Here is a 72089-nt window from a genome sequence, read left to right as displayed (position 1 = left end):
TTTAATCATGCATATATATTAGAGGGGGGGGTTCCCCCGTCCCGGAAAGAAGCATCTATTGTGCTTATACTGAAACCTGGAAAGAGTCCACTAAAGGCGGATTCCTACAGGCCAATTGCTGAACGCTGAATATAAGATCTTTACTAGCATTTTAGCAGGGAGATTGGTCAAAGTAGTACCACAACTAATAGGAATAGATCAGAAAGGTTTTATTCCGGGTCGGCACATCCAAGAACAAACTTTGCAATTAATAGGTTGCATAGACTGGGCAGTAGCATGGGCAGAGCCTCTCGCAGTGGCCGCATACGACGCAGCAAAAGCGTTTGACCGCGTCAGCTGGGTCTTTCTTTGGGAAACCCTTAGGGTAATGGGTTTCGGACCAATGTTTATAAAATCTCTAATAAAATGTTATGAGGGGGCTTCGGCCACTATTCTCCTTAATGGGATAGTGACAACAAGATTTGAAATTCAGAGAGGCACCGGTCAGGGGTGTCCTGTCTCCCCTCTGTTGTTCAATATATATATTGAACCCCTAGCTCAAGCACTTAGATTAGACCCTCAAATCACGCCGTTCTGTGTACAAGATCTTAATATTAAACTCGCCCTTTACGCAGATGACCTGCTAATTTACACCAGTAATCCTACACAAGTTTTTCCTAAAGTAGAGCATACCCTATGTGACTTCGGAAGGTATTCTGGATATGCAGTAAACCCTTCTAAAACAGAGATAATGTGTTGGGGGATTGAAGGCTGGAACGGGAGAGTCAGCACAGGATTTAAATACCTGGGGATAAATATAGAGCAGGACGTGTTGAATATTCCCTTGACAAACTTAAGGAGAGTCTCAAAGGAAATTGACCATCTTTTCCTTAGGTGGAAAAATTTACCACTGACAATTTATGGCCGCGTGAATATAGTTAAAATGGTAATTTTACCCAAGCTGACTTTTCTTTTCAGTGCCCTCCCTCTAGATATTCCCGGTAAACTTCTAAGTAAAATCTAGAGTAAGATTGGGAGTTTTATTTGGGCCAATAAGAGTTCCAGATTGTCCTGGAAGAAACTAAAGAGAAGGTTAATGAAGGGGGGTCTTGCTTTACCCGATGTCCTCTGATACTGTATATCTTTCCAGTTTAAAAATATTCGCTGTCTACTGTCTAGCCCGACTGACAATAATTGGGGGAGGATCTTGAGATACATGGCCAATCAAGAGGGAGGGGGAGCTGGGTTCTTGTACAAATTCAAGGCCCCCAGGTTCTTCAAAAAAGTCAGTCTGAAGATGATTAAATCTGCACTTAACATCTGCCAAAGTCTGAAGGTAAGGTCGGGATAAAATACTTTTCAGACTTTGCCCCGATTTGGGACTCCCCGGGGCTTCCTGATTGCCTAAAAGACAGACTGGCCGCTCAAATCGAGAGTGCAGGTATCCTGGTGTGGTCCGATCTAACATCCTCAGATGGGGTCTTACCGTGGGAAGTCCTGAGAGCAAAGATCGGAGACAGCTTTTCCCGCTTTAAATTTTTACAACTATCTTCATGGTATGCAGCAGAAAAGGAGAATACAGGTGGAAACTATGAGGTGGAGTTAAAGGTCCAAAATATAGCCCCCATGAAGAAAGAAATATGGTTATGGTATGGTAGCCTATTAGACAGGGAAGACACTGAACTACCATCATCACATACAGTTTGGGGGTCATCATCTATATTGGAGAATAGCGCTTCTGAGTTCTACTTTTTGTCTCTCAAAAACTTGTATAAATGTGTTAAGTCTGCTTCCCTCAAGAAAAACCACTTCTACACTATTAACAGGTTGTACTGGATGTATGACCTTACAACGCATGCTTTTACCACGCATGCTGTTACAACGCGGTTTTTACATCGCATACCATTACAACGCATAGCGCTTTTGGGTGTTGGATAGTGAATAGTTTAATTTACTATTCCAACTCCAGTCCCCGTGGACACTAGGGAAGGTTATTGGATAGTAAATTAACCTATTCCCTATCCTAGAGCGCCCCCCCAGCGCAATGCGTTGTAATGGTTTGCGTTGTAATGACCGCGTTGTAATGGTAGTGCGTTGTAAAAGTTTCGTTGTAAGTGATGTTTCCCGGTTGTACTATACCCCCCCAAAAATTGCAAAGTTTGCTCCGAATCCACCTCCCCGATGTCCTAAATGCGGCTTGATAGAAGCAGACGATCTGCACATGTTTTACGAGTGCACTCAGCTGAAGGACTATTGGTGTAATATAGGGAAGGCATTGATGGGTATTTTTGGCCTGGAAATCATCTTAAACCCACAGCTAGTTATATTTGGCTTAGGCCCAGCCACTATGAACTTTGTATCGAGACAACATACGGGCCGTTTTCTATGCTTGATCCTGTTGGCCCGATGGGAAATTTGCATATTATGGAAAGATCTCGCCCCCCCCCCCCTATATGAGAAGTGGGTCCGGGTGGCTTTGAATATGGCAAGACTGGATCGTAGTGAGGGAAACATCTGGTCGCCTTTGGTTTGCTGGGATAAGGAACTAAGGCTGATCTAAATTTGGTCTGATGATTACACCAAGCCTCGTACAAAGAAGCTGGCCTGGTGGGGCCAAAAGCGAATGCAGGAACATTTCCCCAGGGTGCCCAGGACCAATAGGGTCTGATATGTTACGATGGCAGACGCTTACGGTGGTATGAGGACACAAAAAAAAAAGAAAATGCATTTTGCTGGTTGCAAATGGCCCGATGGGGCGTCGTGCATCTGGCCCCAGAACTCCAATAGGCAGCCATCTTATCTGGCGGCTGGTCACTCTACTCTCCCCACTGATGTGTGGAATCTTTTTGTGCATTACAGTAGTATATGGGAGAATCTGGTGACATGACAAGCTGATATTTGGTAATTAAAACTGTATTTTCTAAAACTTAAATACTTCTACTTCTAAAAACCACAGAATGTTTATGGAAATGCCAAGCTTTTGTAGGAGTCAACTGAGCTAATTTTAAAATGCAAACAAATATGTTGTTTTTCAAGGTCAAATGTAAATACTATTAAAAACTGGAAAACTGATGATTTAAAGAAAATCACTACAAACACTCTGATATCCATGTACTGCCCTACGGATGCTGGTTTTCTCTGATCACCATCTAGGCAGTCAGAGAAAGGCTTTTGGAGGTAGCAGTCTTTCAGCGGTCAGTCGGAGTACAGGATGCATGCATCTTAACCCAGTGGTCGGACCGACCACTTTCGACAAGACCGCGGTGGTAGGAACGCCTCTGACAGGACCGCGGAAGCCAGTCCACCAGCCATGTTTGAAGGGTCAAGGCATAAGTGAGGGATTGTAGACATTCTCCTATGCCTTTTGTTTGCTCTACCCATTTGGTGCTGTATCCCTTCATTTTCTTCCACCTGGATGATGACTTTCTAAATAAAGAGCTGTCTCTAATGCAAGGCAAAGTACTGTGCTACATGCACTTTCTTCATGATCTGGATGAAAGTAAAAAGTATGGCTATGAGTGTTAGCTGGTTTTATAGCGCCTGTGGCTAACTGCTATAACCTGTGTGTAGTTGGTTCCTGATGTGTATTTTTGTAAATTGAAAATAGAGATGTTTCCTTCACACCAAAAAGACAATATGCTTGCTTATCAGTGTGATGGTATGACATACTTCACTTTTTGTTGCATGTGGATTGTAAATGTGCATTTCACTAGATTTTGTGGTCTTAAGATATGTTTTGCATCTCCTGTGGTGGAAAATGTTTACCACTGATCTCATAATTGCAGTATTCATTTTTCCACATGCAACTTTATTGCACAGTAGTTCCATGCAAAAATTTTCTATGCAAATTTACCAATCGGTATTTCCGCTTGCGATTTCTCAGTAATCTGAAACACTTATAATAGGCCAAAGCAAAATGAACAAATAAACCCATGTGGTCATTTCATTTGGCCTATCTTATAATTGGGGCCCTGGTCTACAAATGCTTTCCTCCCTTCTAACCCTGGGAAATGCTCCTTCAACGTCAAAGACTGGCAACACTGAGGATTTACGGGCACATGCATCAACGGATCATTTTGCGATTCGTTATTTGCAAAAAATAGGGAATCGCAAATATCGAATCGCAAAATGATATGCACCAATTTTTTCGCAAATTTTATGAGATTCGGTAAAAATCGCTATTTTTACCGAATCGCATAAATATGCGAATTCTTAATTGCGAATTCGCATTTTTGCGAATTCGCTAATTGCGAGATCGCACACATGATGCATCTCAATGCAATTACTGCCAGGAAGCTAGGGAAGCAATCAAATCCACCTGAATCAGCATTTGTACTGCAGGAGAGATTTCTGGCAGTTGGAGCTTGGTCTGTTTGAAGTGTAGGAGCCTGTGTTCACCTCTGAAGCCATGGAGTCTGAAAATTTGACAGAGGAACAGCATGCAAGAAAAAGAAAAGTAAAATTTAGTGAACAGGAATTAGAGATATTAATAGAAGAGGTGACAGCGAGACAGGATCAGTTGTTTGGCAAACTGTCCCTTAAGGTGCCTGAAGGGGTAAAAAGAAAGCTGTGGATGACAATCCAATCCAAAGTTAATGCTGTAGGTGTGGCACACAGAGACATCAGTAACCTGCAGAAAAGATGGTATGATTTGCGCAGTCGCGCAAAAGAAAGACTTGCGACACGCATTAAGTCTGCCAGAAAGACTGGTGGAGGAACACCCAAAGACACGCCAACTACACCCCTTGAGGACCTTGTTGAGGGAACCCTTTCTACAGAAGCGGTGATTGGATTAATAGACATTGACACATCAGAGCTACCAGGAACTTCTCAAGGTAAAGACGCATTCTGTGGTGTTTGTAGTAATTTGTGTGTCAGCTTGCTATTTGAAAGTACATTAATAGTGATTTTTTTTGTTTTAAAAACTTCTTCAAAGTGAGTACCAAGGATGTGTTTGTCAAAATGCTTTACCTTGTTGCTGCAATGCATCTTGGTACCTGTAGTTATTGTCTTTTGGAGATATTTTTTGTTCAATGTGTGTGTTTAAAAAAAAGCATAACAGTAGAAATAGATAAAAAAAGTATGCTTTACACGTGTAGTGAATATATCCGTGACTAACTTTATTTAATTACACATATAGTTTTTTTCACACATACTAATGAAAATTCTGCACTCTTTTAACCATCGATGCAGACCTGGACTCACAATTCATAGACTTTGCTGAGTCTTTCACTGAGGATTTGCTGAATTCTTTAGAAAATCAGTCTGAAGCATCCTCGCCAACTGTCCAGAGAAATAATCCACGTCACAGAGTACGTCAACTACCAGAGTCAGACAGCGATGTACAACAAAATTATAGTGTTACAGTCCAAGTTACTCCTCCAAACCCAGCTCCTCCACAAAGACAGCTTGGCAGACGTCAAAGATTGCAGCAATTCTTTAGGCGCAGGACACGACATGGACAGGGCAGATCAAATAATGATGATGACCCCAGTGCCAGTGTGGTAGAATTGAAACTTTTAAAAGTCCAGCGTCTGCAAGGAAAGGACATTAGGGTCATTAAAAGAAAAATAAGTAACATGAGTGATGATTTCAGTGCCATCAGTGGAAGTTTAGCTCAAATATCTGCATTATTGGAAAATGCCCATGTGTTGTCCTCTCAGGAACTGGACCGTATAGCAACTTCAATTGATTCCATGTGTGCAACAATGAAAGCACAATATTTACTGCAGTCAAAAAGGTGAAAAAGATCAAACATCTCTATGCTTTCAAGTAGCAGGGCAATGAATAGAATGTACATGAGCACAGCACAAATTGTAAAGAATGCAGTTACAATGCAGATGGGCCTGACAAAGTGCTGTGATGATATTTCCAAGGCAGTGTCCTCACTCATGACTTACACACATAACATGCAAGTTATGAGAAATAGTGAAATGCCAGGGGAAGATGAGGTGAGGTATGTTGGGGCCGATGTAACAGAGCAAGGGAGTAATAGTAAAGTGGTGGAACGCCGCAGCAACAGGAAAAGTTCTAAAGGAACCACCATGACCAAGGGCATTGATCATGTCACAAATAAAGCGTTAGGAGTGAGAGTTAGAAGGAAATAGCATGGTTTAAAAAATGACGTGATTCATTTGACAAAAACAACAAGTGATGGACTGAATGTGGATCAATGTCACACACTCCCCCAGTCAAAAGATCTGGGCCCAAATCCATCGTTTTTTTGCACTCCACACCACCCTGGGTTAGACAATGGCGATATGCAAATCAGCTCTGACCCTGTTGCCCCATGGGAACAGTCCAGTCCGAACTACAAAAGCCATGTCCTTCCCAGAACGGAATCAAGCATCCGAGGACCGGACCGGTTTCGAGGTAACACCTCTCTTCAGCCCGGCTAGCTTGACTCCAAGTGGTGTGATGATTCATTTGACATCATAAGACTTATGCTTCTTAAAAGATTACAACAACTCAATACCTGTTACTTTTCTTAATTCAAAAGCAATTATGATGACAACATTTTTTTTCCAAACTGTTCACATTAACCTTAATAAACAGAACATTTAGCCAAAATAAATGCATTGTATGTGTCATACTTTAGTTAAAAGTAATGTTGAGTGATCTCTGATCTCCTTCTCCTGCCCTCTGCAGCGTCTGGTCCATGTATTCTGGCCTGGGGTTGTTGGGGTTGGTTGTCATTGTTTTGCAGGACATCCTCAAAATCCAATTCAAGACCTCTCTTAGTAGCTACATTGTGCAGCATGGCACATGTTGCAACTATCTTACAGCAAACATCAGGGCGATATTGTAGGGCACCTCCTGTTTTATGCAGTATGCGAAATCTAGATTTCATGACTCCAAAGGTTCTTTCTATGACATTGCGTGTTGCAATATGGGCATGGTTGTAAAGTTGCTCCTTGCGAGTGGTAGGTGTCAGATAGGGTGTGAGTATGAATGATCTGATACCATACGCACTATCACCTAGAACACATGAAACAGGTAATAACAACCTATTAGAGCTAAGGAAAATAATCCATTCACTACTTTTATTAAATTCCATGATAATCACTTACGAAGCAAATAACCATCACCAAATTCTCCAGCCAACAATATACCATGAATAGCACTGTGTCTAAAAATGTAGGAATCATGAGCACTTCCAGGAAAGCTAGCAACAAGATCTGTCACAATTGTTTAGGAGTTACATATAGCTTGAATGTTGAGAGAATGGTAACATTTCCTACTGCGGAAAATGACTCATTGTCAGAAGGAGGACAAATAGGAATATGTGTGCCATCTATGCAGCCTATGACATGTGGAAAATATGCCAAGTTGTAGAAGTCTAACTTGGTCTGAAGCAATTCCTGGGCAGTTGTAGGGAAAGTAATGTAATGCCTTATCCTTTGCACCATAGCATCTAGGAAATTATTTGAAAACCTAGACAGTGAACTCTGGGACACCCCACCAGCAACAGCTATGACACCCTGATAAGACCCAGAGGCAAGGAGATGGAGTGAACAAAGTACCTGAACATGAGTAAGTATAGCTTGAGTCCCACGTGTCTGCTTCTGCAATATTGGGTCCAAATCTGCAATCAACTCTAAAATAGAATCACCATTGAGCCTATACTTATCATAATCTCTGGCTCTGTCTGCCCTAATAAAGTTATGCGCAATCTAAATATTCTATCACTAATCAACCTTCTCCTCCTAGCAGCAGCTCTCAACCTCATCCTACGTGCAAATACAATAACTGCAGCCATAGTGAATGTTTCTATGATGCATTTGTGTTACCCTTATATGCCTTTCCAATCACTGTCACCTGATTCTCTATTTTGGAAAAAAATACCACCAGCTCAGACCACTTCTAAAAATAAGAATCGCAATTTGCGATTTCTAAGAAAATCGCAAATTGCGATTTTTCATGCATACACATTTTTGTAAAAAAACATGCGATTCCTTAAATTTTGCGAACTAAAGTAGAAATCGCAAACACATTTGCGATTCCAAAATTTGCGAAATGTACTTTCACATTGATGCATCCCAAAATACTATTTTACATTCGCAAACGGCCGATTTCTGCGAATCGCATCATTTGCGAATGCAAAAATGAATGATGCATGTGCCTGTTAAATCCATATATCATGGCCTGTCCTCCATTTGTTTGAGTTGGTACTCACAGTCATGGATTGTGAACCAACTACATAACATATGGTGAGTTAATGTTTCGAGTTTGGTGAACAATTTGAGTGGTATTTTAAGAAATGAACTACATAGTAGAAAGTAGTATAATATATTTCCACTGCTTTGCCAGAGGAATGTTTCCATTGTTCAACTTGCACTGTAAAACATCAGTATTGGGTAATGTTGGCTTATTAATCTTCTTTATGCTATTTAAAGCACTTAGAAATTCAAAAACTGTTGTATTAAGCAGTTCATTACAAAACAAGTTAATGCTATTTGCTATGCACCCTATGCATATTTAGAAAACCAAAAAAGTTTGCCATACCAAGTAAAGATTTCACATGAGTGTCAGTGCCTAGTAGACTTTTGTGGTCAAACACCGTTAAGTAGAACTCTACAATTTAATTAGTACTCTAAATTGTATAGCTGTCAGTGGCCACATTTTAAGGGCATGCTTCAAACTAAAATAGTTATTTAAGAATTAGCCAGCTCTGATGCATTGATTTTGGGAACCTCTGGCAAAATAACACTTTGCAGTTTTTTGTGGGCCCCTTGCTAAAAGATACATGATTAAGGCCTTTAATTTCAGTTTGGTGTCCCCTCGTGGTACCACAGCAAAGTTACAACCTGGCGTCACTTGAACGTTGCTCCATCTGTGGAACTAAGTTACATTTCCAGACCAACAAACCATGAGTGCCGCGAGTACTGGTTTAAGAGATCTTAACGTTGTGATGTAGACAGATTTCGAATGGCGCTGTGAGCATGATGATTTCTTTATGCACTTGGCAGAAAGAAAGTATCGTGGAGTAAGATAAATGTTAATTCAGCATTACGTATGTAGGAATGGTAGGCCGGCCTGGAAATAAATTTCCCTCTTGGTTCCTCAAAACTCAGCTGAAAGGTACTGCAAATCAATTACTTGCTCCTTGCCTGCTGAGGAGACACATAACTTTGGCGCCAATTTCCACAGGAGCTGCCAGCAGTGATACAGGATAGCTTCAGTAGTGGTCGGAGCAAGTCTTGGCTATCTGATGTATCGGTGTCTGAAGAGCTGAGCAGACATGGCGCATTCCTTTTTGGTAAACATAGAAAGGGGGCTTCAATTTCACTATTCATAATATTCCACGGTCGAATCCTCGCGCACAGCTCTAGCAAAACCATGATTACATCTCTTGAAAATGGCAAGCCGAAACCCCGTTTAGTCATACGATCTGCGTGACGTGCGGATTGTACAATGCTGTAATTACCGAACTAAAGCATGGTCATTATGTGTGATTTTCTGTTTGTTTTGTTTTATTCATTTTTGCTGATTAAATGATACAGAGGTCAGGGACCGGCGGGCGACAGTGGGTGGTGGGGATACAAAAGTACCTTGTTGTCCATTTGGGTCAACCCTGAAGAGAAATCACATCGGAGCATGCCTAGGAGTCCACGGAAATGAACTAACTTGGAAAACAGCGACTTAGTGGGGAAGATACAGATCGGGCCTGTAATAATGTTCCAGAGCGGGTTACCGTGCAAGGCCATAAGAAGGTACTTTACGCCCTTTTGCAAGCTAGGAAATGGATCTCAGTGCCACTGCACTAGCTGCACTTCGGGCAACTATTCCTGTTATCAAGTAGTGGATCAGTATAGTTGAGGGACCCTAATACAAGAGCCACAGTGGCTTTACATTTGAGGGTGAAGACATTTATGGTGACATTAGGGTGGCCATAGCTTTTCTGTCACTCGCAAAGCTCTTTAAAGTCCCCAATGATTGTCCTTCATGAAAGAGATAATGTTTACTCAATTCTGCATGCAATTTCTACACGGAGATACTACATACATTTTCCAGCTAAAACCGAAAAGTAATTCAAAATATTTCTCAGCAAATTTCCCTTTAGCTTAGATTTCCTATGCAAATTGGTCTGGCTCAAGATTTTAGGCTTACTCTGATTCGCACTTTCATCCTGCTGCAACAGAGATTTCCCTCCAAATTGTGAGTTGCACGGGAAAGAAAACTCCCACAAACTAATGTTTTCTTTTCACATTTTACTATGGAAAACAGGTAAATGTGTGAATGGGTGGAATGGTCAGATAGAGGGAAATCAGAGCACAGAACAACGATCCTGCATGGAAAGCCTCACTGCGACTCGAAATACACTTTTAAGGCCCTGATCAGGCGTGAGCAGATACATTTCAACCAGTGCGGATTGGAATTACGAGTTTGGCTATGTTAAACTCATCTCATAATTATCTAATGCGTTAAATTTCTAAGCTTTTGTAAAATTTCAGCAAGTCAAAGCTGCCAAAATGTAACAGGGGAAATTATAGGCCTTTTACAGTAACATGCGGATTTTGGTGCGCTAAACATCAAAATCCGCATGTTATTACCCACAAACTCGTGATAGGTGTAATTTATCACACACAATAAATAATGCACCCAGTGGTATCAGTATTTATCGGGTGTGACATTTTGCTTTTTGGCCTCCTGTTTTTGACCCTGTTTTTGTTGGTATTAGGACTCTGGGCACTTTACCACTGATAATCAGTGCTAAAGTGCATATGCTCTCTGTGCAGATTCTAAATACGGGTTGGTGGTTCCAAGATTGGCTTATTTGACATGCTACTAAGTCCCTTGTACACTGCACTGAGTGTGCCCAGGGCCTGTAAGTCAAATGCTGCCAGTGCCCCTGCAGCACTGATTGTGCCAACCACATAAGCAGTCTCTCAAAGGCTTCTCAGACCTTCCACCGCTGTTTCTGCGTGCAGATTTTACTGCCATGTTGACCTGGCAAGTGCACCCACTTGCCAGGCTCTAACCTTCCCTTTTATTACATGTGAGTCACCCCTAATATAGGCCCAAAGTACCCCTTTGGGCATGGTGCAGTGTATGTGAAAGGTAGGACATATCCTGGTGTGTGTGACATGCCTGGTTGTGAACTACAGTGTAATTCTTTTTTCAGTATGCAAAGGCTATCTGTCCCATAGTCATAGTCATAAATTCTTATATAGCGCACAGTTCACCGCAAGGTCTCAAGGCGCTAGGATAGAATGGGAGTTTATTTATAACATCTTATAAGTATAACTTCCCATTGGGACAAGGTATGAAGATGCAGTTTAGTATGCCTGAACTCAGAATATAAAAATGCATCTTTTAGTAGAGATGATTTGTATGTTTAAAAATAAAACTTTTAGAAAGTCGGTATTTTCTTGCTTAACCATAACGTGTGCCTCAGCTGATTTGTGGATTGACTGTCTGGCTTTGCATTGACAGGGGCTGGGGATGTGCATTCGCTGTAGACAGCCACTGGAGGGGTTGTGGTGTGTCCTGCCTTTCCTGGATGAGTCAGGGATGGGGTGAATAGACCTGGGCTACACTTAGAGTAGTGGGGGGAGATTTCCTTGCACCTGAATGAGCCTGGTCTGCCTTACACAATGCTGTCTCCACCTCCAGCCGTGAATCTGGACCAGGGAGGTCAGAACTGGTTTTGGCTGAGCACTGAGCCTTTATGCCACAAGAGAACAAAGATAAATGCAGTATAAATATTGGGGCCCAGACCCCAGAACTTTAGATTACTTCTGGACTAAAGAGGAACCTCTTCCAAGGAGAAGAGCTGGGAGAGCTGAAGGAGAAGTACTGCCTATTTGCTGTGTGTGGTCTGGGGTTGGCCTGCAGTAGCTGTTTCTGCCAAGGAGAGGAAAACGACTTTGCTGTGAGCTGTGTATCCTGCTTGAAGAAGATCTCCAAGTGCTCGAAGTAGAGCTTGCCTCCTGTTCTGAAGTCCCAGGGACACAACATTTTCACCACAAGCTCCCCTGAACTTCCTTGCTGGGTGTTCTGACCTGCCAAGAGGTTCCTGTTCCAAGTGTTGGGCTCTGTAGGTTGTTCCTGCTGCTGAGAGCTGGGAAAAGAAGAAGTGCGATACATCCGCTCCTGTTTCTGATACAACACTGCCATGCAGGAAGAATTTCCACGCATCACCAACGTGGCGCTGAAGAAACCGATGCAGCGCCTGCCCACGGCTGGAGAAATCGCTGCATGCCAAGTCTTGTGCAACGATCTCTGAAGTCCGAGATCACTGCACCAACTCTGACCCAGGCCCTGCTGTGCTAATGCAAGAACTGATGCATCGTGGGGCTGTGGCTGGAGAGATCAATGCAGTGCCATTGCTGCTGCTTCTGAATCGAGAACTGACGCATACCCAAATTCCCACGCATCACACCAGAGCGGGAAGTCTACAACAACGCCAGGGCCGCAGTAAGAAACTGACGCATCACCTCCCCGCACAGTAACAAGCCAATGCATCACCTCCTCTTCAGTAAGGAAGCAACGCAGCACCTCCCCTGCGGGACAGTAAGAAACTGACGTATCACCTCCCCTGGAGCAAGGCACCAAGGCATCACCTTCCTTATGCATAAGGAACTGACGCATCACCTTCCCTGTGGCTGTTTTTGTTTATGATCCTAACGCATCCAAGGTACTTTGTGTTGAAAGTGTTGCAAGCATAGTTTGATATGGACCGAACTGTTTTTACCTTCTAAAATTCATATTTTGATAATATAGTATGTTGGATTTTTGGCATTTTGGTCTTGTTTGGTTGAGATAAAGATTACGTAGTTTTCTAAACTGGTGTTGTGTCCATTTATAGTATTTTAACTGTATTACTCTATGTGGTCACAAACGCTTTCTACACTGCCACTGAGATAAGCCTGTCTGCTTGTGCCAAGCTACCAAGGGGGTGGGCAGGGGTTATTTTAGCAGTGTATCCCCCTTACCCTGGCTAGGAAGAAGGGTCCCTACTTGGACAAATGTGCAAACCACTGCCTACGAGAGACCCCCATTTCTAACAACCCCTAAACTCTTTAAGGCCCAGTGATGAGAAAACACACATGATATTGATAATTACTGCAACCATTTTCTGGGCATGATGCCATGAATGTTCTGTGCAGTGTTACCTTGTGAAAAAGCAGTGTACTAGTGTTAAAAAAGCCTATGTGTGCATAACTTGTCATAAAAGTCATTAATCTAACCTATAAATGGCAAACCAAAATACTTTGCAACCTTACAACAGTTGTCATGTTTTGCAATGTAAATTTGTGAAATTTAAAAAACAAATGCACAACTAACCCCACCCCTAGAAATTACATAGGTGTGTGCACCTACACAAAAAATTGCCACAAAAAGGAAACCCTGGGTCTATCAATGTTGCCGTCATAGCTGGAAACCTAACTGTGGTGAAGTGTCCCTTTTAAAGGAAGGGTTCCCTCATCCACCATACGTGATATGCTTCATCATTGGGAACCTGCTTGTACCGTAATGCCTAGCCACGGTATGGGCTACAACCCCTCACTGTCAGCAAGGAGCTTAGGGATGTTTTTTGAAGGAGAGAGGTATACTAAATACCCAATTGGTGAGCTAAGGTATGAGGGCAGCGGAGCAAGTAAAAGTGATAATTAAAAGTTGACTACACGGTTCGCAAATGACTTTATTGGGGCGTCCTTGGGCCTAGATTAAAAAACAGGACACTGCAGGAGTGATTAAACCTGCTTAGGGTGTCAAAGAGAGGTCGACATGTTTCAGCCTGTAACCCTCAACAGAGGTGTTATGGCTTTCCTCAGGACCTAGATATCAGTGCTGGTGCTCAAAGTGCTCAAATCAAAAAACAAACTGTTTTCATGAAATATACAAAACTATCCAGTGATCCTATGAGATCCCACAAGGTTGAGGATTGACTGGTAGTAACCTGTGAAAGACATACACAAAAGGTTTTTCTTACTGCAAACATTTCAGGAACACAAGCAGAAGTGGCTCCTCCGCTAAGGCGGAGGAGCGTCGCCGCACAGGAAAAATAACATGATAATAACAGCATGTTATCATAATTTTATTTTTCAGTACTCCTCTGTAGGGGCAGAGCGGGCTGGGCTGTCCACAGAGCAGGGGGAGGAGTGGTGGGCATTCTCTAAGTGCGAATTAAGGTTTGGCTGGCCGTCTTGGTCCGGCCAAACAATTATGTGCACTTGACATGTTCTCCACCGGGTTGTGTTGCACAGCCTGGGTGGAGAGCATGCCCAGGCTCCGAGTCCCCATCTGAGAGCTGACCCACGGCACTCAGACCAATCATGACACTGCTATCAAAAATGTTGCGATTGGCTAGGGGAGTCTGGAATCCTGGGTGCTACCGAATACAAAGTTAGGGTATAGGAGGTATGAGAGCATTTTTAGGCAAAAAAATGTATGATTATATGTAAAAAAACGAATAGTAGGGCAGCAGATAGGATTACATATTCCTGCTCTGTGTTCCCATTGTATGTGCCCCCCAACACCCCTCTGCGAAAAAATGCATTAATAATGCCAAACAAAAGGTTAATCTGTATAGATTATAAGGCTTACCCGCTGCTGTCGGGAGTCACACCTCAACTCACCCTAGCATGGGCCTCGGTAGATTCTCTATCCTATACAGTGTTCATAGGGAAAAGAATAGAGAGATTCTTTAGAAAGCAAAAAAGAAGGGGGCCTCCAGGCACTTAAAAGGAGAGAGAGAGAGATATGTGAATGTGAAGCGTGGGCTTGAATGCTTCTTTACAATAACTTTTTCTTTCATTACAATGCACATGGACCCAGATCAAAGAGGTGATCAAGTGAAAGGGGAAAATATGTGTGGTATGTGCATAAAAACAACTTCATACTGTGTTGTGATTTTAAGGCTATCCTCTCAAATGCGTATAAGTTTAAACATAAAAGTTCAATGGTGACGGTGCTTCCACACACACAGGACTTGTCTCCCAAGATGCACCCAAAGAGGAAGTCGAGCTGTGAGCCACATAAATAATGTAATCAATGTATTTGTTAGCCTTTAATAGTTTATCTACAAGGCATAGACCCTTTAACTAAGGGGACTGACAGCAACATTGTTAGATTCAAGGGTTTCTATTTTTGTGGTTTATATGTAGAGAAGGGGACTAAACTCTTGCCGGTCATTAAACCTCCTCTGGCCCTCTTTTGTGTTATAGTAATGAATATATTTCTCTCAATATCGATATATGGATTGGGTTCAAACGCATTTTAGAGACCAGACCTAGCTTCTGGGTTGCTTGTGTAGTATAGTACATCATAGTCCAGGTTTTCGGGGTGGCACTGGAAGGTGGGAATTGTGGAAGTACATTAGTATATTGTTGAGGCAGCACTGTGTCTTCCACCTGGTGGGGATGCAGACTTGCTAGGCTTTTGTGAACAGCAATGTGAGAGTACTATTTGCCTTAGCAAAAAGAAAAGTGGAATAAGGTGTTGTCAGTTATGGATGTACGTTTGTGTCTTTAAGAGATTGTATGACTGAATATTGAGCACAAAAACATATTGTGATGCAAACATATTGTGGCGAATAGCAACCACAAAAATATCGACATCACATACTTATAATGTAAAGTCCAATAATGTGGTGGTTAATAATATTGTGGGGTAAAATATCAACATTATAATGGCAAGTATATATAATAATTGATGTAACTTTATTATAAATTAAAAGTGAAATTATTTTAATAAAATGAATATATTGAAGCATATGTATGTGTATAAAATATACCATATCAACATTATTTTATTAGCTTAAGTAGAAAAATCCATGTAACTTTATATAATTAATTAAAAATAAAATTAATAAAAAATAAACTCTTATATAAATTATACATTGTAGTACAATTATTGTACACATTAAACTAAATTTTAACTACCTATATATATGTGAAATTTATATCACAAATTAAAACTCTAAATACACATAGAATTAGTAATCATTTTAAAACACATTTCAAGTTTTCTCAACCATGATTATTAATATTTAGAATTACATAACAACATTCACGTATTTAAAATACTAAAAGAATATAGTAAATATGATAATGAACCAAAAATATTAGAAAAAAGCAAACAATGGATAAAGTACATACAATGGGGTTGCAGATGTACTACAACATTGGGGAGAGTGCTTACACTGTCAGGGTCAGATATACTATTCTAATTCCAAAAAAACACCATGCAGGTAAGTGTATACATTCAAAAACTGGTAAAAGGTACAGGTAAATCCTCATCTAGGTATCTTAATAAACCTCCCAGAAATGCATTACATTTGTTAGAAGTGTAATTCTATGTTGGCTGAGGTTTGCACCCAGCCCAGGCAGGAATCACCACTCTAGTCAGGGTATGCTAAGTACACACTAAAAGATAGCCTGTGCTCATCCTCTGGTAGCTTGGCACAGAGCAGTCAGGCTTATCTAAAGAGGCACTGTGTAAAGTATTTTTGCAACAAACATACACAGTAACACAATGAATACATCACAAAAAGACTCAGAACAGGTTCAGAAAAATAGATTATTAGATTATGAACAAAACAAAACCAAAATGACAAAAATCCAATTTATAGAAGTTGAGATATTACATTTCAAAAGAATAAACGCAGTGTAGTGCTGAGAAGCAAATAGTGCTTTAGGGGTTCCAGGCCAAAGAAAAAGTTCAGGCCGACCACGTTGGAGTGCTGGCCCACCAGATACAGGACCTATGCAGGCAGCAGTGAACAAAGTACCTTTCTTGGTCGTGACAGCGAGATGCATCGTGGGTTGCGTCGATCTGGGCCCTGCAAGTCAAGGATGCATCAATTTTCTCCACGCTTTGATGGTAATGCGTTAGTTCTGTAGGCGGAAGCTGGAGTCAAGAGACGTCGAGTGATGTGCCCGGTTGCTCCACACAGTTGAGGGGATGCATCGATAACTCCAAGCTGCAGCAGCGGTGTTATGCTGTCCAATACATTATCTCAGGGGGCAAATCACTAGTTCTGATGCGATGGGCTGATTTTTACTCCCACAACCAGGCCGATGCGCAGGTTCTGCTACACTTCAGAGAGGATATGTGTCAAAATCCATGTTCCAAGTATCTGGGCCATTTCCAGTGAGTCGGGCACTGAAACAGGGGTAGTAACTTTGATATCCCTGAGCCTCAAGCAACAAGAGGCTAGCCAAAAAGCCCTTGGAGCACAATTGGAGGGAAGGCAGCATCAAGCTCTCCTTCAGCAGAGTCAGAGAGCAGCAGACTGCAGGGCAACAAGCAGAAGGGTAGGTTTTTCCTATTAATTTGAGATATCACTGCCCCTATGCCATGCTCTGAGGCATCCGCTTGAACAGTAAACTCATTGGAGAAGTCAGGGGCCCTGAGCACAGGAGATGTGCACATGGCTTGCTTATGGAATTAAATGTAGTTTAGCATGCCTCTGTCCAAATCACATTCCTAGGCTGCTTCTTGGAAGTCAGCTTAGTCAAGGGGGCAACAATGGTGCTATAACCCTTGACGAACCTCCTATAGTACCAAGTGAGGCCAAAGAATGCTCTGACCTCAGTCTGGGTTTTGGGGGACAGCCAGCCCATGATAGTTTCTATCTTAACCTGAAGGGGTTACACCACAGACCCCTGCCCTATCTTGCACTTCCTTGCCTGGATAGTCAGGCTTGCTTGTTGCAGAGTCTGAAGCACTTCCTGCAGGTGAAAAGGGTGGGCCGTCCAGCTGCTACTGAAGACAGCTATGTCATCCAGATAGGCAGCACAGAAGGCCTCCATACCAACAAGGACCTTGTTCACCAACCTCTGGTAGTTGGCAGGGCCTGCTTTAATTCAATGGGCATCAGCCTAAACTGATATTGGCCTTCTGGAGCGGAGAAGGCTGACCTCTCCTTGGCATCCTCTGTTGAGGCGATCTGCCAGTACCCTGATGTAAGATCAAATGTGCTAAGATACTGGGCAGGCCCTAACCGCTCAATCAGCTTATCAGCTTGGGAGATGGGGTGAGCATCTGTTTTTGTCACTGAGTGTAGCACTCTATAATCCACACAGAACGTGAGTTCAGGTGTGGTGCCCGCTGGGACAGCTTTTGGTACCAGAACCACAGAACTGGAAAAGGGGCTACTGAAGGCTTCTATCCACCAAAAGACAGCCAGCAGTGGTGTTTCTGGACGGCACCGGTCAAATATCACAATCTTAAAATTCTCTTATGCCCACTCCTGGAGCTTTGACTGCACACAAAACTCAATCCTTGGTAAATGTTTTCACAATATTAGGAGGGCAACCAAATTTCCTTTTTCACATTGAACTTTCCAATTCAAATTGCATGTATCTGTGAGCACTCTTTTGTTTTCAATTACTTTCTATATTTCGTTTTTCAATTAATTTCCAGACATTGGTGTCTTTTTTCATAAAGTTCTTTTTATTAAGTATCCAATTCCATCACACTTAAAAACAGACCAAGCCAACCTGTTTAATCCCTTAAGGGACCTCATCAGGGCAATTTGATTTATCCTCCTTCTCAAACTCATTATTTTCCATTCATTCTCCATTTAAATGTCTGGGCTCCATTCGAGCAGCCTTTCGGCGTATGTGTCCTAGGCCTGTCTGATCGATCGGACATTTAAACAGGGAATGAATGGAAAAGAATAATTTTGAGAAGGAGGATAAAATAAATTGCCCTGATGAAGTCCCTATAAGGGAGGAAACAAGTTGGCTGGGTCTGTTTTAGGTGTGATGGAATTGGATACTTAATGAAAAGAGATTTATGGAAAAAGACACGAACGTCCGGAAATTAATTTAAAAACTAAATGTGAAAAGCAATTGAAAACAATAGAGTGATTACAGATACATTTATTTCGAATTGGAAAGTTCATTGTGAACAATGAAGCCAGTTCTATCACCCCCATTTTTGGACAATTCAGCCTTAATGCTAGACTTTACCTTATCTGACAACCTGTAAGATGTTTTCTTAACAGGGAAGTTGTCCCCTGTGTCCACAGTATGGGTACACAGGTGGATAGTCCCACAGATAAGGGAGAACATAAATTAGTACTGTCCCAACATTTGGTGGCTGCCTCTCTGTTTTCCAAGAGTTAGAGGGAGGAAAGGATTACTCCTTCCACAGACCCATCTTTCTCCCTGCAGGCTAAGAGGTCTTCCCTTCCTCCTCGCCATCTGTCACCAGCAGCATGGCCTCTCAATGAGGGGTTTGATGTGATTGACATGCAACACCCTGTGGGGCTGCCTAGGGTTCTTGAGACCCACAAGGTAAGTGGTCTCGCCTCTGTTCTCAATCACATCATAGGGCCCAGTCCAGCTGTCCAGGAGGGCCTTGAGCTCCACAGGCTCCATCACCCTTACTTGCTGATCAGGCTGTAAAACCCCAGTGGTAGAATGTTTGTCATACCACTCTTTTGTGAAAGCCTGGCTGGCTTCAAAGTTACTAGATGTTTGCTTCCATAACTTAGACGATTGGGTACTGGAGGCCAGCATGCAGCTCACTACATCATGGGGAGTTTTCCTGGGAGAGTTCTCCTAGCCTTCCTTGACGAAACTCAGAGGCCCCCTAACAGAGTGCCCAAACAGAAGCTGAAAGGGGCAGAAAGCCACTCTGTTCTGTGATACGTCCCTGTAGGCAAACAACGGGTATGGTAAGAGGATGTCCCACTCATTCCTCAAGGCTTCGGGTAGGCCTTTGATCATGAATTTGAGGGTCTTATTGATTCACTGAACAGTCCCATTGGTTTGTGGATGGTAATGGTGGAACACTTGTAAGTTACCCCACATTCCTTCCACATTCACTGCATGTATGCAGACATGAAGTTTGTGCCCCTGTCAGACACCACTTTTTGAAGGAATCCCCTTAAGGGCCTTTGCCAATGCAGGTGCAGTCCTGGTTCTCAGAGAGATTGCATCTGGATACCTAGTGCTATGATCCACCAGAACCAGGATAAACCTGTTGCCTGAAGCAGTCTGGGGATCCATAGGCCTTACAATGTCAATGCCCACCTCCTCAAAGGGTGTGCCAACAACAGGCAGTGGGTTAAGGGGATTTTAAACCTCTTCTCGCTAGTCTGGCAGGTCACACATGTTCTACAGAACATATATGAGACAGTCTTGATCCTGGGCCAATAAACGTTGGGGCACGTGTTGCAAAGGTCTTGTCTTGGCCCAGGTGTCCTGCCCGTGGAATTCCATGAGCAAGCTCCAGTAGCAATGCCCTGTAGCATTGGGGGACCACCAGGGCCCTTGTTGTCTCATGCACAGGAACCTTGGGCTCACTGTAAAGGAGGTTGTCCTCCCAGTAAATGTGGTGACTAACAGTCATCACCTGCTGCTTGTGCTTCAGTCTGTTGGCTCGTGCCCTCAAGTGTTGGACACTCTCTCTGTGCCCTACAGAGCTCATCTGTGGTGGGTCCTCCTTCTACATTCCATTCAGCAATAACAGCCAGGTTACCAAGAGGAGCAATGCCCTCCTTAGTGGGCTCCAGGGTGGCCAATGCAGGATCCCAATCCACCTCACTGGGAGTACATTCAGGGGCTGGTTTCCTACTCCCCCTGCCTTTCCTCTTCTTAGCAGCTGGCTGGACCATTATTCCAGGCTCCAGCCCTTTTTTACTCCAATCCTGGGAAGCCATGGAACTTTTGTAGCTAATTTTTAATCAGGAAATCGTAATATCTCCACATTAGCTTTGAGCTCCACTATCTTCCAGGTAGTGTGCTCAAGATCATTACTCGACACTCAACAGGCATGGCAGGGCTCACTGCAACTTTCAGAAGACCTGTACCCCCTCCACCACTCAAATGCAACCAGGGCCACTGGATAGCAACCCTCTATGCTTTCGGCCGCACCAACTATGTGAAATGCATTCGGAATTACCTGCTCTGGGGAAACCAGCTGACTCCTTACCATAGTCATACTGACTCCTGTATCTCTTAGAGCAGCCACACCTTACCCATTGATGATAACCCATTGGCTATACTTGGTGGTACTTGATGACACATACATCTTAGAAACTATTTCACTGTCACCAAGGGACACTAGGGTAGCCCACTAAACTCTCCCCCCTTACCTGGGACAAACTCCCTCTCCAGCAGTATACTAGCCACCCTTGGAACCTTTCCTCCAGTGGGAGGTGTTGCTCTTTCTGGACACTTGTGATCTTCCTTGTAGTGTCCACACTCAAAGCATTCATAGCACTTAATTGACTTAGGCTGCTGACGTTTGCCAGGGTGGTTTTTCTTCTGGTGGCCAGACTGGGAATGAGAACCAGACCCTTTGCCCTGTGAGTTGTTTTGGGGGCCTTTAAAGAACGTTGTCTTTTTATCTCCCCATCCTACTACTGGTGCGAGCCCTTACCACCCTTTTGGGAGTCCTCCTGATTCTTTCTTGGACACTCTATTGTTGACCCAGAGGTCCGCCTCCTCAGCAAGCTTCCTGGGGTCAGAATGCTTACTATCCACTAGGTGTTTGCTCAGCTCTGTAAAACAAAAATCAAGCATGTGCTCCTTTAAAATTAAGTTCTACATCCCTGAATAATCATCTACTTAGATGCACCTCACTCCTCCTTTCAGTGCCTTACCAGCATAGTCTAAACAATCAACTTAGCTCTTTGTGGATAGCTTGAGGCTGGCCTTAATTGTTGTCTGTACTTTTCAGGTGCCAGTTTTGGTCAAATGGCCTTCACTGCAGTTTAGCATGTCTGTCCCCCTACCTCTAATGTATGAAGAGAGTCCCTCCCCATTGTTGGCATGTACCTCCATAGACTACCACCACAGAACTTCTCTGGTACCTTGTGCACTCTTAGAATCACTTCATAGGCTGCAAACCACTTGTCCACATTATTCCCCACCACATAACTGGACACTAAATCTTTCGGTATTCTGTATCTTGACTCATGTGAAGACACAGCAGGTATGCTGCCATCCTTACTATTGCTGGATACCGCTTGTAGGGCTCTGAAATCCTGCTCTCTGAGGTTGGGCTCATGGATAAGTTACCTCTCCTCCAGGGTCAGCATCTTCTCCTCTAGAGCTTGATCCTTCTCAAATTTCAATTTTACAAGATCTAGCTTCTATTTCCTTTCCTCCCTTATGTCTGCCAGCTCTTCTTGGGACAGGTTCCTGAAGGTCCCTGGTCTGGGAACCAGTTCTCCCGGCAAGTTGTTGGCCCCTTCCACAGGCAGTCCCAAATCCACATCAGATTCGAGGATCAGCTCATCCTCCTCCTCCAGAATTTCATGCTCCTCTTCTGGGTTGTCATCCCCTGCAACCTGGGTCTTCAACCAGGCTCTCAGCTTTCTGCAGCTCCACCTACCTGGTAAAGACCCTAGTAGACACATGAAATTCCTGGCAGGAATCCTTTAGCTATTGCACAGTGTAAGACTCTAACCTGGTCAGCTCAAAATCACTTACTGCAGGTGCTGCTTTTCCAGAGTGAGACATAGTTTAGCAGAAAAATCAAAAAGCCAATCAGGGAGACATTTTTAAAAGGTTCAACATGGTCTTAGTATGGAGTTGTAGTGAAACACGAGTTACTATATGGTATTGCACAAATACAATTCCTATCCTCACAGCTGATTCGCAATGTTAGAAGTGGAATTCCTGGTTGGCTGAGGTGTGCACCCAGGACAGACAGGAATCATCACTCTATTCAGGGTAAGCTAAGTACACACTAAAATGTAGCCTGTGCTCAACCTCTGTTAGCTTAGCACAGAGAGGTCATGCTTATCTAAAGAGGTAAGGCCTTATTTACAAGAAATTGATGCAGTGCAGCACCGCAAGCCATTTTGCTGTGCCGCTCTGCGTTAATTCCGAACCAAAGGGATGCATCATATTTACAAGGATATGACGGATCCCTGTGCTCTTCCCTGCACTGAAGCACAATTAGCTGTCATGCGTCAACGCTGGCACCGGATGCCTGCATCACTTGGATGATTGTTTTTGTGCAGGAAGAGACACCTTTGTTTACAAAAACAATAACAAAAGGTGATCTCCCCTTTCTATGTGTGCTGCAGAATGCAGTAGCATAGAAAGAGGAAAAGAACGAGGAGACATGCAAACATTTCTCCTAATTGCGCCTCCCTATGCCTCCCCTGTGGAGGCGTAGCATTCTGACACATTTACAGGTTTATGATTTCTCATAAATCTAGAAATGTGGCAGAAGCCATTGGTGTTGCATGGGAACACACACCCATGGCACACCCCTTTCAAGCAAAGTCATGAGTGTAACAGGGCTATATTTACATGGACACAAAAAGCCACACAGGGTGGCTTTATGTGTCCTTGTAAATATGGGGCAGCAGGTTGCGCTGCCAGTGTGTCACAAAACGTTACGCACCGGCAGTGCAAGCAGCTTGTAAATAAGCCCCGCAGTGTGTAAAGTATTAGCACAAAACACACACAGTAACACAATGAATACATTACAAAAAGACTCCACACAGGTTTAGAGAATAGATTATTATATTATGAACAAAACAAGACCAAAATGACAAAAATCCAATGTATAGAAGTTGAGATATTCAATTTCAAAAGAATAAATGCAGTGTAGCACTTGGAAGCAAATAGTGATTTAGGGGTTGCTTGAGGTTGCACTGGACTGGGGAAAAGTCAAACTTCAGGCTGACCACAATGGAGCGATGGCCAGCTCCAGGGCCCACCCAGGCCCAGGGAGACAAAGTACCTTTCCTGGTCGCAACATTGAGATTTGTTGTTGGTTGCGTCAATGGCTAGTCAAGGATGCCTCGATTTTCTCCACATGCTACATGCTTCAGTTCTATAGACAGGAGCTGGATTCTAGAGGCTTAGCCATGCGCTGGGTGTCTCCATGCATTCGAGGGGATGTATCGATCTCGCCAAAGCTGCAGCGGCGGCAATACGCTATCCGATGCATCGATCTCGGGGGGTAAAGTCCTGGTTCCAATGTGATGTATTGATTTTCACTCCCGCAACCAACTTGATGTGCCGGTGCTGCTACACATAGACAGGAGATGTTGCAAGCATCTGGGCAACTTCCAGTAGGCCAGGCACAAGAGCAGGGGTACTGACTTTGATATCCCTGAATTTCTAGCAAAATGAGGCAAGCCAACAACCCCTTGGAGCACACTTCGAGGAAAGGCAGAGTCTAGCTCTCCTTCAGCAGAGTCAGAGAGCAGCAGGCAATAAGGCAACAAGCAGAAAAGCAGGCCTTACAGATCAGCAGTTCAGTTGAGTCCTTTAAGCAGCACAGCAGTTCTTCTGGCATAGCTTCAGCAACAAGTCCAGCAGTGTCTGATTTTAGAGGGTCAGAGACCCAATACCCCAAAATCACTTTGCTCTGGGGATGACTTCAAAGCAGCTCCTTGAAGTGCACAGGTCCTCCTTTCATTCCAGCCCTGCCTACCAGTCTATCTATGGGGGGCAAATCAGCCCTCTGAGTGGGGACAGTATCCTACCGATTCATGAAGTGTCAGCTCCTCCCTTGCATCCTGCCCATGCAGGGACATCAGAATGCAGATGTATGTAGATGGTTATCCACATTATTATTTTTTGAGCACTGCACTTTATCAGCAAGAATCTTTTTGAGCACGATTATGGCCAATGTACCGACATTTACCTTCGCACCACTACCTATGGGTTTGGACGGTGCGCAAGTCGATCTATAATTCCCACATGATGAAATTCCGCCATGAGGGTGGTCAGATGGGAGTTTTAGAGCCATCAGTGACTCTTTTCTATTCTTCTATACACACCACCCTGTGATCCTCAGTCATCATCATGACGACACACCTCCCCTGACCTGGTCACCTTCTGTGGTTATTGTAAGTTTGATATTAGGGGCATAAGGTGACAGGTCGTTAAACAACACCCCTTGACCCTCCACATACCAGTTTTTGATTAGTTTTATGAGCAACCACCAGGTTGCGGGTCTACATAGTTGGGATGTAAACACATTCCGTTTACCCCTTGAGCTCACCTAGATTAATTATGGTACTTTGCCTCTGCCTATCCTGTGCGCCACCTGCTGACCGACTACGCAGTTAGGATTGCTTCATTTTTTCATGGCCGTGATTCATATATACCGGCCCTTGCTAACTTGGTGTTCGCCCGAGGGGTGTTCTTGTTTCACTCCTCGTTAACAACCTAAAGATAAACCTTCGGGTTAATATGTACTGCAAAGTTCGCCAACAATATTGTGCGCAGGGACATTCTCTCCCTCTCTGGTCGGCGTGACTATCAGAGCGCACGCGCAGAGGGATCGGTGCTGCCCTTTAGGCAGTTCTCATATATGACCACATAGCTGCTAGGTGTTGGTAGGCGCACTACACAGTCAACTCCTTCCTGTGCCATTATGTTAAGAGGTGTTTTTGCTTTGGCCCCATTCTTTATACATCTATATATTTTTTCTCGTGGTTAGATTCATCACGGAAGCTGTTAACATCACGCATGCGCAAGGACACCGAGTCCAACATTGGTGAATGTCACCATAGGAGCGCAGGCGCAGTGGGATTGGTGTTACCTATTTGGTAATTTCCATTTGCGATAACATAGATAATGATCGCATGAGAAAGCACAACTTGGCTAACTCTGTCCTGACACGCTCGCTGGGACATTACAGGACTATTCGTCATGGGAACCTCTATGTTTTACCGGTTTCCAGGGGCGGACTTATTTTGCCGTCAGCGTCACTTCCCGCGCACCCGATCAGTTCCGGGATTTAAGCAGCGAGGGCGGTCCAGTCGGCACCTCCACTTCCGCTCGATGCGAGCGCGAGGTACCGACGGACAGGTAAGCCCGGTTTCTTTGGGAGCCCTCTTTTAATACTTACTCCTTAGCATTGTTCACGTTGCCAACAGAGCCTAACGCTCTGGAGGAGACTCTAGTGCGCGTTTGAGTCCTTGTGACTGTCTTGGTTCTCTTTATTGAGACCTAAGCTAGCTATTGGTCTGTACTACTGAATACCATCGGCAGTAGCTAGAGCACACGTTAGGTGACTTGGCCATTACACCTCTCCTTCGAGGGCTATATAGAATAGCACACTTTTGGTGATTTGGCTATTCTCTTAGGCTATATAGCATTACATATTATTTCACGGTAAAGGTTGGTGCACGGGGTAGGTTAGAGGTAGTTTGTCCCACACGTCTTCTGGGTTAAGTGTGTAGTGCTAATTGGCTGGACATTGTAGAACTGTTGATTCACTGTGTCCTTTACTTTCTACACTTAGAGCGGGGCCTCTGTTTCCCGAGCGGTTGCCGGGCGAGGAGAGGCCTTCACCCACACAATGCTGGGTGAGTATCATTTACAGGAAATGCCTTTAAATGATGAAGCCATGATGCTTATATGAAATGCGGGATGCAAATCATTGCCGCTTGTGTGTGTGTTTGTCTTGCTTGTTCTCTGGGGGGTCATGAGGATTGATGTGTGTAAATGAGTAGTTTCTGTATATCTTTGTTTCTTTGACAGGGAGAAGAACTCAGACTGTCTCCAGTGGACATTGGGGCTCCAAGTTCCTGGTAGATATAACAGTATCCAGACAGTAACTTGATGTTCATACATTTTGTAAATGTTTTTTTTGCACTTTGGTACTATTTTTGTTGCAGTAGCATATTGTTTATTAAGGTCCTGACGAAAGCCGGAGTACTTCTCATCTCGGCTGAAACATGTTGACCATTCCACATCGTCATTATGTTGTCCCATGCTTTGACAACTAGACGGGTTTTTATTCTTGACACCTAGACATTCTCATGAAGTTTTCTCTTTGATCTAGGTAGTCATTTTTATCCACATTATTATTTTTTGAGCACTGCACTTTATCAGCAAGAATCTTTTTGAGCACGATTATGGCCAATGTACCGACATTTACCTTCGCACCACTACCTATGGGTTTGGACGGTGCGCAAGTCGATCTATAATTCCCACATGATGAAATTCCGCCATGAGGGTGGTCAGATGGGAGTTTTAGAGCCATCAGTGACTCTTTTCTATTCTTCTATACACACCACCCTGTGATCCTCAGTCATCATCATGACGACACACCTCCCCTGACCTGGTCACCTTCTGTGGTTATTGTAAGTTTGATATTAGGGGCATAAGGTGACAGGTCGTTAAACAACACCCCTTGACCCTCCACATACCAGTTTTTGATTAGTTTTATGAGCAACCACCAGGTTGCGGGTCTACATAGTTGGGATGTAAACACATTCCGTTTACCCCTTGAGCTCACCTAGATTAATTATGGTACTTTGCCTCTGCCTATCCTGTGCGCCACCTGCTGACCGACTACGCAGTTAGGATTGCTTCATTTTTTCATGGCCGTGATTCATATATACCGGCCCTTGCTAACTTGGTGTTCGCCCGAGGGGTGTTCTTGTTTCACTCCTCGTTAACAACCTAAAGATAAACCTTCGGGTTAATATGTACTGCAAAGTTCGCCAACAATATTGTGCGCAGGGACATTCTCTCCCTCTCTGGTCGGCGTGACTATCAGAGCGCACGCGCAGAGGGATCGGTGCTGCCCTTTAGGCAGTTCTCATATATGACCACATAGCTGCTAGGTGTTGGTAGGCGCACTACACAGTCAACTCCTTCCTGTGCCATTATGTTAAGAGGTGTTTTTGCTTTGGCCCCATTCTTTATACATCTATATATTTTTTCTCGTGGTTAGATTCATCACGGAAGCTGTTAACATCACGCATGCGCAAGGACACCGAGTCCAACATTGGTGAATGTCACCATAGGAGCGCAGGCGCAGTGGGATTGGTGTTACCTATTTGGTAATTTCCATTTGCGATAACATAGATAATGATCGCATGAGAAAGCACAACTTGGCTAACTCTGTCCTGACACGCTCGCTGGGACATTACAGGACTATTCGTCATGGGAACCTCTATGTTTTACCGGTTTCCAGGGGCGGACTTATTTTGCCGTCAGCGTCACTTCCCGCGCACCCGATCAGTTCCGGGATTTAAGCAGCGAGGGCGGTCCAGTCGGCACCTCCACTTCCGCTCGATGCGAGCGCGAGGTACCGACGGACAGGTAAGCCCGGTTTCTTTGGGAGCCCTCTTTTAATACTTACTCCTTAGCATTGTTCACGTTGCCAACAGAGCCTAACGCTCTGGAGGAGACTCTAGTGCGCGTTTGAGTCCTTGTGACTGTCTTGGTTCTCTTTATTGAGACCTAAGCTAGCTATTGGTCTGTACTACTGAATACCATCGGCAGTAGCTAGAGCACACGTTAGGTGACTTGGCCATTACACCTCTCCTTCGAGGGCTATATAGAATAGCACACTTTTGGTGATTTGGCTATTCTCTTAGGCTATATAGCATTACATATTATTTCACGGTAAAGGTTGGTGCACGGGGTAGGTTAGAGGTAGTTTGTCCCACACGTCTTCTGGGTTAAGTGTGTAGTGCTAATTAGCTGGACATTGTAGAACTGTTGATTCACTGTGTCCTTTACTTTCTACACTTAGAGCGGGGCCTCTGTTTCCCGAGCGGTTGCCGGGCGAGGAGAGGCCTTCACCCACACAATGCTGGGTGAGTATCATTTACAGGAAATGCCTTTAAATGATGAAGCCATGATGCTTATATGAAATGCGGGATGCAAATCATTGCCGCTTGTGTGTGTGTTTGTCTTGCTTGTTCTCTGGGGGGTCATGAGGATTGATGTGTGTAAATGAGTAGTTTCTGTATATCTTTGTTTCTTTGACAGGGAGAAGAACTCAGACTGTCTCCAGTGGACATTGGGGCTCCAAGTTCCTGGTAGATATAACAGTATCCAGACAGTAACTTGATGTTCATACATTTTGTAAATGTTTTTTTTGCACTTTGGTACTATTTTTGTTGCAGTAGCGTATTGTTTATTAAGGTCCTGACGAAAGCCGGAGTACTTCTCATCTCGGCTGAAACATGTTGACCATTCCACATCGTCATTATGTTGTCCCATGCTTTGACAACTAGACGGGTTTTTATTCTTGACACCTAGACATTCTCATGAAGTTTTCTCTTTGATCTAGGTAGTCATTTTTATCCACATTATTATTTTTTGAGCATTGCACTTTATCAGCAAGAATCTTTTTGAGCACGATTATGGCCAATGTACCGACATTTACCTTCGCACCACTACCTATGGGTTTGGACGGTGCGCAAGTCGATCTATAATTCCCACATGATGAAATTCCGCCATGAGGGTGGTCAGATGGGAGTTTTAGAGCCATCAGTGACTCTTTTCTATTCTTCTATACACACCACCCTGTGATCCTCAGTCATCATCATGACGACACACCTCCCCTGACCTGGTCACCTTCTGTGGTTATTGTAAGTTTGATATTAGGGGCATAAGGTGACAGGTCGTTAAACAACACCCCTTGACCCTCCACATACCAGTTTTTGATTAGTTTTATGAGCAACCACCAGGTTGCGGGTCTACATAGTTGGGATGTAAACACATTCCGTTTACCCCTTGAGCTCACCTAGATTAATTATGGTACTTTGCCTCTGCCTATCCTGTGCGCCACCTGCTGACCGACTACGCAGTTAGGATTGCTTCATTTTTTCATGGCCGTGATTCATATATACCGGCCCTTGCTAACTTGGTGTTCGCCTGAGGGGTGTTCTTGTTTCACTCCTCGTTAACAACCTAAAGATAAACCTTCGGGTTAATATGTACTGCAAAGTTCGCCAACAATATTGTGCGCAGGGACATTCTCTCCCTCTCTGGTCGGCGTGACTATCAGAGCGCACGCGCAGAGGGATCGGTGCTGCCCTTTAGGCAGTTCTCATATATGACCACATAGCTGCTAGGTGTTGGTAGGCGCACTACACAGTCAACTCCTTCCTGTGCCATTATGTTAAGAGGTGTTTTTGCTTTGGCCCCATTCTTTATACATCTATATATTTTTTCTCGTGGTTAGATTCATCACGGAAGCTGTTAACATCACGCATGCGCAAGGACACCGAGTCCAACATTGGTGAATGTCACCATAGGAGCGCAGGCGCAGTGGGATTGGTGTTACCTATTTGGTAATTTCCATTTGCGATAACATAGATAATGATCGCATGAGAAAGCACAACTTGGCTAACTCTGTCCTGACACGCTCGCTGGGACATTACAGGACTATTCGTCATGGGAACCTCTATGTTTTACCGGTTTCCAGGGGCGGACTTATTTTGCCGTCAGCGTCACTTCCCGCGCACCCGATCAGTTCCGGGATTTAAGCAGCGAGGGCGGTCCAGTCGGCACCTCCACTTCCGCTCGATGCGAGCGCGAGGTACCGACGGACAGGTAAGCCCGGTTTCTTTGGGAGCCCTCTTTTAATACTTACTCCTTAGCATTGTTCACGTTGCCAACAGAGCCTAACGCTCTGGAGGAGACTCTAGTGCGCGTTTGAGTCCTTGTGACTGTCTTGGTTCTCTTTATTGAGACCTAAGCTAGCTATTGGTCTGTACTACTGAATACCATCGGCAGTAGCTAGAGCACACGTTAGGTGACTTGGCCATTACACCTCTCCTTCGAGGGCTATATAGAATAGCACACTTTTGGTGATTTGGCTATTCTCTTAGGCTATATAGCATTACATATTATTTCACGGTAAAGGTTGGTGCACGGGGTAGGTTAGAGGTAGTTTGTCCCACACGTCTTCTGGGTTAAGTGTGTAGTGCTAATTGGCTGGACATTGTAGAACTGTTGATTCACTGTGTCCTTTACTTTCTACACTTAGAGCGGGGCCTCTGTTTCCCGAGCGGTTGCCGGGCGAGGAGAGGCCTTCACCCACACAATGCTGGGTGAGTATCATTTACAGGAAATGCCTTTAAATGATGAAGCCATGATGCTTATATGAAATGCGGGATGCAAATCATTGCCGCTTGTGTGTGTGTTTGTCTTGCTTGTTCTCTGGGGGGTCATGAGGATTGATGTGTGTAAATGAGTAGTTTCTGTATATCTTTGTTTCTTTGACAGGGAGAAGAACTCAGACTGTCTCCAGTGGACATTGGGGCTCCAAGTTCCTGGTAGATATAACAGTATCCAGACAGTAACTTGATGTTCATACATTTTGTAAATGTTTTTTTTGCACTTTGGTACTATTTTTGTTGCAGTAGCGTATTGTTTATTAAGGTCCTGACGAAAGCCGGAGTACTTCTCATCTCGGCTGAAACATGTTGACCATTCCACATCGTCATTATGTTGTCCCATGCTTTGACAACTAGACGGGTTTTTATTCTTGACACCTAGACATTCTCATGAAGTTTTCTCTTTGATCTAGGTAGTCATTTTTATCCACATTATTATTTTTTGAGCACTGCACTTTATCAGCAAGAATCTTTTTGAGCACGATTATGGCCAATGTACCGACATTTACCTTCGCACCACTACCTATGGGTTTGGACGGTGCGCAAGTCGATCTATAATTCCCACATGATGAAATTCCGCCATGAGGGTGGTCAGATGGGAGTTTTAGAGCCATCAGTGACTCTTTTCTATTCTTCTATACACACCACCCTGTGATCCTCAGTCATCATCATGACGACACACCTCCCCTGACCTGGTCACCTTCTGTGGTTATTGATGGTTACTCAGACACATCTATCCTTCCTGTGTCGTGGCTGTCCAGAAGGAATGTACAAAGTGTAGCTGTTACCCACCCCAGACATATATTGGAAACAGGCTGCAAGGCACACAAAGCAGTAAGTGCAGAGAAACGTCCACTTCCTAAAGGTGGCATTTCTAATATATTAATGTTAAATCCAACTTCACCTGTAAGGAGAATGTATCATTACGATTCCAAAGATATTCAAAAAAATAAGTAGCTACTCCTTTCTGATCAGGAATCACTACTAAAAAGTGTATAAGGGAATTCCCAATGCTAACCCTTGAAATGAGTAGTCCTCACAATAGTAACAAAAATAAGACAGCTTTTTGTCTCTACTAGGGCTTGCAAAACATAAAAGTACATGTCCTACCTTTTACTTACATTGCACCTTGTCTTTAGGGCTCCATAGTGCCTACCTTAGGGGTGACCTAATTGTGGTAAAGGGGGTGTTTATGGCTAGGCATGCAGTTTTAAATACTAAGTCACCGTTCAAATAAACTGCACATACAGGCAATGCAATGGCAGGGCTAAGACAGGTTTGAAAGGCTTGGTTGTTCTGAGGCACAACCAATGCTGCAGGCGCATTAGTAGCATTTAACGTACAGGCTCTGGTTATATGGTATACCACTGCACAAGAAACGTACAGATAAATTAAATATGCCAATCATGTATACACCAATCACACACATGTTTAGGGAAGAGGCACATGCACTTTAGCACTGGTCAGCATTGGAAAGTGCACAGAGTCCTAAGGCCAACAAAAAGATTAAGCAAAACGTGGAGGTCAACAGCAAAATTTTGGGGGGAGACCACCCTAAGGACAACAGATATAGCAATGTTAGATTTATCTCTTTGATTGAGAGATGTAAAAATTCCTCAGCTGTAGATAGCTAAAAGGTCCTTGCCTGGGAATTTCATAATCTTTTTGTAAGTCCTCAAATCAGAGTCTATGGCGGTCTCAAGCTACCTGGCCCAGAGTTTTTAAGTCTAGGTATTGCCAGCTTCTTAAATAACACTTGTGTACAATCCTCAGCATATTAGGCTTGTCGCTAAAGAAGTACATTGATTGACACTAGCAATATTACACAGTGTCTTAAGGGCCTGGCAAATCTTATGATATACACTTGGGGCCAGATGTAGGTAAATCAGAAATACTGAGTCCTTAATAGCGAATTTTACCGATTCGCTATTAAGAACTCGGTATTTCCAATGTAGGTAAAAATTTGTTAAAAATTACCGAATCAGTAAAAATCGTTAAAATTTAGCAATATGGTAAAAATCTGTAAAAAAATGTACTGACTCCCCATTACTGAATCGGTATCACCGATTCCTTAATACAGATTCGGTAATTAGCGAATCGGTATTTTAAAGAAACGCAAATTGTTGAATCAGCCAATCCTGTGCTTCCTCTTGACCTCACAACCAGAAAGTGGCCACACCCGTGCAGCTGCACTGATCCTGAAGCTGTTGGAGAGGCAGGGAGCACAGCAAACAACCCAGGAGCAAATTTCCCAAGTTTGTGCTAACCTCACAGACCAGATATGGACAACCCGGACAACCTGGAGAGTGAAAAGGAGGCAGGTGAAAGCAAGAGGGAACATACATTTAGTGAGAGGAAGCTGGAGGACCTTATTGAGGAGGTTAAAAAGGACCATGACAAACTGTTTGGAAAGAATTCCCTGCATGTACCTGAATATCAGAGGCAGATATGGCTGGTTATCCAGGAAAGGATTAATGCCATTGGAGTAATCCAGCGCTACATTGAAGAACTCAAAAAACGCTAGTATGACCTCAGGAAGCATGCAAAGGAGAGGCTGGCAGAGAGAATGAAGTAAGCCAAGCAGACAGGTGGAGGGAGAAACACAGCACCTGCACCAACTGCCCTGGATCTCCTGGTTGAGTCCACCCTCCAGCCGGAGAGTGCGAGTGGGATTGGGATTGCAGACAGCCCAGCCAGAGCTGGCAACAGGCAAGGTAAGGAGCATGCACAGCATGCTGTGCCCCCCACTCCCTAACCCCAATCCCCAATAAGGCAGTATGAATCCCACCCTAGTACATGTTTTACTAAAAACCATCAATGAATTATGGGAGATGTAGTCAGAAGTAACACAGATCATAGCAGTCAGTCCACTGAACCCAAAGGCATGTGACACACATCAGCAATTAGCTAGCAGAGGACAGTCAGTTTGATTGGCAGTCATGAAATTTATTATTACGCAAATGCTGCCAGACAAGTGAGCAAATGTACATTCTGTCTCCACAGGTGAGCCATCGCATAGGGCTGCAGAAGGGGACACAGGAAAGGCACCCAGGAGAGAGAGAGCACAGGAGGAGGAGGTCTTGTCGCCTGCAGAGCACACCACACCACCACCACCACCACCACCATCACCATCACCACCACCACCAGCATCATCACCGCCACCATCACCGCCACCACCACCGAGAGCCAGGAGGCATACAGTGGCTAGTCTGCAGCAGATGGAGGTGTCCGAGGAGTACAGCATTGGAGGCCAACAGTCCACAGTTGCAAAGGATGCCAACAGTGCAGGAACACAGTCCCCCACCGAGCTCTCCCACACAGGTGCTAGACACCGCAGAGCAAGGGCAGCCAGTCCAGTTTCACAGGGCGAGGATCAAAGTGTATTTGCCGGTCTTAAGGGGAACATGCTCAAGGTGCAGCACCTGCAAGGCAAAGCAATCAGATCAGTCCAACGGCAGATGGTACACATGAATAGACACATGCTGCAAATCAAGGAGGGCATCAGCAGCATGAACAATACTGTGGCTGAGGGCATGAGGGACATGTCCGAGGCAGTGAGGCTGCTGTGCAGCAAAATGGATGAGGAATGTTTGGCGAGGCGCAGGGACAGGCAGAAACTGGACAACTACACTAAGGCCATGAACCGCCTCTCCACTCCTACCTCTTTGCTCTGCAGGTGCTCGGTGGCCATGCAGGAGGAGATGGCCCACTGCAGCTGTGACGTGGCAAGGGGGCTGGTCACAGTGACCAGTGCACAGGAAGTGCTGCAAACAAACCAGATAGCCACTACAGGTGCAGGTGATGGGGGGATAGTGAACAGGCAACTAGCCGCAGTAGCATCACGCCCCCTATAACCGAGTCTAGGAGGCACAGCGAACAGCACAGCGTTGCCACAGGACAGACTACCAGTGAGGACAGTGTGCACAGGGAACGCAGCAGTGCTGCGCGTGGGCGCAGGAAGTAATGCCAGCCATCACCTGGTATTGCGAAATGGGTGATGTAACCCATTTCGCCTTTGTAATCTGCATTGCATATTGGCCTGGCATGTTAAGGCCTTCATGTTGTGGCATTCTGCTATGCTAATAAAACACCGTCACTCAATTACAGTAACTGGCTGTGTCTCCTTACTTACTCAGCAATAGTTGCATGTGATCTCAGCCCGTCTGTGTCTCCCATCTGGTGCTGCTGCCACACCTGCTGCACTGTCCTCTGGCTGTGGACATCCTCACCCTCGTCCTCTGAGTCAGTTAGTTCCACTGCTGTTCCTTTCTTTGTGGCAAGGTTATGCAGCATGGCACATGTTGCTAATATTTTACAGTAGATGGTGGGGCGGTAGTGACGTGCACCTCCACTTTTGTGGAGGCAGCAGAACCTGCTTTTTAAGAGTCCGAATGTGTGCTCCACAACGTTGCGCATAGACCTATGTGCCACATTGTATCTTCTCTCACTTGGGGTGGATGGGTTGAGGTATGGAGTCGGGATAAAGGCCCGCACTGCATATGCGCTATTACCTGAGTGAGAAAGGAAGTGCCATTAATAACAGTCACCAACACATTCATCCAAGGTATACATCAGGGTGTGTCACATTGATTTACCTAGCAGTTATCCTTCTCCAAATTCGCCCCCAGCCAGACTTGTGTAGATCCCACTGTTCCTGAATATGTAGGAGTCATGGGTACTCCCTGGAAATTTGTCTACAATGTCAGTGATGATGTGGTCCGTATCGCATATTACATGCACGTTGATGGAATGTGTAGATTTGCGGTTCCGATATATGTACTCTGTAGCTGCAGGTAGGCAGATTGGTATGTGTGTCCCATCAATGCACCCTATTACATGTGGGAACTGTGCCTTTTGGATAAACTCCATCTTGGTTTTCTGCAGCTCCGCCTGTGTGCTGGGGAAGCGTATGTAGTGATGCATTCTTTGCATCATGGCATCCAGGAAAGTGTTGAAAAAACGGGACAGGCAACTCTGTGACACACCATCTGCCATGGCTACCACCCCCTGGTTACTACCTGATGCAAGTAGGTGCAGGCGGTATTCTACCTTTACTTCGCGGCCACTACTACGATTTACTGTTTCTTTGCATTTTTTACTTCGCAGATACAACTACTTTGCATGCTTTTACTACGCATGCTACTAGTACGCAAATACCGTTACTTCGCAAATAGGTTACTGTGCAAATACCATTACCACAATGAATGTAAGTTTTAAAAAAATTACTTCAGTATTGTTAGAATATTAAAATGCACAAAATAATGTTTACTATAAAAGTTTTCCCACGGTTTTAACATTGTTTCTATGGACACAAATACCGTAACTTCGCAGGCTATCCTTGTGGTTGTTTCCATTTGGAGGCGCTTCCGACTCCAAATAACACCATGTGACTCTGACGCAGGAAGCAGGAGAAGTGGAAGGTGAACCAGTAGGCGAGAGTGAAACATGCAATACAGCTATCGGTATAGGCACATAGCGACAGCCATAGCCATAGCCATAGCCATAGCCCAAAAATATAATATCACAGGTGCATGTGTGCGTACGGGTACTGAGGCAGAAAAAAGGTATTAAAACTGCTTTTTGACAACAAGCCAGTGGTCACGGAACATTGGTGAGTGACGTAATAAAAAACGCATTGTTTTATTCGCCAGCAAACACCCTTCTGACAATGCACTCCAAGGAAGCACAGAAATAAGTGAAACAGAAGTAATCCTTTTGTGTCTTTTATGGTGAGCTTAAATTTACTGGCTGAAGATGGGCCACGTAGACGCTGCATAATGTGTCTTGACAACGTATTGTCTTGGGTGAGATTAGATCAACTGCAATTCATAGAGCAGCTTTAAGAATAATTCAATTTTCCGTTATCAGTGACGAAATCAAATTTACATATTCCACTGGTGGCGCTGATAAAGCTAATGGTGATTAATGTGCTCCGATGCACAGATTCCTGCAGAATGATTGATAAATGTCACGCGTTTTCATTCCGTTGATAAAAGTCAAGGAAAAACCACTGAGTGATTTATGCAGCTAAATGTTTGGGGTCAGCCGAAGCTACAGTTTGTGTTTCAGATTCAAAATCAAAGGTAAGGGGTCATAGCAGTGTGGAAATAGAGAAATAATAATATAATACCCGATTTTTAAAAGTACTCCCCTACCCAAAACCCCTATCACGAAATAAAACTTATGCGTACTAATGTTAAGCGAAGTAAAAGCATATTTTTGCATTTCAATGAACTTGCGAAGTAAAAGCGTGCGCAATGAAAACATGCGTAGTAATGGTAAGTGCGAATTAAAAAACATCGCACTAAAAACATACGCACTAATGGTATGCAAAGTAACGTCATATATTCGGTGCAGGCTACAGAGCACCTGAACATGTGTTGGTATAGCGTGCACCCTTGGTGTCTGATGCTCCAGGAGTGGGTGCAAGTCGCTTCTCAGGTCTAGGATGGTTTGGGGGTCTAGCCTGTACCGCTCATGGATTTCAGCCTCAGTCAGTTGGAACAGTGTAACACGCAGTCTGTACACACGCTACTCCCGTCTCCCGATCCTTAGTCTTGCTGCTTGCATACGTAGCCGCCTTGCAATGGCGTAGAGGGCCGCCATTGTGTTCACTCTGTTGTATTTAGGGGATGTTTAAATGCAGTGCACCTGATTGCCACCTGCTTTGAGTCAGTGGTAATTAGCGACTCCTAAATACCGAAAAATGGAAACATCGGTATTATCGAATTTTGGTACATCGATTTGCGAGTTTTTAAGGATTTCTTATTTAGCGATTCGGTATTTGGGGGTTTCGGTGTCTGCTAATTGCAAATTAAGGAATCTGTAACTGGTTTCCCTTATTTTTACCGATTCCTTATTTGCGATGGCGTTTGGTGTTACCTACATTGTACATGGCTAAATACCGGTCGGTAACACGGAAATTCTATGAATTTCTGCGTTACCGACCGGTATTTAGCCACCACCATCTGGCCCTAAGTGTTTTACATTTGATATGCTTGAAAAAAGCTGAATCAATCAAGCCTTTTAGGGGTACTTTAACTTTTTCATTGCTTTTTTGGTCAGGAAACAGGCCCAATATTGGCCACTCCAAGTGGCCCATAAGTGCTGATAATTGGAAAATGAAAGAAGAGATATAACATAACCAAAGATTTGAAAGTGACATATATAGGTAAGTGTGAAAAATGGACAGTACATTGAGGTTTCATATATTGCCAGATACATTTTTGACAGCTAGCCTCAACTTTCTTGAAGAATTTCCTAAAAATCACAATGGATTTTACATACAGTGCTTCATAATTGAGACATATGGTGCCTTCAATATTTATAGAGACTTGAACTCCCAAGTAAGTTTCTGGTTTAACAAAACAAGAGTTGCGTGGTGCCTGATAGAAGTTAACAACTATTTTTATCTCTGCATCATTAACTTATCACCTGAAACCATGGCAAATTGTAAGGCCGTCCGGTCAATTACATTTGGAGCTCTTGAAGAGAATAATGGTAATATGGCAATGTTATCTCCATAAGCTAGGAATCTTACCTCTAATGTATGTAGTGAAGGAAACGATGCAGACAATCTTAGGACTTCAATGAATGGCTCTGCAGGGATAGAGTTAAGCCTTGCTTTGTCGCACTTTGTCCTCTGACAGGTTGCCCATGCAAGATATACGGGCCGTCAATAAGGAATATAGGCTCTAGTACTTTCTAATACATTAAGGCCAATGCCCATGAGAGTCATAAAAGTTCACAAGAACCGCCTGGTGACCCTGTTGGATGCCTTTCCGGTATCCAATAAGAATAACCCGATGGGTCTGGCTAACCTGCCCACAACCCAAAGGGCTTATACAGTCAAATTAATATAAGAGGTAATATCTCCCTGATGTATAAAGCTGGGTTGCAAGGGATCAACTGCTGACGTAATAACAAGAGTGAGACCAAAAGGTCATTATTTTTCTTTAAAAAGACAAATATATGCATTTTGTCCCCGTGAGGTAGGTACAGCATCCTGAAATGCTACTGAATTAAAATGTTCAAGTAACAATGGATAAAGAATTGTTGAAAAAAACGTATAAAGTTTTGTAGGAATTTGATCCACATCAGCGGCTTTACCAACTGAGAAATACCCTGCGTTGCCTCTAGATGTGTGATTTGTGAATTCGAGATGCTTTGTGGTTGGTTGTCAACTTTGGTAACTACACAGTGTTCAGATAATCATTATATATTTCTGCTTGAGATGCTGTACAATTTTCTCTGTACAGATTAGCATAGTATTGGTGAAATACTGCAAGAATACCTGAACCGCCTGCTATTACGCCTGCTATTACCCCGTCTGCTGCATTCCTAATATTCAAAATTGTATTCTTGTTATTTTGTCTTTTACTTTGAACACCAATAGTTGGCTAATTTCTTCACTATTTTCAAAAGCAGCCCTCTTAAAAGCTTGTATTTTTCAGGAGCCCCTATCACATATCCTTTTGTTAAAAGCACTCAATATAAAGTGGCACGTCCAGTTCTTCTTCACCAGGCAGGAGGGCCGCAGGCAGCAGGTCAGCACAGCAGGGCAGCAGCTCCTTAAGAGTAGCAATCAGGCAGACTGGCAGTGAGGTTCTTTAATTTTGACTCTATCTTACATTTGTCATCAATTTGTGTTGCCTTTACACAGGCTGCTCTATTCATTAAGTGTCTCTGCCCTTTGGACTGCAACGTGTTGAAAACCCCCCTCTGTCCTTGCTTTGAAATAAATCTCAGACACCAGCTGACCTAACTGCATACAGACATGTCCTGCCATTACTGATTTACCTACAGGTGCTGTAATTAATTTACTTGTGGGTTGGGCAGAAACACGACGTAAGGGGGACGTTCTGGTTATATGATGCTTTTTTTGAATGTTCTCCTATTGGCTAATATTTTGCAGATCTTGTATGTCCATATTAGGTATTTTGCATGCTCGCAGAAGCTAGGACTGCCCCTTTCTTTTATGCTGAGTTTGCAACCCTAAGCATATAAAAGGCCTCTGTGTTTTGTACTCTTTAGACTGCCTCATTCAGTTGCTACGGCTTCTGTGTGACGTAGTCTCACTTAATTAAGTTTAATAAAGATGTCTTTTCATATTTCAGCTTCTGTGCCAAGTTTTTTGTATTAGTGAGACCCCTGAGAATGAAGATTACAGTTCTTCAAATGGCGCGGCCAACGTGGGCTTCAGCAGAGAAGTGACTTTCTGAAGGAGTGATCTTGTCAGGAGACTGAAATCTACTGAGGAGAACAGGACGGGACTCTACTACTCTGTGCACAAGGATTTTGGAGATTCTTTGTCTTTGCAGCCTAGTATATTTCTGATCTTCCTGATTTTGATCCTCCACATGATGTCACTCCTGACTGAGAACCTTTTTGGCGTGAGTATTCTAAAAAAGGACCGTTAGGTCATTTAGAACTTGGCAGTTAGAAATTGGACAATCTTTTCATTGGTAAGAGTAAGGTAGTTTAGTAACGCTTACTGTAGCTTTGGAAGTTTGGAATTTGTGTTGGCCAACTTTTGATTTGTATGGATTTGATATGCAAATTGCAATTTGTGTAGACAGGTAATGAGGAGATTTTTCTCTATTTGGTTTTGTTGAACGGTGCACGTACGAAAAGTAAATTAAGCACTACTTTGATTATAATATTGTATATTCTACAATATTTTTGGCATGCCTGTTTCAAAGCTCACATAGAAGAATGTGTTGCTTTATTTGGAAGGTATCATAGTGTGATGTGAAATTAATTAGCCGGCTCTCCTAGAAGGAATACCTAAATAGGTAGGTATACAAACATATTTCTTCCTTGGTGATTCTGTATCCCCAGGGAATTAAAATATGGACATAATACATACAAGGATCCTTTGTTCTGTGCAATTTTATGAATAAAGATATGCAGAGCGATTTTTGGTGTTCTGCCAGCCAAAGCTAGTTAATTGAGTGTGTTTTGGCTTCTTGGATACGTAGCAGTCTGTTTTTGCAGTCTTTTGGAACACAATTGAGAAGCGTTTCTTGTAAATATGACTTACAACTAGTATTTACAAATGGTTTGTTTAAGTACAGTCTGTGGGCTGTCCTTTGTTTCTGTTCTGAGTATTGGTTTGTGGGTTAAATGTGTGTTTAAATGTCTATGTGGTTTTCCCATTAGTGCAATTTCTGTAAGTGAATAGCGATGGCGCTATTCACGAAATGCATGGCTAAAGCGCGCCGTATTGTGTGTCCTGAGTGTTTGACCCCTTTCTGTTTATGTCTGAAATGAGCTCAAATGTGTGTTTGTGTTTCTTTTTTTGATGTTTTTAGTCTATTAAGCAAAATGTATAAATGCTTAAAAACTAAAATGTAAATTCACATTCACTAGGAAAATAAAAGCCCCCAAAAACGAAATTGGGTGTTTTGCAAAAAATAAATAAAATTACAGCATTTTCCTTAGATATATTGTATTAGATATTAACAGGCAAACACATCATCTGAATACATTGGACCTTGCTGTATTGCACACGCATTTTGAAACTTGAAATGTCTTAGTTTTAGTTTTAAATAGACAGCCACCGTGCTTATGTTATAAACCTTGAGAGACAAGCTAAATAGACAGGAATATTTATTCAGCCAGGACTTTGCCCTCAGTTGCACGGGTGAAACTTTGCATTTCAGAATGTTGTTTTAAAAAGGTTCCAAAACTAAGTTCAATATTTTGTATTATAGGAAGACATTTCAATTAAGGGTTTTCCTTTCTTTAAGCATTCCTGTAAGTATATTCTTGGCTTAGTTGGTAAATAATAATTAACCCATGTAATGAAGAAACATTTAAAAAGAAAGAAACAGTAACAGATGCTGAAACAAGATAGGGCAAGTCCAAGGAAACTAAAAAGTTAACGATGTCTTGAACATTGATTGGCAATCTCAGATAAAGATCAATCAGGGAAATTGGCTTTGCGAGGTCAGTTTCGGGTGAAGAGGTCAGTTTCTTACAGTTTAATCTGGTTAATGTGTACCACCTTGTTCGCCAGGCTATCTTTGCAGGCCTACGTGGCAGAGAGCAAAAAAAGAAAGAAAAAAAAAGAAAATGAAGTCAGATTCGAGGAATTGCAGAGCCTTAATATGTGGAATTATCAAAAATGATTGGGTTATACAAATAAGTGCTACACAATTTGTTTTTTACTATTCATGAAGCTTAATACTTATACTGTGACCTCCTAGCATTATAATTTAATTTAAGTTATGTTATACTGCATAATGAGGACATTAGCATATAGAATTTCACTTGGCGCAGGCGTGAAAAACTCATTTTTCTCAGGATTTGCATGAGATATGTCTAATGTCCAATCCCTGCAATTTGTAAGGAACATTGTGAAGATGATTAATAAGTAATGCAATTGTAGGATCTTTATTTTTAAGTGCCCCAAATATCAAAGTCGAATTTGGGTAAAATTTGGGCATTTTTGCCATTTACAATAGCTTTAAAGTGCTTTAGGCTTCAGTAAATGCATACATTTAGGTATAATAAAAATTTGCAGGTTGTTCCCATTTGGGTTTGCTTTTAAATGGCTCAGTGAGCCAATGTGCCTGGTGCAGAGGTTTGAGTTTAATATCAGGGTGGAAGGTTTTAACTTTTGCTGGACCTAACTGAGACCTTCATCCATTTAAGGTTGATGAAATAAGTACCATTGCAAACGAGCATTTGTTCTAAAAACTGGTATGTGTGTTATGTTCTGCGAATTACTCACAGTAACTGTTTTAATAATCTAAGTATAGAAATACATTGTAGCCCCTAACAGGAGTAATATATATATCATGTGTTTTTAAATAGGGTTGGTTATTGCAGGTTAGAAAGAGTTGGGAAGGTTTTTTGTCTTTTTTAGCCTTAGAGTGAGGAAGAGATAGAGGGCTGAGGAGCCCGCAAGGCAGATTTTGACCTTAAGGTCAGTAAGGTAGGATAGGAGTAAGTGTAAACAGATGGAGAAATCATTGCTTGGAAAAGCAGGGTCTCAAAGGGTGTTGGCGCACGGGACACGCAGAGTGTCTGTGAAAGAGTTTTTGGGTCGTCAGAATTAAGGTGGTTTAGCATGTTTTCATAAGATGGTTGGTAACAGTTGATATTTTGTGTGTTATGTGCAGTGTCAGCAGTATGTTGAAAAATATATTTTTTTTATTATGACTTCTTTTGAAAAGAAATGTTTGTGCGTTTTTCATATTTTTGCATTTTATCCTTTTATGAATTGTTCCTGCTGGTCCTGTGTGTCAGAAGCGACACAGTAAGTTGTGTTTGACAGCCAAATCTCTACTAACTGGTGATCTGCTGTCAAAAGGAGGGTGAGGATTTTAAGCCTGACAAATTAAGCAGGCCTGGATATTCTGTTTTGGGCTGCAGGTTCACAGTGCATAAAAGTGCATGCAATGGTGTTGTGTGTCACCGCTTATTTACATATGCTATTGTACTTTGTCTATGCTTTTTGTGCTTGATATACAGCGCGTATATCTGATGGCTTGGCATATGTGTGTGTTTTTTTAATTTTATGTATGTTTTTGTTTTATGTTGCTGCTTTAGATACTATTACAAGTTCACCTGTGTTGTGAAGGGTTCTACATGACGATGTAATCGCTGCACAACAGTTGGGTAAATTTGCGCTGATACTAAATTTCACAGATATGATTTTTCGTGCTGTGAACAAGACAGACAACACTTCACCAGTGTATGTCAAATTTGGCTATATAGTATTGAAGTAAAATAAAAGAGATATACAGGATCAAAGTGTGTCATCTGCTGTTAGTCACGCTACTGCCCCCCCTTCCTTTAAGGAACAGGCAGCCCTAAATTTATGTATCTTGATTGGACGTAAGGATAAATTATAGATTTGTGACTCTTGTACATGGTGACCTAATTTCTATATTACATTAGTCAGTTTTGTTCTGCTTCCTAAGTAGTGTATGGCTTTGTACCATAAAGGAAACAAGGTTTCATTTTTCCCTGGAGAAGGAACTGGAACATTAGCTGAGATAACCGAATATGGTTTAGCGGCCAGTGGTAGAGTTATTTTTGATTTTTGTTCACCCAAGTAATTCCTTGTTCTTTCTATAGATTTTTCATTTGTTACTTCTCCCCTGACCGATGTCACTTCGTGCCTAGCTATTGGGGTTTTTAGCTGTGTCCTAGTTCCATTTCTCTTTTCCATATTCCTTTCACCAGTTAGCCCTTTTATTATTTTTTGTATTGCTCAGGTTCACACTTCCAGATTGCAGTAATGTATCAGAGACACCCATATTATGTATAATTTGCTTTTGTATGACCAGACTGGTTTTCAAGAATTTTCTTTAGGCCTACTCTGATGTTTTCCAGTCTGACTGTCAGGGTAGTGATGGACTGGTTAACTGACTCAATACTATAGTAAGATAAGTTTTCCACCTCAATAGGAGACACCTTACGTTTTTTTGAATATGACAAATTCAATGCCTATTCTAATTTGGTTTTAGTTCCTTTTTTCTGCTGCTTTAATTTTTGGTGGATTAGATGTGTTCTAAATCATGGAAATACCAGGACTCTTTAGTTCTTGTCTTTTGTTTCCACATTTTGATCATTAGCTTTTGTATTGCATAGTCCACCTGATGCACAGTTATTAAAAGGGAGGTATCGACATGTCCTTGATAATATGTATTATGCGATTTCTCTTTTGAGGTGTTGTAGATAAGGAATTAGGGAACACCTATATGTAATCATTGAGAGAAAAAAAAAATTGTTTGCCCCATTAGACAATGCCACCATGTGTGAGGACATCCATTTAGATAGAATTCCCATGTTGCTATCTACCCTTAGATGGTAGAGGATATGCTCTCACATGGAAACCCAATTAAAGAGGCTAAAGGCACTGTTTTGCCTACTGCCTTTGTCTTTGTATTGCCTTTGAGAATGACAGTGTATTCTAGACCAGAAATGTCCCATGACGTATGGCCACTCCTTTAAAGATTGCAGGCCACCTGCTTGCAGTCCCCTTGTTATACAATGAACTGTTTTTGTACTTAATTGAAGGAAACTAACAACTGTGTCACATTCCCTACGTCACTAGGTTCTGCGGGATTAAGTCATAATAACCTGCGGAACTCACCCACAATCCCATCAGTGACAGCTAACAGATGAAAAGTTCCAGCACCCAGAAAAGTAGCAAGATTGGACAGCGATCACCAGCGTGCCATCAGTGGTATCTCCAACGTATTGTACTTGCTTCCTCAGAAGGCGTTGAACATCAGAGAAGAAGGAGGATCTGGTTTTGCCACAGAACCAGAATTTCAGTGCAAAAGAGCCAAAGAGAAGGATTCTTGTTGTTTTTGAGGCTTCAGTTTTCCACCTGTCATGTGCTGGTAACCTCTGACAGTGTGCAGTCCCATGAGCCCCTTGGCCTGAGTTTTGGCCACACAACCCCTTTTCCTTTGCTCCAGCGGAAAGGCAGTGCACCGGAGGATCCAAGATTGGCAAAAGGCACTACATTGTGGTACCTATGATTAAATGAAAGAGCAGCCCGAGCATCCTCTGACACTGAATAGAGAGTGTTGGAGCCTGAAAGTTTTGCTGAGAGTGACAGTCTGTTGCTCTTTCCCGATTAATAGTACTTGGGTCTGCATGAGATGATCTGTGCCCATGACTAATGAAAAGCACAATATATGTAGTGCCTGCAGCACAGGAAATATATTGGTGCACTGCATTGAGACATTGAGACTTTCAAGTGAGCTGTGAGTGTTTGCCAGGAAGGCACTCCAACGGATACTGAGTAACATCATTTTCATGAAAGGCCTGAATGAAGAGGCCCATGCGGAAGAAAACTACAGAAGCAGATTTGATGGACAATAGAAGCCTGCCAGAGAGGCTTCGACGGACTCTGGGTATTTCCCGTGCGATTGCATAGAATGGGTGTTTGGAGACTGATTCTTATTGTTTTATTGGCATTGTCAATAGTCACTGAAATACATAGGAGACCTGAAAACGTTTGCAAAATAATTTTAGGATTTGCCTGTGTAATGGCAAAAGGAGGGCCTGAGGTTCTTTAATTTTGACTCCATCTTACATTTGTCATCAATTTGTGTTGCCTTTACACAGGCTGCTCTATTCTTGACGTGTCTCTGCCCTTTGGACTGCAACGTGTTGAAAACCCCCCTCTGTCCTTGCTTTGAAATCAATCTCAGACACCAGCTGGCCTAACTGCATACAGACATGTCCTGCCATTACTGATTGACCTATAGGTGCTGTAATTAATTTACTTGTGGGTTGTGCAGAAACACGACGTAAGGGGGACGTTCTGGTTATATGATGCTTTTTTTAATGTTCTCCTATTGGCTAATATTTTGCAGATCTTGTATGTCCATATTAGGTATTTTGCATGCTTGCAGAAGCTAGGACTGCCCCTTTCTTTTATGCTGAGTTTGTAACCCTAAGCATATAAAAGGCCTCTGTGTTTTGTACTCTTTAGACTGCCTCCTTCAGTTGCTACGGCTTCTGTGTGACATAGTCTCACCTAATTAAGTTGAATAAAGATGTCTTTTCATATTTCAGCTTCTGTGCCAAGTTTTTTGTATTAGTGAGACCCCTGAGAATGAAGATTACAGTTCTTCAGCAGTCCTTGTAGCAGCACAACAATCCTTCTTCCTGCAGAGTATCAACAGGTCCAGAAGTTTACCGAAGAATGGATGCCTAAGGTCCAGTATTTATATGCAGTTGTGCCTTTGAAGTGGGGGAGATGCTTCTAGAGGTTTACCTTTGAAGTCCCCTGGCATCCTGCCTTCCCTGCCGTGACTCCTGACTAGGTACAAGGGGTATATAGCCCTTTGTGTGCAGGCAGGACACAGTCTATTCAGGTGCAAGTGGGGCTGTGCCCAGCTCCTCCCTTCCACCCTGCCAGTAATGGCCCAACCAGGTACACCTAAGCTCCCTGGTGTGTGTGGCTGTCTAGGAGGAATACACAACGCTAAACTGTCAGCTGCACCAGAAAAGGGCTACAGGCACTAAATGGCTAAGGTAAGAAAATGCCAACTTTCTAAAACATGGCATTTTTCGTATAAAATTTCAGATCTGACTTCCCCCTAAGTTGGGATTTTAAATTGTGATTCCAGAGACACCAACCATGAACTGGTTATCCCTTCCCATTTGGAAGTTACACTTATAAAATATAAAAAGGCAACTCCGTTGTCATCCTATGGGAGAGATAGGCCTTGCAGTTGTGCAAAACAGATTTAAGAGTTTTTTACTTACAGGACATACAAAACTTAAAGTTGCATGTCCTACTTTTTAAATACATTGCATCCTACCCTCTGGGCTGTCCAGGGCCTACCCTAGGGGTGACTTACCTGTATTAAAAAGGAAGATTTGGTCCTGGCAATTTAAAACTGCACAGAGGCTGTGCACTGGCAGACCTGAAACATGTTTAAAGGGCTTCTTAGGAGAGTGGAATAATCAGTGCAGCAGGCCCACTAGTAGCAATTCATTTACAGGGCTTGGGTACATTTAGTGTTAATTATTAGGGACTTATAAAAAATAAAATATGCAAATTGGGGATACGCCAATATTAACATGTTTTAAAGCGTGAGAACATGCATTTTAGCACTAGTTAGCAGGATAAAGTGTGCCGGAAAAACACAATCAGAAAAATAGAGGAAGGTAAAACGTTGGGGGAAGACCACCTTAAGGCTAACAGGTGCTACTAGCAACTTAAAAGATGAGTATCCTGAAGATAAGGTATCTTACTTAAATTCAGATGACCCAAGGATACTGTGCTACTCTGCCTTTGATGGCTCTGCGGAATAGACATTTGTGAGCTCTTTGCATAATACAGTGTTTATCCCAGCCTCCAATCTGAGGAAATGCTTTTTTAAACAAATGGACAATGCATGCTGTAGAATCAGTCCTCTCATTGCCTTCAGGAAAACCAAGAACCTGCAAGTTCCATTTTAGAAGCCAAACTGCTTAATTTGCCTTCATGGATACCCACTTGGCTTTGAATTATGTCTACATTTTCAGAAGCGCCCATCTGTGTTTTGTTGCAGCGCAAGTGTAGTTAAATTGTATTATTCTACGCTTACTCTCCTTACTACTCTAACAGTACTGGGCACTTTATGATTAGACAATCTGCAGCATTCCCATTTACCACTGAGGCAATGATTCTCTGATTAATCATTCTCCGCCGAGGGGTGGAAATTAGGGTGGCCAAATTAGAACCATTAATTGACAGCTAAGTCACAAATTTAAGATCAGATTTTGGTACACCTCTCTTAAAACCATGCTGTAGAAATAAAGAATAGCAACGGTCAGACCCAACCTCCTAAACAAGTTGAGTCAGGCTAGAATTATGCAGACCAAAAGCTCTGCAACAGTAACTCAGGACGAAAGAAGTAATACCTGGTATTCTGATAGATCTTGCTGAATAGCACCTTTGAAATGGAAGAACCATCAATACTCAATAACAGACTCAGACAGGTATAGGGGAATTTGGTTATTGTATTAAAGATCAAAAATGTATAGCCATGAGCAGACCTTTGAGTATTTCAATTAAGATTATCACAGCTTCCATTAAAGCACCAAACATTTAGGCAATGCTTTATCAGATGATTATTATAAAGATAATTTTACAGAGTTACAAAGTCCCACTACCATTAAAGCAGAAGGACAAATAGTCTGCCTTAACAGATCAAATACTACAAGGAAGGGAAAGGGTTCAGATTTAAAGTCCAATAGGGCAAGTCCATTAGCAAAAAACAAGGAAATGAAAAATGATAATGCCAAAGAAGGTTTCGGTCACTCAGCTACCGACTTTAGCATCAGCAAGGCAGTCCAAAGTAATTCAAAAGTTCTTAGTAGTCATCAAAAGTCAATCAGCATAGCATCCTCTCACAAGGCAAAAAGAAACAGTATGGTGTTGTCCCTCCTGTGGGGTTTCTTCTTTTGTAAAGTCTCTAGCAAATGCCAGCGATGTAACAACACAACACCATCGAAGGACTGTCATATGTTCAGATTCACATAATGTCACGTAGGACACTCGCAACATTGAGATGCTTTACCATGCTAGTCATGAGAAACAAAATATTTGAAAGTTCACAAAGGCCTCACATTGGCGAAAACAATATATAGAGTATCCATCTATAGCAAGAGCTGGAATCCTGTTCTCACAGGAATATTTCACTGTGAACATCAAAGAAACATTTAGGAATGTCAATATTTGTGCATGTACAGAACAAATAACGCAACATTTCACTAGTTATAAATGGCCCATTGTATTAGGTCGGATGTATGACATCACAACGCATGCTTTCACAACGCATGCCTTTACAACGCGGTTTTCACAACGCATGCCTTTACAACGCATAGTGCTTTGGGGCGCTGGATAGTGAATAGTTTAATTTACTATTCCAACTCCAGTCCCCGTGGATAGTAGGGAAGGTGTTGGATAGTAAATTAAACCTATTCCCTATCCTAGAGCGCCCCCCAGCGCAATGCGTTGTAATGGTTTGCGTTGTAAAAGTTGCATCGTAATGGCACTGCGTAGTAAAAGTTGCGTTGTAAAGGATGTCTCCTATTAGGTCAGGTGAAAGGTCAGCATCATGGAAAATGCGTTTTCGAAAAAGTCTGTAAGTTAGAATCACAAGTTTTAAATTAAATAAACTCTAAATCAATATCAAATATAGTGTAATAAAATCAATTCAAATAGGGAATATGCAAAACTTTGACCAGAGATTATTACATGGAAATAGCTAACATTAGAAATACCCTACTACCGCCATTGTTCACAACATTAATATGTGTATAATTTTCTAAGTTCATACTGCAAAATTCGTTTTTCATTTTTCAGAAACTATAGAATCTGTAGTTTTACTTAGCAAAATTTTAAGATTGTACCCTATTTCTACACATTCTTGCCCTGACTCTTCTAAATGGTGTATTCCAACAAAAAGCAAAGGAAACACTAGGCCACTTTATTAATAGCAAAATGTTCATTAATAAATGTAATAAACAACATGTTCATAAAAACTCTCATTATTGACACTTGTTTATATGTATTAGTACTGCTTTGTAGGCATGTTTTCTTCATCTCGCATTTTAAAACACGCTTTTATAGTGCTTCCACTACATTTGACTCCGTTTAATGTGTCACTGTGTCTAAAGTGTGCAAAGTGCACTTTCATCTTTTGATGCCTTTAATCAGTAAATGGGATGTGCATTATGATTTTTAAAATTGTGCTTCATCACTTTTAATGACGTTTTTAATATTAGAGAATCTCTATTACATTCTTCCCTATGAAGTTGAATCAGATCATAGATGGAAGCTATTATTGGCACATTAGGTAATGAATCAGCAGTCGTAGCATCTTTAGAAATAGAGCTCTCATTGTGTCTGATGATTGAGGCACAAGACGTAGGAAGGAGAGTATCCCTTGAAACTGGATTTCATTGTATAGAAGGTTGTGAAAAGGACAATGCAAAAACTGTGACGTGATTTGGAGTGAGTTCAACTCCTACACCATCTCAGGACAATTCTTTGCCCTTAGACCAACATGGATCAAGATTACCTATTGAGTATATTTGTGTCACCAGTTCTTCAGTTTTCTCTGTCTCTTGCTCTGACCATCACTTCAAGGTATTCCTGTCCTCTGTCTTTAATGCTGATTTACTAGGTTGGCTATATTTAACCAGATGTTCTACCCTGTCCTTACCTACAGAGGATTCCTCATCAGACCCTGAACCTGAAGAGGTAGCTCGACAGCCAGCCTCTAATGGATCCAAAAGTGAAAAAAAGACTCGTAGGGATTCGAGCATTTCATCAGTTCCTTATCATAGTATTATGTTGCTAAGCAATAAAAGTGTGTTAGGTAAGTGACCTTTATCTAATCTGATGCCTCCAGATTTATTAAAGAGCTATGGTTTACTTCAGATGTGCCGCAAACAGTTGCCTAAATTTCTGATTTTTTAGCGACCCGCTGTTTAACAAAATTATCAGAACTGATATTGTTTACAGAGGGTACTGATATCAGAGTTGCAGTCTTGAGCATTGAGGAGTAAGAGGGACTTTGCAGAAAGTTTTTATCTTCTGTATGAGGGAGCACCTTTATAGAGGAAAGAATGCCTCGAGAGTTTTCTGTGAAGTTGCAGTCTGAGTTGGTACTTTAAAGGTTAGTACTATAGCTGCACTAGAAAGAGTGTAACTCTTTTAGGTGTATCAACAGTGCCTTCTGATTGAGAGGCTACCTTCAGTTCCACCACAAAAATAAATGTTCCCGACCTGCACCGGTCCCCCCACTGTAGCCGGCATTACAGACTGCAAGCTGTGCTGGATGGGAGCTCCCTCTTCATCTGGTTCATTGCACTGAACAGAAGCCCAGGTCCCAGGCATGTGGTGTGGAGCACGGTGCACAGAGATAATATCGACTCCAAAATATCGACTGGACATAATATCGAGTAAAAAATATAGACTATACAAAATATCGACCAGACATAATATCGACTACAAAAATATCGAGTTATATCGATATTAATAGCCAAAATATCGAATCAAAAATATAGACTAGACATAATATCGACTAGATAGAATATAGACCAAAAAAAATCGAAAATAAGGTAAGTTTTTAATAATTTGTAATAATTGTGTAATATAAATCTGTAGCGGGTTGTGGGTTTATAGGGGAATAGGGTGGGAAGTAATTTAAATATAATTAATTAATTATGTAAATTAATAATAATTGTTAATTAATTTTGTATTGGTAAATAAATAAAATATAATTGGTAATTAATAATAATTGATTAATTGATAAATAATTAATTTTTAGTAAATTATTTTCTGCAGCGGGTTACGGGTTTATAGGGGAATAGGGTGGGAAGTAATTTAAATAAAATTAATTAATTATGTAAATTAATAAGCACTGTTAATTATTAATTAGTAATTAATTAAAATATAATTGGTAATTAATAATAATTGATTAATTGATAAATAATTAATTTTTAGTCAATTATTTTCTGTAGCGGGTTGTGGGTTAATAGGGGAATAGGGTGGGAAGTTATTTAATTATAATTAATTAATTATGTAAATTAATAATAATTTTTTAATAATAATGAATTGGTAATTAATTAAAATATAATTGGTAATTAATAATAAATGATTAATTGATGAATAATTAATTTTTAGTAAATTATTTTCAGTAGTGGGTTGTGGGTTTCTAGGGGAATAGGGTGGGAAGTAATTTAATTATAATTGTTAAATAATTAATAATTGTCCATTAATTAAATTTTAATTGGTAAATAAAGGTAATTGGTATAGGAAATTAAATGTACTTGGTAATAATATTTATATTAATTATATTTATTTATGAAGTTTTTACTTTTTCTACTGTTGCACTCACTGGAGTGGGAATAGTAATTTTTACCTCTACGCTATCCAACGCTTTCCCTATTGTTGCACCCACTGGAGTGGGAATAGTAATTTTAACCCCTACGCTATCCAACGCTTTCCCTACTGTTGCACCCACTGGAGTGGGAATAGTAATCTTTACCCCTACGCTATCCAGCGATTTCCCTACTGTTGCACCCACTGGAGTGGGAATAGTAATTGTAACCCCTACGCTATCCAGCGCTTTCCTTACTGTTGCACCCACTGGAGTGGGAATAGTAATTTTAATTACTACGCTATCCAGCGCTTTCCCTACTGTGGCACCCACTGGAGTGGGAATAGTAATTTTAACCCCTACGCCATCCAGCACTTTCCCTACTGTTGCACTCTTTGGAGTGGGAATAGTAATTTTTACCCCTACGCTATGCAACGCTTTCCCTACTGTTGGGCCCACTGGAGTGGGAATAGTAATTTTAACCCCTACGCTATCCAACGCTTTCTCTACTGTTGCACCCACTGGAGAGGGAATAGTAATTTTAACCCCTACGCTATCCAGCGCTTTCCCTACTGTTGCACCCACTGGAGTGGCTATAGTAATTTTAACCCCTACGCTATCCAGCACTTTCCCTACTGTTGCACCCACTGGAGTTGGAATAGTAATTTTAACCCCTACGCTATCCAGCCGTTTCCCTACTGTTGCACCCACTGGAGTGGAATAGTAATTTTAACCCCTACGCTACCCAGCGCTTTCCCTACTGTTGCACTCTTTGGAGTGGGAATAGTAATTTTTGCCCCTATGCTATCCAACGCTTTCCCTACTATTGCACCCACTGGAGTGGGAATAGTAATTTTAACCCCTACGCTATCCAACGCTGTCCCTACTGTTGCACTCACTGGAGTGGGAATAGTAATTTTTACCCCTACGCTATCCAGCGCTTTCCCTACTGTTACACCTACTGGAGTGGGAATAGTAATTTTAACCCCTACGCTATCTAGCGCTTTCCCTACTGTTGCACCCACTGGAGTGGGAATAGTAATTGTAACCCCTACGCTATCCAGCGCTTTCCTTACTGTTGCACCCACTGGAGTGGGAATAGTAATTTTAACCCCTACGCAATCCAGCGCTTTCCCTACTGTTGCACCCACTGGAGTGGGAATAGTAATTTTAACCCCTACGCTATCCAGCGCTTTCCCTACTGTTGCACCCACTGGAGTGGGAATAGTAATTTTTACCCCTACGCTATCCAACGCTTTCCCTACTGTTGCACCCACTGGAGTGGGAATAGTAAATTTTACCCCTACGCTATCCAACGCTTTTGCTACTGTTTAACTCACTAGAGTTGTTACAATAAATTTTAACCATTTTGCTATGCTACGGTAAAAATATTATATATGTTTATTTAATAATATGTTTATATATATATATATATATATATGTATTAATTTTGTTATATTTTATTTTAATTTACATTAATTAATTATTTTTATTACATTTATTTAATAATTTTAACTAAGTTTATAATAAATATATTTATTATTATATTAGTTTTAACTTAATTTAAAGACATTTTTAAAAAAACGATATTTTGACAGTCTATATTTTTGTAACTCGATATTTTTGAGTCGATATTTTAGTACTTACCTGTTTGAAGATAGCCAGTCGATATTTTGTCCGTCGATATTTTATCATCGATATTTTTGTATCTCGATATTTATGTGGTCGATATATTTTCAGTGATCCGTGGAGCACATGAAGGAGCTATCCAACCAAATGTATGACCTCATCTCCGCTGCAGCATTTTGTGATGGAGGCACAGCAGCAATCCACAAAGGTCCATTGCAGGGGAAGGAACCCAAGCAAATGCAAAACGGTGGGGTTGAGTGCACACCACCATCTCACAACCAGAGCCCAAGGATGCATTTGCTGAGTCCCAAGCAGGGAGGCAACGCTTCACACTAATAGGTTAAGCTATCTTAATTAAAAATCATTCTGACACAGACTACAAAACTAACACAATGTCTGTTTTCTGTCAGTGCAACACCGCCATATTTTGGCACATACTTGATGGCTTAATGACAAGACGACTGGATTAGACCTTGCCAACAGAGAAACTGTTGATAGGAAAGTGTTGTAGAAGTTACTGGAGGGATTAAAGGGAGTCAGGGTTGTCTGCTATCTGCCTTTACTAAGCCCACCAAATGTAAAGTTCACCACTGGCCATGAGGTGAACTCTGTGGGTTTGTATATACTGTTGTTACATTGGTTCATAGAAAGTCAGTAATGACCACCATTAATATAAACATTTTATTTTTTTTTAAAACTCCTAAAGAGAGAGTTTGTTTTGGGAAAAGTAAAATCTGATGGCCCCAACACCAAGGGATTTTTTTCCCATGGTGTGGAGTTGATTTTTATATGTTTACTGTCCCTCACTGACAGTGACCAACAGTAAAAAAGAAAAAGAAAAAAAGCCATCCAGTTGCCTACTCTGGTGGTCTGATGGCTTACCTCTGATGGGTTGTTCTCCCTCAGGCCATCAGAGGAAGATTTACGCTGAGGGAGAAACTTTTATTCCGTCAGTGTAAACCTGGTGGCCGTCTGATACAAAATGTGGTAGAATGAGCAAGAGTTTGGCATACAAGGTACTCCATTGCAGTAGCAATGGAGTCCCCTCTCCATCAAACTATCAATCTGGCCCATAGTAATTTTCAAAATTAGTATCTCATGAGCTTATGGTAGCTCTCCAACCACCCATGAGTAGTTCTCTTGTGTGCAGCCAACTAAATTGGAAGCTTTTGCTTGGTTAGAGTAATGTATGTATTCCAAAATTGAAGTGTGTATCAGAGATGAAAATGTGTGCATTTTCAGAACCCACCATTTCCAAAAGAAATTAAAAGCACTGGGGAACGTATTACTAATATTATTACCTTGGTATTATCACCTTAGTGACAGGGGCATTTCAGCCGTGGCTGCTTTGTACTACCCTTGTAGAGGCACAACAAATTCACAGACTTTTTTACATTACTGTTGGCAATAATGCCGTGAGTGATCATAGCTGATAATCTTGCATAGGTGGCCACTAACATAATCTTGCCTGATGTGTACAACACAAATATTAGTAGCTCAGTGAGATTTTCATTAAACTCCTGTTCTAAAGAATATGTGTTGGAGGGCTTAATACAAAGCCTGTAGCAGCGAATTACAAGTTCTAGTGGCATACCCTGGAAAGTATTTTTGCAGAACATACTGTTTTCTGAAGTCCAGTGTTCTCAGAGAGAGTTCCTAACTTTGGCACAGATGACAACTTTCATCCAGCTGTGACTGGCTTCTCCATAGTGTGGCCAGATGGGGCCGTTCAAGCTGTTGAATGCCACCTATGCTGCAAGCCAACACCGAAGAAAATCAGACTTTGTGCCAAAGACATTATGTGCAACTAACGTTCACTGCACAGCTTTCATAGCAATGGTTGTTTTTGGCAATACATCAGCCTACATGTTAAATTAGAATGTATAAATATGAATTTCTAGGTTTGTGTGATATTTCTATATTTACATTACTAGACATATACACTCACATAAAGTCAATTAAACATGTTAAGCAAGGCTATTATATATACATGTACACCCTCTCTCGCTCTCTCTTTCTCTTCACAATTTCTCTTGACAGGTTGCCTGACCTGTTTTATCTGTGACTGCAGTGCTTAATTTGAGCCAGAGGCTGCCGGTGCTTAATTTGTTGCTGGTGCTCCGCACCCACACTTAGGGGCCTATTAGGATGGCGGGTGGATTGCCCCCGCCAGGCTGGCGGTAGCCACCACCGGCCTGGCAGGGCAATCCGCCCGCCATCCCATCCAGAATGGCCGCCCAGCCATATTAGCATGGCTGGGGGGTCCGCGGCGGACGGAAAGACCGTCTGCCGCTTTTCCACCCGGAAAAGGTCTAATATGGTGGCGTTGTCTAATAGACACCGCCAGCCATATTAGCATGGGCTTGCAAACATGCCTTTTTGTGGCGGCATCGGCATGCGGTCTTCACTTTGGGGGCAACCCTGCGGGCCCCCCGAGTGAAGGAGTGATGGGGGGTGCACACGGGGGGTACCTGTGGTACCCCCCTGCATTTGCATACACAAAGCGGCAGGCACCACGCGGTGCCTGCCGCTTTGTGTATGCAAATGCATACAAGCATTTTTAGCATTGTGGCGGGCGGTGCTGAGTGCACCGCCCGCCACAATGTTAAAAATGCAGGATGCGCCCGCCACAGTGGCGGGCGCATCCTAATACCCCCCACGGGACCCCCGCCCTTATGGCGGGCGGTCCCTCCACACGACAAAGTCCGCCCGTCATGCTAATGGGCCCCTTAGTTGTCAACAAAACACTTAGGACAGCCTGCCACATGGCGGTGCTGCTCAGCTAATTAAAAGATTAGCATAACAGCGGTTGTTTATGAATGCAATATATAAACAAATTACTAATGCTTGCCTCCCCAGCTATTCCTTTAGCTTTAAGGACCTGGAATAATCTGAACTGTTTCACTGGCAGGTGAAAGAGATGGTTAGTAGTTGTTATGGTAGCGATGACAGCAGCGATGGGTGATGCAGTTGAAGTGGCCCCCTGGTCAGGACCCTGGAGCTTATAATTTGACAGATTAATCACTGTGTGGCTGATTGTGTGCACCCCCTAAAAAATCACTTCAAGAAGCACCACTGCCAGCCGCGCCTGTTTTTACACCTGTGCAGAAAGGAGGATGAAGGAAAGTGGAGAAGCAATAATGATCCTTCTCGGAGAATCAAAAGGGATGCCTATCCAACCACACAACGAGGAGAATGAATAATTAACTAAAAGGGATTTCAGATGTCATGCATAGAATGTACTCGCTGATGATTAAAGGCGTGGCTGTAGATGTGGAAATGCCTGATACTTCTCTGGACGCCAGCTGAAATAGCTCAGCCCCAGATAAATGTATATATCTCTGCAGCCGCTGACATAATTGCACAGTACAGTGCTTTCAGTTATTTAACCTCGATTTTGTGCTTCATAAATCTTCAGACTAGTTGTTGCTGCAATAAATCTCATGTGCACAATAGCACTTTCCATTTCATTTATGGGTGCGTTTAAGGCCAAATCAAACAAAAAATAAGAAATACCAGCAGGCATATGTGTGAACCTCAGACTAGCAGGTTTTCTTGCTTGAAACCATTTTCAATGAACCACAGATAGCTGTAGTTTCCACTGGTGTACGCTTGCGTTCCCTAACACCATATACTTCGAATGTCCACTTTGCTGAAAATTGGAAGGTGTAGGGTTAGGGAAATTTTAAGCATGTAACTTTTTTCATGCGAAAAAAATTCCCCAGGTTAAGATTGTGGGGCATATTATCAAGGGGGTTTATGTCCGCTTTTTTGGCTTTAAAATCCAAGAAAGCGGAGATAAAATTATCTCCCTATTACCTAGCTGTCGCTAACACCAGTTAGCGACAGCTAGTAGGAGATAGCGACCATCTTGGGCCCCACTTTGCATGTCAGTGATATTTATCACTAATGACATGCAAAGTGGGCGTGCCAAGATGTTAGCGACTGGAAACAGTCGCTAACATCGCTATCTCCTATTACCAACTTTTGGAGATATTCGCGCTAAGCGCGAATATCTCCAAAAGCTAACACCTGCCCTGAGCAGTTCTTAGCCATGTTATCCAATGGGAGGTGGATAACATGGCTAAGAGCATTAGCTCGGTAATGCATGTATATCGCTGACTTTTCAGCGATATTCATGCATTGCGGCCGTTTTTTATCGCATTTGCGATAAACCTTGGTAATACCAAGGTTTATCTGCGTACAAAATCGCCGCAGCGCAGTGGTACATTTTTGTCTCTAACCAAGCAATAGCGATAATTATCGCTATTGCTTGGTAATATGCCCCTGTATTTTCCCATGTCCCTACGAAATATCGGTTAAGTTGTTGCCACTTGGATACACTTCCACAGCGTAGGTGAGATGACCACATGGAGATTTTCCACAGATTCAATGTCACACATTGTTTCAGCTATTTAGCATGATGGTATGACTTTCAGTTTTTACCATAGTTAGATAGATTCTGGCCCTAAATCGTGCACCACATCCAAATCGAAGACCAAGGGATTAAATATGTCAGGTACACCTCCCCACAGAGGGAATCAACAGGTCATGGTGTTAAAGTAACTAAGGCCAGATGTACATAGGATTGATTGGCTTTGCGATTACCAAACAGCGAAGTTTTGTGATGTGCTATTAGATAATCGCAAACACTCATGTGTTCTAATGGGTCTTTGACACATTTGCACGTCCCTGGGGGTCACAAATAGACCTACCACATTTATATTCAAGAGGTAGGTCTCGGTTTGAGATCCATTGAGAATCACTAAAATCACAGGGATGCTGGCCTGCTGGGGTCAGCAGACCACCATATCTGTGATTGCTTTTTAATAAAGCATTTTTTTAATGCAGTTTGGAATACGTTTTAAAAATAAAAATGAAAAGTTTTCTTTTCATTTCTCAAGAGTAGACAACGGTCCTTAGAACCAATGCCCGCTCTTAAAAAATGGCTTCACCAACATTCACAATTTGCAAAAGGGTTACCAGCAACTTGGAGCTGGTTGTAATCTTTGAATGTTTTGCGACCGCATTTCGGTCACAAAACATTCGCACATACCACTGCAAGTCGGTATTAGGAAGGGACGCCCTAAGCATGCCTCTACCTGATACCGAATTGCAAACCATATTTGCAATTAGGTAATAGGTTACCAAATCGTAAATAGGGCTTGGTACAAGGAAAAAAGCATTTTTTCATTCACAAACTGCACGATCCTGGGAATTGGGCAGTTGGCGTTCGAAAAGTCACTTCATACATCGGCCCCAAATATGTCTGCACTTTTTATGCAGCCTCAACCTGCTCAAATAATAAGACATTCACACTCCAACCAAAGTAAGTGGGACCAATTTGTGTACACTTTTCCTCTTTTCCACTGTAGCCGTATAAAGTTTTTAATTAGATCCTCTTTTCCATGAACTGTACCAACGCTGGCCTCCGTCCTGAGGAGACCTTTGAATTACAGGAGGTCAAAATGTGTCAACAACTACAAGGATCGAGAGGAAATTGGGCCATGAAGATCACAAAAGAAGTTTTCAAGGCCAATCCTTCTAAAACTATGGCAGTCGTGGACGTGTGAGTTGTATTACCCCTGAGGCGGAAGGCTGTTTAAACTTCAAGAGACAGCATTAACTTGTGCGAAATTTTATCTGCGGCGTTATATGTATTTTATCCGATATTTTATCATATTCTGTGTAGAAACTGTATGTGCTTTTTAGATTACTTAAATTTGCACTAGAGAACTCCTACCTCATTTTCGCCACTTCGGTTCTCTACTCCCTGCACAGCCGATTCAGGGCTGCGGCGAGAGAGGGGTGGATGCCATCTTGGGGGGTACGGACGAGCAGCGCTCTAGCTGTTGGCTGCCTCCCGCCCCGACAGGCTATATAAACACGCTGAACACACAGTGTAAAACCTCGTGGACGCGTGAGTTGTATTATCCCTGAGGCGGAAGCCGGGGGCTGTTTAAACTTCAAGAGACAGCATTAACTTGTGCAAAATTTTATCTGCGGCGTTATATGTATTTTATCCGATATTTTATCATACTCTGTGTAGAAACTGTATGTGCTTTTTAGATTACCTAAATTTGCACTAGAGAACTCCTACCTCATTTTCGCCACTTCGGTTCCCTACTCCCTGCACAGCCGATTTAGGGCTGCGACGAGAGAGGGGTGGACGCCATCTTGGGGGGTACGGACGAGCAGCGCTCTAGCTGTTGGCTGCCTCTTGCCCCTCCCTCTCTATCCGGTCATAAATGACCACCATCTTCCGACAGCGCAGCGGGCGGGCGCAGCGGGCGCGCCAGCGGCGCGCCAAAGGTAAGCCAGTCTGCGCCCATCTGCGCCCGTCCGCGCCGGTCCGGGACCAGGGGCCACAACCCCTGGCCAAAAGCATATCCTCACCTATAGCTCCACTTCCTTATTTCAGCTACGAGACCACGTCGCTACTCCTTGTCTCAATTCATGGAACCCCACCACAAAAAAGTTTACCTGCCAACACTGTGCATTCCGGCCCCCTCCTCCTTCCCAAGCACCTATGTACCATATGCTCCTCGTAAATTGTAGGTCTCTCCCTAAGCACTCCATGGAGATCTCCCTACTTTTATCCGAGATGGAACCAGATGTGCTGTTCCTCACGGAAACATGGCTCCACGTAGACTTGGACCCTGACATTATACAAGCACTCCTTACAGGATATCAGATACATCGAGTAGACCGCCCAATTGGAAAAGGTGGCGGTATTGCAATTATATATAAATACTGCTATAACTGCCGTAGCACTCCTAATTATCTATCTAGTTGCGAACACCTTTCCTTCTCACTAGACCTGTCCCCAACATGTACCTTTTCAGGGACCCTTATCTATCGACCACCTGGCAGTCCAGGTAATTTTATTAACAGTCTGCCTTCTTCCATAGCTAACGGAGTTTGCAGTCTTCCAAACTACACTCTGTTGGGGGACCTGAATGTCCATCTGGACGATCCCTTGGACTCTGCTGCTATGGAATTACTAAACTGCCTCGAGGCGCTAGGGCTCTCTCGGCGAGTTTTGGAACCTACCCATTCTAGGGGACATCTCCTAGACCCCATATTTAGCAACTGCACCCAGCTTAAGGCCGATTTACCCATTTCTCTCCCCTGGTCGGATCATTTTCTGATCCCATTCACCTGGTCACCGCTAATCCCATACACCGCTCCACTTCCGGTACCCCATAGGGACCGTAAATGGTCAAAGCTTAACTACACACAGTGGGCTACCGTTCTAGAAGCCTCCATTCCAGTATGCAACCCCAACCCTACAGTTAGTAATGATAACTTTAATATGTGGATCTCTCATTCTCTGGACAGCATCCTTCCAATTATAGATCTTGAACCAAAACACAGTCCAAGGAATGCACCCTGGTACTCTCAAGATCTCCGTAACATGAAGAAGGAATGTAGAAAACTTGAGAGAAAATGGCGCATCGATTATTCATCAGCAAATAAAGATGCATTTCGATCTGCTATAAAACTCTATAAAAACAACATAAAGTTTGCTCAATCCATCTATTATGATAACAAAATAAATGCAGCGGCATCAAAACCTAAAGAGATCTATCGAATTGCTAAATCCTTCTTAAAACTACTGGATAAACTGCCAGATCCTCATAATGCTCAGACCCGCTGCAATGAACAGGCAGAATACTTTCATAGTAAAATAGCCACAATTTACGCATCCTTCCCACAAGCCCCCATTACCCAAATAGATTCAACGGAGATAGAATCACCTCCCTCGGTCTTCCTGGAGGCTTTTCCAATATTAGAACCCTCGATGCTGGAAACCATCATGCTCCAGGTGAAATCTGGATCCCCTGACGACCCAGCTCCAGCACAGTCCCTGCGGTCTGTTATTCCCTCTATCTTGCCCACCATCTCCAAGCTAATTAACACCTCCCTATCTTCAGGCATCGTTCCACCGAGATGGAAACAAGCAACGGTAAGAGCCCTCCTAAAAAAGCTAACTTAGACCAGATGAACCCTGGTAATTACCGTCCAATCTCCTTACTACCTTGGATAGGTAAAATTGTGGAGAAACATGTAAACAACACTCTTACAGAATTTCTAGAAAGCAATAACTCACTGGATATATCGCAGACTGGGTTTCGACCCATGCATGGGACAGAAACCGCGCTTCTGGCTGTGACAGAAGGAGCAAGAATGATTGCGGATCAAGGCGGCACTGCGGCCATCATTTTACTGGACCTCAGTGCCGCCTTTGACACCGTAAATCATGACATGCTTATTCAGAGGATCTCAGGTCTGGGTATTGGTTCCAGGGTAAAGGCCTGGATTCAATCCTTTCTGTCAGATCGATCCTTCCGAGTCTGTGAACGTTACATCACCCAGTAAACCACTCAGTTGTGGGGTTCCTCAGGGCTCCTCCCTGAGCCCCACACTGTTTAATATATACATGCGCCCCCTTGCTGAGATTATCTGCCCTTTTGGTGTCCAAATTATATCATACGCTGACGACACCCAGCTGGTGGTAACTCTGAATCATCCATCAACCCAGCCAAGTGATCTAAGGGGCTGCATGGAAGCAGTCTGTGCCTGGATGACCCAGTCATATCTAAAATTAAACGGAGATAAGACGGAGCTAATGATATTAGGTAACTCTCCGTCTAAATCCATCGACTCCATCTGGCCATCCTCACTGGGCGCCGCTCCTGAACCTAAAGATACCATCAAAAGCTTGGGAATCTGGATGGATAAAACACTTACATTCAACCAAAAAGCAGTAAAACTTTCTGCCACATGCCTGGGCGTCCTCAGGCTTATCCGCAAGATCCTTCCGCTCCTCCCTCCAAAGGCAAAACAGATTATGATTCGGGGCTAATTCTGTCCCGCCTAGACTTCGGGAATGCCCTCTACCTGGGAGCACCCAAATCAACCCTCAAAAAGCTCCAGGTAATTCAGAACTGCGCGGCTCGTATTCTCTTAGGCATCCCACGTCGCCAGTCCGTGGAAACTGAACTAAGAAATCTTCACTGGCTACCTATCAAGGAAAGAATCGAGTTTAAAAGCTTATGTATTGCTCATCGCGCCTTTTGGAGGAAAGGAGCAGTTTTAAATCATACCCTGATCAGTCCATATAATCCCACCAGACAGCTTAGATCGACGTATGCCTGTCGAGTAAACAATCCCAGGTTTCAAAGAGCGAGGTGTGGAGGTCGAACTTTCTCTGTAAATTCGGCCAGACTCTGGAATTCTCTTCCCCCATCCCTCCGCTCTGAGCCCAACCTCCTCCTCTTCCGGAAAAAACTGAAGACGCTTCTGTTCAGCAGATAAACACAGTTTTTTCTCCATTATACACTCTTGTCATCCACTAGCGCTAGAACACCTGCGGGTAACTATCGCGCTTTATAAAAACCTACTCCAATCCAATCCAATCCAGTCCCCCAACCAAACATGTCCCTCACCTCGATCTGGGGACATTAGAAGTGGGAAACATAGTAATATATGAACAATCCCCAAGGGAAACTTTCAGACTCCGAACTGGCAGCCGCGGCCGTTGGTGGGAGTACCTGCGGGCGGTGACGTGGGGAGGGGCAGGGTGGGGTGTAGTAATGTATGGATTATGGAGTTAAACATGTAAGTTAACATACATGAATAAAACGAATTTCGTTGTGTGCACTGCATCACCAAATGCAATGCAGTGCGCGCAACGAATTTCGTTTTATTTATGTATATGTTTACTTACCTGTTAAACTCCGTAATCCAAACATTACTACCCTCCACCCTGCCCCTCCCCCTCCCCACGTCACCGTCCGCAGGTACTCCCACCACCAGCCGCAGCTGCGAACTGGTATATCTAATAAAACATTGATTGCTCTATTCTTTGCCATATGTGTGCATGGTATCTTCTATAATCTTTTTGCGCATTTTACCTCCTCACACCTTTTTGTCACTGTGGTGATTTTCGTCTCTTGTGATGGATGTTAAATTGATTTATTATTGGGATCACTAAAAATCAACACCATAAATGTAATTAATGACAACAATATACAGTCAGTCAGTCAGTCAAATTATCTTTATTCGATTTAGTTAAAAATCATACAAAGAGCATAAAAACATTTATGTACAAGTAAAATGCAATTAAACAATTTAACATTTTCATTTCAATCGAATACATGTGATAGGGTATTACGGATAAAATATATAAAAGCAATTCATACAGGGAAGTTTAATGAATTCTTACATGATCTTGATCTAGCCGCCGCCACTAAAAAATTTGCCATGCAAAATGTAATACGGATGTTATTCATTGATTGGAGATAAAACATGGCTGGTCTCACCTGAGAGAATCCAGCTTCCCTTAAAACAGGTAACAAATGTTTTTTCCTCTGTTCAGAAAAGAAATCGCAAAACATAATAAAATGCATGGTGTCTTGTGCAGAAAAGTTATCGCAAGTACAGAGTGGTGCTGACTCTGGTTTTGCCCAAGTATTAAAACTTCCCAAATAAAAATGAATAAGATTAAATCTAAATTTAGTTAAAAGAAACCTGTGAAAAGGGTTGGTGACAAAACATAAATACGGTTCTAATACATTTGAGGTAACTAACAGGTAGTGACGTCTAACTGTGGGCTTTAGCAGTTCCTTTTCTTCACGGCTCATTCTTGACCTTAACATGAATACTTTTTTGATGGTGACTATGTCTTGGTTTGTTATGCCAGCGGGGTTAGTAAAAAGATCCAGCCGGCCCAGATCCATGAAGGACTTTTTCAAATATGCCAACCAGGGAATGCTGCTACTATAGTCCAAAGACGTGACTTCCTTCATTATCAAATGATTAAGGGTTAGTTCTGGGTTTAGCCATGTCTTGAGCCAGTAGATTAGGGGCGCCAGTTTTAACCTATCATGGATATAATCCATGCCCACCGCAGCGTGTAAAGAAAAGGTTGGTGTTGATTGGGGGAGGCATAGAAGAGAGCGTAAGAATCTATTTTCCGCCTTTTGAATGTTTTCCAGACGTGCATACCCCCATAAAGGAGCACCATACAGTGCCACAGAAACGCATTTGCTGTTATAAACCTTTAGGATAGCTTCCATCGGTCTGTGGCCCAGCCTTTTAGCAAAACCCAGGAGGGCCATTGATGTCCTGGTCACCGCCAAGCTTTTAGCCCTTACCTGGGGGCTCCAGGTACCCTTGTCATCAAAAAGCACACCCAGGTAAGGAAAAACGGGTACTCTACACACAACCTCTCCCTTGCATCTAAATGTTTTTACCATGGCTCTTTTCTTCTGAGGACCAACAACCATAGTGTGTGACTTGTTTGAGTTGACCTTCAAGTCTAATTGGTCCATGAAGGTACCGAATGTATCCAAGAGCTGTTGGAGACAGACACCAGTGCGGGCTATCAGCACTGCGTCGTCCGCGTATAGGAGAGCAGGGATCTTAACTTCTCCTACACGCGGAACATCTCTGGCAGCGCCCTCTAAATGGGTACCTAGGCCGTTAATATAGATAGTGAATAGCAAGGGAGCAAGTAAGCAGCCCTGCCTGACCCCTCGCTTTGAGTTAAAACGGGACGTGCATCTACCTTCTTTTGTGACCCTCACCACTGCAAACAGCTGTTGATGGAGTGAGGCCATGACCCTAACCAGGAATCATCTATCCCAATCTTCAAAAGGATATCCCAGAGCTTAGACCTATTGACCAGGTCGAAGGCCGAGGAGAGGTCCATGAACGCTAGGTACAGTGACCCCTCCTTGGCTACCGTGTACTTTGAGATCAGCAGGTGTAGGTTAGAGCACTGCTCTATCGTGCCTCTCTTCTCTCTAAAGCCGTACTGGATTTCGGCCAAACCACCACAACTATCCAGGCTATCCCTTAACCTAGCCAAGAGGACTCTACCAAGAATCCTAATTGCAGAGTCCAGGAGGGATATAGGCCGATAACACCCTGGGTCATCCCTTTGCCCCTTCTTAAATATGGGAACTATTGTAGGAGTAGCCCTTGTAGTTGGAGGGGGGCTACTGATTGCAGCTGTAAATACTTTAGCTAGGATGCCTGCCCATAGATCTGGGGAATGTATATAAAAATCAGCCGGCACCCCATCCGGGCCCGGGACTTTGTTCCTACTAGTGGCACGAATTGCTTTCTCTACCTCAGCCCTGTTGAAATACATGGGTGTAGCCTCAGGCACAGTCATGTTAGATTGCTGTGAGACCGTACCATTGTCTCCATAGATAGAACTAAAATGTGCCAACCACTTGTCATCCGGAATGACACAGTCCATATCTAGGTTGGGTGAATCAGAGAAGTAAGGCTGGTTAATTATGGCCCAGAATTGCCTACTGTCCCGCAAGATATCAATAGAGGTTAGGTTCTCCCAAGCCTCTTTTTTGATGTTATCCTGTCTGGCCTTAATGGCTCGTTTGTAGTCTTTTCTTAGGGTGATGCTGGCTAACCTATCCCTAGGGTTAGCTTTAAGCGCCATTTTAAGGGATTTAAGGGCTTTTGAACAAGGAGCATCAAACCAACGGCAATGATTATTTTCTTCCTTCCTCGATTTGAGGTTAGAAGAAATTTTGCAACAAATCGTTTGGAAGGCATTCATTATCTCATAAACTTGCGAGGCTGGGTTCTGGCAAATCGTGATCTGATCCTTGATTTGCAGACTAATGTCAGCATAAAAATTACTAGGGACCACATTTGCCCACTTGAGCCTTCTTCCCTTATCTGTTGTGCGTAGGGCAGGTCCTGCCACGACCTGCCCCGGCATAGGGCCCATAAAGTCCCCCCATGCTACCTCCAGGAGGACGGGGTTATGGTCACTAAGGGGAGAAAGGACTGTGCAATAAGAGAAGATATGGTTAAGGATCACAGGGGTCACTAATATATAATCAATTACTGTGCTCGGAACTGACCCCTTAAAAGTAGGTGTTCTAAATTCCCCCTCCATATTCCTTGGTTCCAAAAAATTATAATTGGCCAAGAATTCTTCCAGTTCTTCACCAGCTTTAGTGTGCTCAAAATGAGGGCCCTCCTGACCAATGGTCGTCATAGGATCAATAGAACCACACCCAAAATCACAGGGATGAATATTAAAATCGCCCATAAACACATATTCATAATTAGTATGGGAATTATGACTGACTGATATTAAAAAATGAATCGAGGGCGGCAATAATATCACCACCACCGTCCTTGCTACTTGAATTATAAAAATTAATAAACAGGGTACTCCCTTTCAACAATCAGACAGTTCGGGGAATCATATTTAATGTGTTTTAAAGACAACCATATACATATTTGAAAAGGTACGTAAGACTGTAACACTTGAAAATAGCAAAATTCGGATGATAAGTGATACCTTTAGGACAACACCACATCCGTTCATCTAATTGTATACTGTGCATGCAAACAGTAACAATACTAACATGTCTCCACTCTATGGATTACTACCAGGCAGGCAGTTGGGGTAACTTTTTCTAAATGTGCAATTTTGGGGCAACAAATTATTTTTGAATACTACTGATTTTTATGATGAATCTAGTCATAAAGGAGTTATTAATGTTGCACTTGAAACAACTTTTATTAGGTGTTGAGAAGTGTGTTTATTAATTTAGTTTAGTATGCCACATTTTTCAGAGACACCATTTTAGTAATATGGATGCTGTTTTAGTCTTCTATTCATCTTGCTCCTGTTAATTACACCTCCCAATCAATGTACCACTATGTGTCCTCTCTACTCACAGCCTCCGCAGAGCACAGGACACTGTGAAGCAACTGGTTATTTTCCTTAGAGAGCATGTATTATGAATTTAACTCTCTTTGTGTACTGAATGTGTGTCACTCTGAAGGACACTTCGGCTGGAAGTTCTGATGTAGTCCTGCTAGAAAACACTGGTGCATTGTGTCTTTGTTTGAAACATGTTTTGCATGGTGTTGTACATTTGCAAACTGCAGCAACATTTTAGAAGTTGCTGGAGTTTTTCTTTCCTTAGAAACCAATGTAAATTCTGATTTAAATTATATGTGCTATTACTTGTCATGTGAATCTGAAATTTGGAGTTTTGACTTATTACCTATTCCGAAATTGTGTATAAAACCCCTGGTTTTGTGTCTCAGCCAGAGACCTTTTTAATTTAGGAACAGGACTTTGTCTATTAAGAGAGAGCCTTTTCTTTTTCCTCTGGGATGCTGTCCATTCCACTTATGATTTTTGTTGCTCATTGGGACGTAGAATAATTCTGATTTCTGACTATGGGCCTGATTACAACTATAGCAGTCCATTGAACTGCTGACTCACAGTGGCAGTCCTTGGGCATCCAGACTGGCGGTCCAACCGCCGTAATACAACTTTGGAGGTTGGACCACCACAGGACCACTGCCAGCGCCGGCCATCCGTGATCCTGCTGTGGTTGCGCAGCGGTCAAAGACCGCAATATGCAGAAAACATCCCTAGAGGGAGTCTAATGGCCAGATTCTGGTGGTAATGGTCCGGCCGTAATTTTTTCAACAGTTTTACCACCCGCCTACATGGCAGTCTTCCCTGTGTATAAATGTTTGCGGGTTTATGGAGGATTTTTCGCCCCGGTTGACGGTGTCATAAGCAGAAGCTGCTGTTGGCGGGACTCCAGTCAAGGTTACTGCTGAGCTAATCATGATGTGCCTTTCCGCCAAGGCAATTGTGGCGGGAATGATCCGAAGGAAATGAGGTAGGAACTTACCTTTTTTACTGCTTTCCACTTCTATTTCTGTCTTGACCCCCATCTCCGAGGTCCATCCTTTTCTGCTCTGACTCCACCACTATGCCAAATGACTTCATTGAATCTAAGGTAAGCTACTTGTATAATTGTCCTACTTTGAACCGTGTAGTGATAATTGCTGTAGCCTCATGTATTTTTGCATTGTTCTTACATGCAATATTTATCTTAGGTGTGACTCAATCTTCCTACTTATGAAGTAAATTGAACACACCTATATTGCCGCTTTAAAAAAATAATTGTCATTGTGGTGGTTTTGGGTATTGTGCTTGAGGTGCCTGTGAGTGTGCATTTAATGGTGTGTGTATGTGGTGTGTGTGGCATACAATATGTAACACAAAGGGCCATAATACATTTCCTACAAATATTTTGGGTGCAAACATGACACATATGTGTTTTGACACTTTAATAAGCAGTACTTACCAGTCTCCACTCCACCAGGGACACAATCCATCAGCAAACTGCTGCCAAAACACCAGAAACATCTAAATAGGCTTGAGGCATGACAGCGACAGAGGACTGTTAGGCAGCAGAGGAGACCGCCGTGGTTCAGCCAGTAGATATCCAAGTACGTCAAGTAGAACACTTTCAACGTGACGGAGTACTTGAAACCTCTGCCATGAAGGGACCGAGTTAATCACACAGAACCAACAATGTTTGAGAGAGGATGCATTAGTAGCAGTGAGCAGCTGTAGGGCCTGTGTGATTAACTCCATTTTGTGTGCCCCAGACTCCAATTGTGGATTTTTTCCTAGCCATGGCCAGTTGAGTGGAAGGAAGGCTGGACCACGCGGCTAATCTGAATTTGAAGACTTGTGTTCTCTTCATTATGATCACTGTTTCAACCATATATTAAAGGGGAGATTGTTCACCCATCAGAGTGGAGTCTTTGGGCCTTTCTGCTTCATGGAATTATCCAGGTCTATTTTCTCAGTTGGATGACTTCGGCATCCAGGTCGCTCCTTCACCTTCCTAGTCCTGATGAAGACCCACGTTTGAGGCAATTAGTGGCCCCTTTCCGTCCCCAAGTGTTGGGTCAAAATTTCAACACTCTTTCATTAGGCCTGGATAGTTTTGATATATGTGCAGAGCGGCAATAGTAGCTTAACAACTGGACCACTTCCAGATGTGATATATGTTATATAGAAATTGGATATCGGACAGGCTTTCATGTATAATAATATGATTTGTGAAAAGGTCTAAAGGACTCCCCTTTCTTATTTTCCTTTTTCAACTCGTTATACACATGAGCACCTTCCCTGAGCACTCAACTTTATCCCTTTATCCATTTGTGGAGCTGAGAGTTTCCAATACAATGTGTAAATAAGAATGTTGCTTGAGACTGACTTATAAGTGATGTAACTAAACTTTCAGAAATGCACTTATGTGTATGTCTCTTAATCTTCTGTTTTTGAAATCTTATCTGCTGCCCTAACCTCGTAACTGTGAATTGAATCTACGAGATTGTTCTTCTTTTTCATATAGTGGTAGGAGATCTTTTGATATATTCAGTCCTCCCACGCCTCTTGTTAGTTTTTCCAATCGGACCATTGTTTGTCTGTATCAAGATCTAAATCAGGCCCTAAATGTGTAACAGAAACCAACAATTTGAAAATAAATATCTATCTGCATTTGCTTTTATTCCAACTTCTACACTGCAATAGTACAATCAGATTGTTACCCAACTATTTCAGGACTGGTTGGGCCATGCTATGAATCTTCTGGTCCCTACCAAGTCAATATCTAAGAATAGATCTACCCCAACTGCACCGTGGTATACGGATGAATTAAAACAACAAAAACAACAGAATAGGCATTGTGAAAGACAATGGAGAAAGACCTATGATCAAGCAAGCAAGATCCGATATAAAGACTCATTGGCGGTGTACAAAACTATGATTATAAAGGCAAAAAAATATTTTTATTCAAATCAAATTGAGCAGGCAAAGAACTCCACAAAAAAATTATATGCAATTACTAAATCTCTCTCAGGTAACATTCACGACCTGACTCCACCCCCATCCCAAGTAATGTGTGATGCTTTGGCCAACTTTTTCTTTTCCAAGGTTGACGACATTTACCAAGCCTTCACTGTCAAATCCACCCTCATCAAGTCCGTTACCACAACTCCCTCTGTTCCAAATACACCTTTAGTTGCATCTTTCACTTGTTTTACACCACTAACTGAAGATCATATATTAAATATCGTCTCTACAGTTAAAACTGGATCCATGTTGGATCCTTGCCCATTCTCGGCTCTCCCACCAGTGATTGAGTCAATCATACCTGTTCTGACGCAAGTATGTAATTCAATCCTGTGCTCAGGGACATATCCTCAGACTTTAAAATCTACACTGCTCAAACCACTTTTAAAGAAACCGGGGCTGGATAAGACCGAGTTAAAAAACTACCGGCCAATTGCAAGTTTGCCTTTCATAGCCAAAGTGGTGGAAAAGGCTATGAATATACAATTATCCCAGTATATTGAGACACATAGATTGCTGGACGACACTCAGTTCGGATTTCGGAAATATCAAGGGACCGAGACCGCTTTAATCAAAGCCTCCGATGATGTGAGACTAATAAGAGACCAGGGAGGGACAGCAGTTTTGGTACTGCTGGATCTCTCGGCGGCGTTCGACACGGTCGACCACGGGATTTTGGTCGACCGTGTCGAAAAGATGGGCATCTGCTCCATGGCAAGAGACCTCCTCGCCTCGTTTCTCCTTGGTGGAACCCAGGCCGTCACTCTTGGACCTTACCAATCTGCTAAGCTGACTCAGCCATGCGGGGTACCTCAAGGCTCATCCCTGAGTCCGACACTATTTAATATCTATGTGTCGGACCTTGCCAATGTCATCAAGGCACATGGGATGAGCCTAACCTCATATGCTGATGATACGCAATTGGTTATGGCCATTAGGGGTGACGGAGGGGAGGTCGCCCAACGCTTCCAAAATGGACTGACAGAGATAGGAGAGTGGATGGCTATAAATTGCCTGAAACTCAACTCAGAAAAAACGGAGGTTATGATTTTTGGACCTCTTTCACCGGACTGGTTTGCCTTTGGGTGGCCTTCCACTTTTGGTGCCCCCCCCTAAACCAGTGACTAAAGTAAGAAATTTGGGAGTCACCTTTGATGACGGCCTAAATTTCATGGATCACGCTAATAAAGTGGCTTCCACAGCCCACCACAAACTTCGCATGATCCGAAAAATAAGTCCCTATCTTCCAGCGACCGCCATTAAAACATTGGTTAGTTCTTTGGTTCTAACATCATTGGACTATTGCAACGGGCTTTTTCTAAACACCCAAGTTAGAGTCATGAGAAAAATGCAGTCGATACAAAATGCGGCAGCACGACTGCTCTTTGGAATTCCAAAGTTCGCGCCCATATCGGACGTTATCACGCGACTCCACTGGTTGACGATCCAGAATAGAATCAGATTTAAGTCGCTGTGTATAGTTTACAAAGCACTAAACAGGCAAGGTCCGCATTTCTTAACAGATCAATTGTGCCCATATCAACCTTCCCGCCACCTCCGATCCTCCAACTGCAACCAT

Source organism: Lissotriton helveticus, chromosome 9 (genome assembly GCF_964261635.1).
Source record: "Lissotriton helveticus chromosome 9, aLisHel1.1, whole genome shotgun sequence".
In the NCBI taxonomy this organism is placed as follows: domain Eukaryota; kingdom Metazoa; phylum Chordata; class Amphibia; order Caudata; family Salamandridae; genus Lissotriton; species Lissotriton helveticus.
Note: the sequence above shows the minus strand (reverse complement) of the source record.